Raw genomic sequence first — 72,089 nt, 5'->3', positions numbered from 1 at the left:
ATTACCTTCTTCCCATGTTTAGGCGTCGTCGAGGATTTCTTTCACTGAGGACGAGGCCTAGACACAGAGGGGGTACCCTAAAACAAACAAAATTAACATAAGAGATATTAGTAGATAATATTAAACATAATTTAACAAGTCTAAAATTAAATGACTTTCATATTCCATCAAAAGAATACATAAAATAAGGTGTACAAAATATGATACTGCATAGCTTTGTAGGCCAAAATCGATTGCTAAGAGCGTGACATCATCAATGTGGGACATTTGGTCCCCTGTCAACACTTGCAAAACAAAAAATTGTCAAGCATTAAAGAGAGTTAGTATATCTTATAATTTTTTTTTGAATTCAAAGTACTATTCTATTTTAACATGTTACAAAATTTATACACCAAGCGTCGAAGTTGCAGCTGCAATAACTGTGAGATGAATATCAGATGGTGTATTAGCACCCGCTGCTACATCCTGAAATGCATATTGTTTGTATCAATTTAAATCGATCTATAAATGAAAATTCATTTACAATTATAAATTTTAAGTGACTAATAAATAAAATGTTATGAATTCAAATTAACACCCCTGTGTCTGTGGCTGACTAACAAACAACATGTGCATCAATTCATCTGTCACTACCATATACTCAATTGTGCGGGTCTAACATCTGCTCCCACAAATTGTGCATAGATGGGACGTGGAACCATCTGCACTTGCCTCAACATCCATCCCTGTGCATATGCCTGAGCAAGTGGGACACGCATGCTCAAAGGGCTGACCAGCGCCAACTGCCTCATCTAATGGATGATCGTCTGGGCCAAGAGGGTGTGCTAATTGTCCCATGCTGGATGATCGCATCAGTCAATGTTGTGGCCTCTTGAAGAGTCTGTATCTCCATCAACTCTTTCAGGGCTACTGGGACCGTCACACGCACCTTGGGTTTGGGTGCTAGGGGGCGACGACTCTACGGGTCTAATATCCTACGGGCTTCAGGTCTATCTTGGGTAGAGCCGCCACCTCTACCATGGAACTCTCTCATATCAAAATAATTAGGCTACTCATTGAGAACAAACTTACAATATACTTTCCTCAAAAAATATAATGGAACCTCAAAATTATTACAAGGTGGTTCGTCAAAGACCATCCACCACCTATTCGAAAAAAGATTTTTCATCTGGACATTGGTACACAATTGTATTGGAAACCTCTTTGCATTAAGAGGTAAGGACTCACCAGTTCTAGGATCAACAAAAGGAGCACATATTTGTGCTTTACTTATGTTTTTATTTTTCACTGCATCATATGATAACCCATTAGCATAAAAAGTGCGACACCTATCCCTATAGTTTCCCCATTTCATAATCTGACTCAAAACTGTAGTGGAACCACTAGCCAATGTTTCTAGGCTAGTGGCAAGAGATAAATGATGCTCAAGTTCAAATGTTTTCAATCTATTAACCAGTCTAGTTATTTTAGCAGTGTTTTGCCCTAACTGACTAAGCAATTCCTCCTGTGTAGCTGCTCTACGGTCTAAAGGAGGAGCTGGAGATGTTTGCTATGGGTTTTGTTGTGGGTTTTGAGGTGCGTCTTGTTGTGGTTTTGGATTTTCAGAATCTGATATTGGTAACAAAAAAAAAAAACTAATCAAAATCAACAAATTTAAATTGAAAACGTAAATAAAATTTATCAAATGTGCAAGAAAAACAAAAAAATCATAACTAACCTCTTTCCATGGCGATTGGGTGTGAAGAAATTGAGCCCGTGCATGGTTTGGAGGGTAAAAACACATCTAAACTCCTTCTCGACCGCGGAGTAAAAAAATACAGTTGACAATTTTTAAAAACAATTTATTAGTAGGGACCGCGTACACGGTCCTTTAGGAACTAAGGCCGCGTATGGGGTCCTAGTTCCTAAAGGACTGTGTATGCGGTCTTATTTCTAAAAGGACCTCGTACGTGGTTTTGACCCTTTAGGCTTGGCCACAACGAACCTAACCGCGTACATGGTATTTTGAAATTTTAAAACCGCGAACACGTTTTCTATTTTTTCAAGTTTTTTTTGGTGTGTGTCCACTTTTTTGCACACCATCTTGGTGCACACACCCTTATAAAAATATAAATTTATTTAGAATGTTTTGAAATGGTAGGATAAAGTTGTTTCTAATTTTATAATATTTTAATATGAATTTTTAATACCTAATTTCTTACATAAATTTAGAAACTTAAACAATTTATTTATTTTAAATATTTTCTTATGAATTTAGAAACTTTTCATAATTGAAATGATATTTTAATATGAATTTTTAGAACTTACATAGTAAATTTAAATTTTTGCATATATTATTGATTTATTATTTTTTTTGTCAATACAAGTGGATTATTCCACTAAATGGTAGACAACCACAATTAAAAACTTTAAAATTACCATTAAGTTCTTTGTGAGAGAAAATGATATTTTTAATACTTTGTCTAAATTAAATATCTTTTTTAGAATTAATTTGTTTCTTAAAATGTCAAATGAAAGACAATGTAATGACAAACCCTTTATAAAATATTCATATGATAGGTAGGGGTGGCCATCAAATTCTAGGCCTGGTGTTGCCTAAGCTTGTTTTCTTGGTACCATTTCCCATTTTCTATCTTATGATTTGATATAACTTGAAATATGCTTACAACATAGGTGCGGAAAATAAGGGAACATGAACCCCACTTATTATTATTATTTTCAACCAAACAAATAATTCCATTAATAGACTTAACCTTAAGTGGCACAACTTTTCTTAGTTTTTGTACGGGATCATTGTACATGGAGTCCAAGCTCTCTGCAATGTGCTTATGATTTTATAGGAGTCTTTAATGACATAATTTTTGTTCAACACAAATTCCATTCATATTCTCTAAAAAATAGGGGAAGCGTACCAATAGTTGTTATAGCTAACTTCGTGCGCCCACAGATTCAAAATGACACATCAGATTTTGACGATTTTTTTAGTTGTCTCCACATGTGACTTAATTGCTTATAGCTATTGTTTTGGCTTTTGGGTAGTAATGATGCACATTGTGGGATCTATTATGTGTGCAAGGTTCAAGAATTACAATTTTCAAAGTGTTGCCTGATATTTGCTTAAAGATACCCCAATAACTGTGCACTTAAAATCATCAATACTTATGCACAAATGCCCTAGTAGTTGTGTGTTATGGGTACCACTAAAGGTGCACAAATGGGCCAATTTGGTCCAAAAAAGCTAAAAAATGATCGGCTATTAGTACATGTGAAATTTATTAATGAGCTTTTAGTTTTTTTTTAAAAGTTAGTAACTATTTCCCAGTAAAAACGCTAAAAAAATTGTAAATTTTTTTATTATGCCGAAGACATTTTCTATATGAAGTTAATTACCTATCTTTTGAATTTAATGGTTCAAAATTGAGGAGAAGGATACAAGACTATAGAATTAATGTTAGTCGTATGCTTAAATTTATATTAATTTAAATATATATATTTTATGATAAAAAAATATATTTTAATATTATTAATTAGAAAAAGAATGTGCATACAAGAAAAATCTATATATATATATATATATATATATATATTTGATCGGTAATAGGCCAAAGCCAATAAGATGTACATACCCTACCCCCTATGAGATTTGAACTTGTGACCTCTCTTTCAAGAGCACAAGTTCTCCACCACTAGGCCAACTCAGGCTGTACTAAAAAATCTATATTTTATTATTATCTTTTTTTGATAAAATATCTTTTAATATTTTTTTAAATTAAAATATTGTATCTTTTTATTTTAAAATTCTATTAAATTGTCCAAGGGGTTGAGCTTAGTTGGTTAAAGCATTGAGTTCTCAATGTGGAGACCTATGTTCAACTCCCATGAGGGACACCTTTGTGTAAAATTCTAAGTTGTGACTCTTGGTCTTCGATTGTTGTTTAAAGTGGATTTCTAAGTTGTGACCCTTGGTCTTCCAATTGTTGTTTCTAGTTTGGTGCTCGAAAGGAGCAAATTATAATGTAGCGATCTAATTGTCAACAACAGTTATAGCGTTTTTCACATATTTAAAAAATAAAAAATAAAAAATTCTATTAAAGAAAAAAGACTTACCTTTTGAAATCAATGATTCAATATAGAATTAATCTTGTATATTTAAATTTATATTAATTTTTTAAAAATAATCTTTTGTAATAAAAAATTTAAAAAAATATATTTTAGTATTATTAATAAAAAAGAAGTGTATAAAAGAAAATTCTATCTGTTATTATTATCTTATTTTGATAGAATATCTTTTAATATTATTTCTTTTATTAAGATATTCTATCTTTTTATTTTAAGTTTTGAAAAAAGAAAAAGAAAAAAATTATTAAAAAAAGAAAGAACAACTTTATTCTAATAATTATTTTTCATGAATTTTAAATTTCATTTTAATTATTTATGCTTTTTTTGAAATTACAAATAAAAATTAAAACCTATTAAAATTAATTCAATTTATAATTATTTGTCTTAATTACAATTTTCTACTATTTCTTTTATATCTATCTTCGTTTGATGAGGATATATTTTAATGTTAATCTTCTATTATTAGATATTCTACTTTGTTTTTGAATTTATTCCAATTCTTCTACTTCTTCTTTTAAGGATTATTTTTTATTAAGTTAAAATTTTATTTTAATAATTTACTTCTTTTTATGGAATTAGAAATAATAAATAAAAGATATTAGAATTAATTTAACTTATATTTGTTGTCTTGTTAAATTTTTGTTTATTGTAGAATAATTATATTTTAATTTTATTTTAATTTTTATTATAAAATAAATTTTAACTTAAAATTTAAATGAAATGTTGAGAGAGCAAGAGAGAGAAAGAGAGAGCAACTAACTTTTGATTACTCATTTCATGCCAATAATTGAAGGATAGCATGTGTCCTTGGGAAGTAATGATGAGGGTAGCATATCATTTGATTATTATCTCCATCTCTATATCTCTCCCCTATCTATATCTCTCCTTGTATATCTCTCTCTTTTCGTCCTCTCTCTCTCTCTCTCTCTCTCTCTCTCTCTCTCTCTCTCTCTCGTTCCCTCTTTTTTAGTATTTCTACTTCTATATCCCCCCCTCTCTTTCTTTCCCTCTCCCCCCTTCTATCTATTTATATGTCTTTCTGCCTCTTTATACCCATCTCCATATCTCTTTCACTCACACACATTCCATGTTTCTCCCTCCTTATCTCTATCTCTATATAACTCTCATTGCGAAGATTCTCTCTCTCTCTCTCTCTCTCTCTCTCTCTCTCTATATATATATATATATATATATATATATATATATCTGTCACGAACCGTATTTCTGATAATGTGTTATTATGAGATATAATGTAGGTTTTTATTTATGAATTGAAATTGAAACATATAGGAGCATTCATTTTGATGATAATGCAGTTGTATACAAATAATAGGAAATGATGTATGCATTTTACTCGTGCAATATTTAATTCGATATCTAGTATTATCTTAATTGGGGATCGTCAATGCTGATGAATTATTGAGTGCAAGTGATGCAGGGACAGGTGAACGAAGATGAAGGTGAGAACATGACTCGGGTAGAGTTGTTTTTAGCTTATGACTTCGGTAGACAAGGGGAATCTCACACACCACAATAGAATAATTGCTTGTGCAAATATGACTTTGTCAAGGCATCATTGTTTGAATTGTGACTTCGTCGATGCTTATTTTAAATTGAAATGATTGAGTAAAAATTAGTTGTTACGTTGATTGCATATTTGAAAATGTCCAATAGTTGAAAAATTAGGGGTTAATTAATTAGCGAGTTAACATTTTTTTATGCAAACTTTATTTCAACATGATTTCAATAGTATGAAGTTGATTATTGTTTTGTTCGTTGAAAAATGAGTATAATGATCTTGTCGATTAAGTAATTGTATGGAGTTCATATGCATAAAATTCGATGATTGTTTATAAGTGATGTTATATTTGAAAGTGATTAAATTAATCTTGTCAATTCGAAATGATAGGTTTATAATTATGCATGTATATATATTACCATGTTTATATTTTTACCTTTTTATAATGAAATCAAACGTTATATATATGTACACACACACACACACACACACACACACATTATTAATTTATTAAATATCTAAAAATATTTTAAATAGGTTTTTTATTTTTTATTTTTTATTTAACATTTAATAATAAATTGAATGCAATGAATATATTATTTAATATAATATTGTTTATTTAATTTAACATGTATATGCATTAAATAGAAAAAGGTTGTGGATTGGTTATCGATTGTTAGAAGTCGATAGTTGATTTGGAGTCAACTCCTCCAACACGGTGGCTCGCGACCTTTGGGGGGAGGAAGGCAACGCGGCACGTAGTGCCATGGCTAACTAAAACCGCATACTACTTCCTTATCAACACGGTGACAATAGTCGATTGCATGTTTCCATGGTGATAGCCGTGAAATAGCTCCATCTTTGGCTTGTAACCCGCGGGATGGAGGAGTTAACAGGCACGTAGTGTCCACGACATAACAAGTCTGCAGTTAACTTCCTCCATTCACGGTAGCCGAAGTCGACTTAACTCCCACAACCGTTGGTGGGTGATTTGGCACTTAACACAAATCCATGATGAATTAGCAGTGAAGTCTACGAATGACTAAAACTCCTCCACGATCCATGGTGAGAGGTAGTCGACTCATCTTTTCATGACTGCAAAAGATGTTACTTAGCTTCCACTTCTCCATAGACGTGTCGACAAGGTAGTTAGATCAGAGGTAGGTAGATTGGCGAGTTAAACTGAACTCTTGGAAATGAGAATAGTTAAGCTTTAGACCTGTTGATAATGCAAAAAAGACTTCAAATTGATAACAATAACCAAGCCTTAGATGTAGCAGATATCATAGGGGAAATATAGAATAAATACAGGTATAAGATCGATAGGTGGGGGAGAAGAAAAAGATAGAAAATAGCAGATGATCAGATAGAAATATATTAAGTTAGAATTATAGAGAGAGAGTGAGCTTTTTTAGAGCAGAAATAGAAGAAGAATAGAAGATCAGAGAAAGAACTTTTGAGCCATCAAGGAAGACATAGACCATTTAGAGGAGGCACGACAAAGTTCTTTCCAAACTAGTTTCAAGCGTAAAGAGGTCAGAATTTTATTTCATTTTGGTTATATTGCAATAAGGAAAGTTAGAGAATTAAAGCTTTGGTTGTAGCATATGATTTCTTTTATGATATTCCATATTTTATTTGTTTTATTGAATACGTTTTATTATTCCTTGAATAGATAAAGAAAGAAATCATTAGGTGGAATATATATATTCAAATAGTTAAGATAGTTAATTGTATTGTTTAAAAATAGTGAATATTGTAAAAGGGTTAGGATAGACTTTCAATTAAAGAATGTGTGGTCATATTTTACTCATTTATATGAAAGAAAATCATACTTGTGTTACACCTTCTTCTTACTTTGTATTTATTCGAATATTGTTGATGAAATTATATTTGCTTTTCAAATTACGAAAGATTGTATTCATTTATGAGAAAGTAAAGAAATAGTGTTTAATTTACGAAAGTGATAGGGAAGATGTTATATCAATTAGTCAAAAGATTGTATTCTTAAAATGTGTTCTTGTTTGTGGGAACCAAGCAATGGATAGGCTTGTGTATAGAAAGTTACCTTCCGGGACGGGTGCCGAATATGGAAACTTAGAGAGAATAGTTGCTTTTTCCAACTATTTATTTTTGCTATGCATGGCATTATACTCGACTGAGTAATGAATTGAATTATCCATAGAAATAGACGGAATTCCTTATTTTATGCTCTCTACCATATCCTTGCATGATAATGCTTGTTTCTTATAAGAATTAGGAAAATGAAAATGCTTGTATCATCTAGGCACGCACCATATTCCCTCTTGTCTTTTGAATTCTTTGGTTAAAACAATTTGTGCAGCGTCGGGTATTCTTGATTGACCAAGAATTCCGAGGAAGCGTAAGCTTCAAGGTTGGGCGGAAAAAGCGCCCGAATCTTGTTCTCGTAATCATTCGATGGACTGAAAGGAAGCGAATTAGAATGGAGATCGACAGATGTATCTCACCTTCTTTCTATTTGTATATTACTTAAGGCAATATGAAAGCCTAAGTAGGGTATAAGGATATGTAATGAGAAATTTGTACCTTTCATTTTACATGAAAATTGTATTTAACTTTTGATATCTATAATTGTTTTATCAACTTATTAAGCTTGCTTTATATTATGTATGAAATAGACTTCTTGATTGACCTATGAGTTTATTTATGAATAAAGAGTAGATTATGTCTTATAGATTAATTTGCGTCTTTACAATATCACTTCCTATATCTTTGTCTTTGTATCTCTCTATCTCCCCTCTCTCATTGTCACCCTCTATCTCTATTTTTCTCTCTCACTATTTTTCTCTCCTTCCATATCTTCCTCTCTCTCACCCTCCTGTATTTTACAAATATATACTCTCGAGCTCTCTCTCTCCTTTCTATCCCTATCTCTATATCTTTCTATCCCTATATATCCCTCTCTCTCTCTCTATCTTATTTGTCCCTCTCTCCCCATTACTCCTTTCTATCTTATTTGTCCCTCTCTCCCCATCACTCCCTCTTTTTATATCTCCTTACTTATGTTCTATGTAATGTGTATATACAAAATATTTGTTTCTCCCTTGCTACCTCTATCTCTATCTCTCTATCTTTCCCCCTCTATGTCTCTCTCCATCTCTCTAAATTCTAAGCCATTCTCTTTATTACTTGTCTTTGTCATCTTAATTCTCTCTATTGCCTCATCTCTCTCTCTCTCTCTCTCTCTCTCTCTCTCTCTCTCCATGTATATCTCTATGTTTCTCTCTTTCTCTTCCAATATAGGTCTATTTCTCTATCTCCCCCCCCCCTCTCTCTCTCTCTCTATATATATATATATATATATTTCTATCTCTAGTTCTCTCTATTTCTCTCCTTCTCCCCCTCTATATATCTCCTTATATCTCTATCTCTCTAACACTATCTCACCACACACAAACACACACACATCCCTCTTCCTTTATAGATCTTAAATTATTTCTCCCTCTCCATCCTCTATCTCTCTATTTTTATCTCTCCCTCTACCTCTCTCTATCTCTCTATCTATTTTTCGCTCTTCCTCTCTTTTATTGTCTTCATCTCTACCTCTATCTTCCTCTCTCCCTTTATATCTCTAGACGTGCCTCCATGTATCCATCCATCTTTCTCCCTCTCTCTCCTTATCCCTCTTTTTAGACCTCTGTATCTATATCTCTTTTCTTTTCTATATATATCACTTCCTATCACTTGTTTCATCTTCCCTCTATCTCTATCAAGTTATCTCTACCTCTCTCTACCACTATGTCTCTCCCTGTCTCTATATCACTTCCTATATCTATCTTTATCTTCCTATCTCTCCCTCTCTCGCCCACTATTTATTTTTTTCTTTCATCTCTACCTATTCCTCTACCCTCTCTTTCTTGATCTCTCCATATCTCTCTTGTTGTTTCCATCTTTGTATACTCATTCACTATCTCTATCTTCTTCTTCTCCATCTCTATCTCTTAACCCATACCGCTCCCACTCTTCCCCGTCTATATATCCCTCTTTATGTCCTTATCTCATGCCCCCCCCCTCCTCTCTCTCTATTGCAAACATAACATGAGAATGTTCTTAATGAAACTTGATTATCTTCTTGATTCAAAGGTTTAGCTTCAGTTATGATTTGATCCTTGTAAGTGGATGCATAGTTTATTTTAAGCTATCACTTCCATTGAGACCTCTATTGCATAACACCATCATGGAAGTTACCAATTGACCTCACGTGCTACACAAATTTATGCAAAAAATAGACCAATTTTTTCCTAATTGACCTTCTACACATCTTCGGCATACCCATTGCACACCAAGATGCAATTGCTAGTTTAAGTTAATTACGCAAGATGTTAAATTGAAAATGTTAGATTATATGAAAAAAACATTTCTTATAATTTTGTCTAAAAAAGCGTTTTATCATAAAATTTATGTATAAGAGTCAAATTACTTTGGCTAATTAAATAGTCATAAAATATTTTTATAATTTAAAATGTTTAAAAATATGTATATAGACTATACAAAATTTTAATTTTATAATAAAATATAAAGAGTATTAGATTGTAATTGGTTTAAATAATTTTTTTAATAATTAATTAAAAATGAAAAATACAAATTCATTGCAATAATACTATGCCTACAAGAAGTACTAATAACAATCAACATAAACATCTACTTATCTTATAAGAAATAATCTATTTGTATATGTTATTTATTTATAAAAATATATTAAATTAACTACAAATTATCTTATATTTAAATAAAAAATAATATTTAACCATTAAATTTTAAAAGGAGACATGGCTAATCTGTAATTTTCAACTTACCCTCATATTATGCGAAAATCATAATGTTTTTAAAACCAGATTAACTACGGCCATAACTTCCACCTAAATTCAATATTCAATATTTAACCAGTCCGACTACGCAATCATGCTAAAGATGCTTTCTTATCATGTTGTATTAAAATATATAGAGTCTCATGACAATGGTATTTTGTATTAATATGCATTCCATGACAAATTGAACAAGACAAGACAAGACAAGCATAATACAACTGTGAACAACCATTGTTTTGTTGTTAAAAGCGTGTGCTGCACATGAAAATTGGCATTAAATCTTTGAAACCAGTCTTTTCTGTCGGCTATTATTTAATAAGTCCAAAACAATATACACAGCCGCGTGGAATTCTTTAGTACTGATTTGTGATGGAAATACTTAAACTAGAAGGGATCTCCTCCAACGGTCAAATGTGAATACAAATTTTTTTTAATGTTGATTGATAGTACTTCATATTCATGTAGCTTTCTAAGCGTTAAACCAAAAAAAAAAAAGTATATTTCACAATTTTTGTATATTTATGTGTAATAGTTGGTAAATTATTTTGATTTTTTTAAAATTTTACGAGTTTAGGTTTAATTCATATTTAATTATTTTTTTATATTGAAAAAAGTAATATAAGAATATGAGCTATCGATTGATAGCTGAAAGAAAGAACCAAACATCCAAGAATAATTCGGGTATCAGGGCTGTAAGAGAGAAACAAGAAATGATCAAATTACATATTTGATCAATTTGTCTCATTTTGTCTCCTTTCAACTAGTTGTTGCCAATTGACACTTTAGGGTGTTGTGTAAAAGGACAAACCCTAATTTATTGTGATCTTCTAGGACATACACTCATAAAAAACTCTATTACACATTGCATCACCATAGAATATTTCTTGAACACTTAGCACCAAAATATATGTATTTAGTTCAACATAAGTATAATGCACATTTCCTTGCTACCTTCAATCATTATTTGCAAGACAATATATAATCTCATCCAAGAGCTTAATTGAAGAGAATATGGGCTTTGGTTACCAAGGTCACCAAATGTGTTTATCAACAATGTTAGTCACTTTTAAATTTTGATATATATGAGGACGAAAAAGATCAGTTTCATGGAAAAGGGCTATCTTATTGGATGCAAACCAATTTCGTGGCTCACTTTTGACCCAAAGAATTTCATGACACAAAATTAACCCAAATCTTCTAAAAATTGATTTCTCAATTTAGATGTTTTTAATAATAGATTTTAGGCTCTTGACATAGTGAAAAATCAACTTAAGGCATCTATCCTAGTCATATCCACATTAGAACTAGAGCTAAGTGTTATTTTTTTGCTTGCTTAAATTCTCATTTATCATATTGAAAGATTAAATTTGAGAAACCCTAGATTAAAAATATCTACTAAAAAATGAGATTGATAACCTACGTTCTTTCTTTCATTAAATTAGTCTTGTTTAATGCTAATCTAAAATATAGTTTGAAAATATAACAGTGATAAGAGAAACTAAATGCAATAAAGGATTAGATAGATGCATCCACATAAGTATGTATAGGTTGAATTTAACTAGATGAGCACATTCTAAGATATAAGAGGAAGAACTCTTGAAACATTGGATTCTATGATTTAGCTAGACACTAGTATCTAGGATGAAGCCCATGTACGTCACCCTAGTAGTTTGACATTGAACATTAGGTCAATCACATAATCTATCACTAATGTAGGTTCTACTTTAAATCTATGTTCCCTAACTCAAACCTTATTTTTGGATCATTTGCAAATATATTGGTCTCATGCTATAACTCTTCAAAGATGGATGGTATAAGCAAAAATGTTTGGCTATTTAATATTTTACCTCAATTAGTTCTTTGGATGACATATTCTAACTTCAATAGTAGCCAATGAAATATTTTTGTGTTTGTAACCCTAAGTGAGGAGATGGTAGTGTGTGAATAGATTTGATTCTAAGAAAATGAAACTCTAGAAAGCTTTTTTTAGGTTATGTGCAAGTGACAAAGGACAAGAGGTTGGTAGATGTCACTAGAAGGACTTACATTGGAAAATGTATGTCAATCTTGCATCCTCATGTTTCAATTTATTATATATATATATATATATATATATATAATTTTAGCTTCATATTGAGAAATAGGTCTACCACTTTTTGTTGGTATTATTTGTAATGCATCAAATACTTTGGGAAGTGTGTAAGAGGTTATAAGTGAAAGGAATTTGGATGCATGATAACAACTTCCTACACTAATCTATGAAGAGGAGGTATTGTAAAACTTTCTAAAACCCTTAAACAATTGAAAATTTAGATGCACATTCTGTTTACTTAGACAAAAATATGCAAAACATTGATAAATTGTAACATCCAAATTTACATAGGGAATTTTTTTTTGAGAGAAAAAGGCCCATCCAAAAGAACTATATTTTATAGTATTAATAATAAAATGTGGTTACAATACAATATTAACACAAAGACAAGAGTTTTCAATAATGACAAGATTTTTGGAGTGATTTCATAAGCATGACTACATGCCAGAATTTCTTCAACCTACAATACAATGCAAATGGCTAAGTGCCAAATAAATAGAACTCCAACAAAAGAAGATGGATTTCAAGAATACCACAGGGCACACATCCAATGTCTACATGCCAATCTTGAGTTCTTGATGACACAACCCTTGCATGATTGTAACAACCGTACACAAAGTGCACTATCATATGCATGACCCACTTAATTTTCCTATTCTAAATCCAATGCCAATCTTCTCATGCATAGGGGTCCTTGAACATGCAATGTGCATGTATGCATGCATATGCACCTACCTTGCATGGGTCCCACTAGTCATAATCTATTATTAAACACTCTTCCATCCATCATAACATGTCATAAGAAGTAGTCATAATCCATCATAGACTTAACACTTATTAGTTATGACAAATGCTACCAAATTAGCCACATTATAACATCTTGATGCAGGAGCATCCAAGGTGTAAGAGAAATATTTTATCACCCAAAAACAGTGTTTAATTTTAAAAAAGGACTTAAATAATAGTGTTGCTATTTTTAGTAAGTTTTCATTTGTACACGTATGAACCTAAAAAATTACATTGTGGAGCAGGACTAGAATATAAAGTGAATGGTGAAATAATCATCTCAATTTCCTCTAACATTTGAGAGATATTAAGCTTTTTATTCTAGGAAATATCTTCAACATGGCTTCAAATGCAATTTAGAGGGACTTAAAATCCCTAGATGAGCTCAAAAGTTGAACATATTTGCATTAGCACAACTTTGCAGTGTCGATCTCTTGATGAGCTTTCAAACGATATATGATGATTGAAGAACCAATAGCCAAATTTTAAATTATGGCTCCCATCATTTCTACTATAAAAAATCCAAATCTCCAATTTCCAATAAAATATCTTCTTGAGTAGGAAACTGGCCGATTTGAGTTCTAGCACCCAAATTAGGGGTTCTAGAACATTCTAAGGTAGCTATACATTCTAGATTAAGAAGATGAATGAAGGTTGCAAAGCACAAGTCTAGTAGTGCAAATTGTAGCCCTATCTTCTAGATTATTGTAATTTGAAAGCCCATGTGGCTATAGCATGTTATTTTGTGAATGTTGTAATTTCATTATATTGAGATAATATAAATCAGGTGTTTCTTTTTTGTATTTTCTATTCATTTCTCTATTGTTGTTGGGCTTTTGTGTTTATAAGGGAAGTACCCTTCATAAAGTGGTATTAGAGCAGAAGTTATTGAGTGTGTAAATAGATTGCTGAATGTCAGATAAATTGCACCAACACTATGGTTGTTGGTCTATGAGAAAAGTGAGGAAAATACCTCCATAAATGAATCATGGTGGAATAAATTCTATTATGATAAAAGAGGTTTTAAGAGCTCTACAACAACAATTTTAGGCATTGCAAGATGTGCTATGTAGAGGAGTTGATATTAGAGAAAGAAATGAAAGTGAGGATGAATCTAAAAAAGAAGGACAATTCGAATAAGAACAAGAAGTAGCAAGAGATCTTAATTCAACTACATTTTTTAGGGCCATTTCTAGGACTGCAAAAAGTCCAAAGATTGAAGTTTCCACATTTTTTGGAAATATTATTCCAAAAGAGTCGATTGATTTGATGAACGACATGGAAGAATATTTTGAGTATGAAGAAGTAGAAGATCCTAAGAGGGTCAAATTTTCAAAGACCAAGATGAAAGGTTATGCCAATATTTAGTGGAAAGAAGTTTATTTAGAAATTTTAATAGAAGAGGAAAAGAGAAAATAAAGAGATGTGATCAGATGGTGGAAAAATTGAAGAGATAATTCATTCTTTTCGACTCTGAGCTTGATTTTTTAAAGAAGATGAAAGGGTTGAAGAAAGCAAGAAAATTTGTTAAAGAGTATACATAAGAGTTCTATCGAATCCTGATCAGAATAGGTCATTCTAAGGCCAATAAGGAGAAAGTTGCCCATTACATAAATGGGTTGAAGTCGATTATTCAAGAGGAGTTGAGTTTGGTGAAAATGTCTACCATTGAAGATGTGTATCAATTTTTTTTAAGAGAGAAGAAAAGTTGAATAGAAGATTTGAGAGAAAAATGGAAGAGGTCATGTTGGGAAGACTAGTGAATATCCTTATGGAGGCCGAAATGAAGGCCAAAAAAAGAATGAAAATTCTAGTTGTAGTTAGAACCAGAAGGGAAATAACACCTACTAACTTCGTGATCAGAATAATGGAGATTAAAGAGGTAAGGAGATTTGGATGAGGATTAGGAAGAGGAGGTTTCTATGGAACTTGTTTATAGTGCAAAGAAGAAGGATGTAGAGCATATGGTTGTCCCCAACATCAAGGGAGGACAAATATAAGACCTACGGGTAACACACAAGTTGAACATGTAGACGAGGATGTTTAGTATTCACATTAAAATGATGCTGAAAGAGGAGAGGTACTTGTTACTAGAAGAGAATTGCTAAATGAAGAGAAAACCCCAACTTAGAGGAATAATTTTTTGCACAAGGTGTAAGCATGAAAATATAGTTTGCAATGTAATTATTGATGGAGGTAGTATTGATAGCCTTATTTTAGAATAAATGAATAGTTAGTTGTAGTTAGAGAGAAGGAGTTATCCAATTCCATGCATAATTGATTTGTTGCAAAAGGACCATAAACATTTGGTCAATGAACAATGTCTAGTAAAGTTCAAGATTGGAAATTATCATGATGAGGTATTGTGTGATATTATGACTATGGATGTTTGTCATGTGTTGTTAGGGAGACTATGGAAGTTTGATTGAGGTGTAACACATGATGGACATGGCAACACCTATTCCTTGACAAAGGATGGAGCTCATTATTAATTGAAGCTCCTATAAGAGGTGGAGAAAAAGGTATGCAATAATGCAAGAATCTATTTAGTTACTAAAATAATTTTTTTGGAAGGCATGAAAGACAAACATATGTGTTATGCTTTGATTCCTAGACTTGATAGAGAAGATGACAACGAGACACTTGTAGAGGTTTTAGATTTGTTGAATGAGTTTCAAGATATTGTGTCTGATAATGTGCTTGAGGGTTTTTCTCTAATGAGCTAGATTAGTCACCATATGGACCTTATTCCTGGAGCTAGTTTTCCAAATAAGGTAGCCCATAGGATGAGTCTAGTAGAGGATGAATAACTAAATAGGTAAGTCCAAAAGATGTTAAAGAATGGATTGATTCAAGAGAGTTTAAGTATACCTGTGGAACTTACAATACTATTATTAAAGAAGGATGGAGAATGGAGGATGTGTACAAACTATTGAGCCATCAACAAGATTACCACCAATTATAGATTTCCCTTACCAAGAATGGATAACATTATGGATTGTTTGAGTGGAGCTCAACACTTCAAAAAGATACATTTAAAGAGTGGTTGTCACTAGATCAATATTAGAGAAGGATATGAATGGAAGAAAAACTCCAAAACCAAGAAGGGCTTGTATGAGTCGTTATTTATACCTTTTGGGCTAATCAATGCACTAAGTACATTCATGCGACTCATGAACAAGGTATTAAAAGAGTTTTTGGAAAAAAAAAAATTGTCTACTTGCATGATATTTTGATTTTTAGTAAGATATTTGATGAGCATTTAATGCATATTCATAAAGTATTTGAGAAGTTAAGAGAAGTGAAGTTGTTGATCCACTGTTGATCGACTTGAAGAAGTGCATTTTTATGAAGGATTTAGTGTACCTGAGATTTGTTGTTTATGTATAAGGTATTAGAATGGACACAGATAAGGTGATGACTACAATTGAATGGCCTACCCCAAGGAGTGATACAAAGCTGATATCTTTCCATCATTAGGCTAGTTTTTATAGAACCTTTATCAAGAATTTCAGTAGGTATTTGTGCACCCCTAATTGAAATGAGAGGGGACATGAAGTAGTTTAAGTGGAGTATAGGAGCACCAAAGAGTTTTGATATGCTGAAGAATAAATTCATGAAGCAACCTATTTTGGCACTTCTAGACTTTAATAAGGTATTTTAGGTAGATTGTGATGCTAGTGCTAATGCCATAGGAGGAATATTGACTCAAGAAGGTAAACCCCTTGCTTATTTCAGTGAAAAGTTGAATGATGCCAACAAAAAATATTTTGTTTATGATTAAGAGTTTCATGTTAGACAATTTAGGCATTGAATAAATAGAGACACCATCTTTTGAAAAAAGAATTTATTTTGTTTACTAATCATAAAGCTTTACAGTACTTGAATAGTCAAGGAAAGATGAATCAAAGGAATTTACAACGGTTTGAGTTTTTGTAGAGTTATGCTTTTGTTTCAAAGCACAAGGGTGGAGATCTAATTTGTTGATAGAGATGTAGATTGAAGTTGTTGGGTTCAATGAACTCAAGGGTTTATATCATGGGGATCTTGAATTTGGAGAGGCTTGGAGCTTGCATGGAGCATATTACTTTAGATAGGACAAGGTGGTTGGATTCTATAATCCAAGATGGTATGTTATTTAGGGGAAACCACTTATGCATTCCACAGAGTTACATAATGGAGAAACTGATTAAGGAGAAGCATAGTGGAGGATTAGCTAGACACTTTGATGGGGATAAGAGAATTGATTTAGTTTCTAAGCGTTATTATTGGCCATAATTGTTGTAGGATATGAAGAAGTTTTTGAAGAGTTGTCAAGTATGTTAGATGGAAAAAGGAACAAGTCAGAATAGAGGGATATATCAACCACTACCTGTACCAAAGACGCCATGAGAAGATATTAATATAGTTTTTTTCTTAGTTTAGCAATGACACATAGAGGACATGATTCTATTTTTGTATTGTTGGATAGATTATTGAAGATGACACAATTTATTAGTTGTAAGAAGACCAATGATGTTGTTCATGTTGTAGAGTTATTTTAGAGGTGGTAAGACTAGATAGTCTACCAAACAACATAGTTTTAGACCGAGATACTAAGTTTGTTGGATATTTTTGGAAGACATTGTGAAATAAGTTAAAGACAAATTTGAAGTTCAATTTTGCCATCTATAGAATAGTGGGAAAACAAAAGTGGTGAATAGGGGTTTGGGTAGCCTACTAAGATGCTGGTAGGAAATAAACCCAAGGGATGGAATTTGATTTTATTATAGGAAGAATTTTTTACAACAATTTTGTCAATAAGAGCAGTAGTAAATCACCATTCTTGATTGTATATGGAAATAATCCCAGAAATGTTTAAGAGTTAAGGAAGATGGACAAAGGATAAAAGAGGAGTGTCATAGCTAAATAGTTTGCATAATACCTGAAGAATTTGCATAAAGAGGTGAGAAATAATATCAATAAGATGAATATTTAGTACAAGGATAAGGACAATCAAAAGACGAAATATAAGGAATTTCATATTGGAGATGAAGTTATGATTCACCTAAGAAAAGAAAGGTTTCTAATGGGAACACATAATAAGTTGAAGATGAAGAAATTTGGGCCATGTAGAATCTTGAAGAAGCATGATTTAAGATATGCTCATGAGGTAGAGTTGCCAAGAGAACTTAACATTTCACATGTGTTTAATATTTAAAATTTGATAGAGTTTCATGAAGGAGGCATTGAAGATGAATCAACATAAGCACAATGGTATATTCCATCACCTAATTAAAAAAAAAAGATGAGATAGAAGACATCTTGGGTAGCCATGTTTCTATAAGCACAAGGACACATGCAATATGAAGACTATATGGTTAGATAGAAAGGAAGAACTATTGAAGATTCATCATGGATCCATACTATCTAAGGTAGAGGTTAATCATGTTGGTTCTCCTTTGAACACCTAATATGTGACAAGGCCACTTCTCAAATTACCATGGTTGTCTAATGTAGGAGAATCTCAAGTGTAAGACCAATCTTCCACCATCCAAAGCTATTGTTTAATTTAAAATAAGGGCTAAAAATAACAAGGTTACTATTTTTACTAATTTTTCATTTGTACACGTATGAAATTGAAAACTTATATCATGGAATGAGACTGAAATATAAAGTGAAAGGTGAAAGAATCATCTCAATATCTTTAGGAATTTGAGAGATATTAGGGTTTTTATTTTGGGAAATTTCTCCAATACAGATTCAAATGCATTTTTGAGGGCCTTAGAAGCCTTGAATGGGCTCAAATGTTTAATGGATTTGCATTAGCACAATTATTTGTTGTAGGTATCTTCATGAGCTTTCCTAAGGTATATGATGATTGAAAATTCAATGATCGGATTTTAAGTCATGGCTCCTAGAAGTTCAACTATTGGAAATTTAAATTTCCAATTTCAAATTAATTATCTTCTTGAGCAGGAAATTGGTTAGTTTGTCTTCTAGACCCTAAATTAGGGGTTCTAGAATGTTTTAATGCAACTATATATTCCAGGTAAAGAAGGTAAGTGAAGGTTACATAACACAGTTCCAACAGTGTAAATTGTGGCTCTAGCTTTTAGATTATTGTAATGAGAAAGCCCATATGGCTATAGAATGTTATTTTTTTAATATTTAAATTTAATATCATTTAGATGATAGAAAGCATGTATTTATTTCTTGCATTTATGATTATTTCTCTATTGTTATTGGGTTTTTGGGTTTGTAAGGGGAGTATCCTTCAAGTTTACCAAGTGGGATTTCTACTTCCATAATTTTTTATTCCATGTCACACATCACCTACCATGTAAGATGCTACCTCATCAATATGTCCCACAAAGTGATATAAAATAGTAGAAAAATTAAAATTAAAACAAAAACATAATTAATCACATAATTTAATACTAAGAATTGAAAGGGTTGATACACCTTAATCCCAACATTCACTTGTTGAATACCTTTCAAAATTCAACTACAATCAAATTCTCAAGGCCATAAGGTCCATGTAATTGAAACACCATTTTAACTTCTCTATGCTCACTAGATTTTTCAATGCATACATAACCTTCACAAAAGTATCAACCTTCTCCAATTTCACCTTCTCATCTTACACCATATCATGAACAAAATGAAACAGAACATCAATGTGCTTTGTTCTTGTATGGAAATTAGGGTTCTAATAAAATGACACTTTGAATACCATAATAGATGGTAAACATCCTTGTATCAAAATCAACATTTGAACACAACCTTAAAAGACAAATGGCTTCCTTGCAAGAATGAGTAGTTTTCATGCAATCAACTTCTGTAGTGAAAAAAGTGACCATAGTCTACCACTTACTCATCAAACTAATAGGACCTCCAAACATCATGAATATATATCCACTGATGGATCTTTTTCTATCACACTCACAATTTACCTAATTCAAATCCACATATTCACAAATACAAACTAAATGTCAAGGTCTAGGAGGATAGCCATGGAATCATAGTGAATACTCAAAAGTAACTCACAAGTATTTGAACATTCTCTTCACTGCATCCCAATATACCTATCCAAGATTAACCATAAATCAAATTAGGACTTCCACTACTTTGATAATGTTTGGCCTCACATAGACCATGAAATACTTCAAATTGCTAACAAGACTTGCATACAATACTCTAGTCATGTCATCCATCTTAGTAGGAGATTTGAGACGATTATCTACAAATAATTTTATTCCTTGTAACATAGGAACTATCAAGGATTTGCAATTTGTCATGCTAAATCTCTCCAATATTGAGTTCAAGTACTTGTTTTGGCTTAACTAAATCTTCATGTTAGTTCTATCTCTTATGATCTACATTCCTAGAATGCTCCTAGCTACACCTAGATCTTTCATCTCAAAGTTTACTAACAACTAAAAATTTAAGTCAAAAATCAAAGATTTTCCATTCCCAAAGGACAACATATCATCATCATATAATGAATAATGAGAATGTGTCCATTATCGATTTTATAGTAAACACAATTATCAAGTTTAGACCTCTAAAATACCAAAATCGACACATAAGTATCAAAATTATGGTATTGTGTCTTAGGAGATTGTTTGAGACCATATAAATATTTCTTCAACTTACAATCTATATTTTTTTTATCTTTTACTATGAAATAATTTTGTTGTGACATCTAAATTTGTTCCTCCAAATCACCATGAAGGAATGTTGTCTTCACATCCATCTACTCAATTTCTATGTCATAAGCTATGGTAAATGATAAAGGAACTGAATGGATGTCTATTTTTGTACAGGAAAGAATATTTAACTATAATTAATTCCCTCCACCTAAGAATACCCCTTTTGCTACAAATTGTGCTTTATACTTTTCAATACTACTATTAGGACAATTTTTTTCATGAAAACCCATTTACAACCAAATGGTTTATGTCCTACAAGAAATGTATTTTTCTTTGAATTAGCTATATTTTACCCCATGAATTATATTCAAGCATATACATCACTCATACTCATCTCCTCTCTAATATTCTTAGGCTCATTAGTGTTATATATCAATCAAAGAAAAAATACAACTAGAATGCAATAATGAATAACTAAACCTTTCCAGTTGTTGTATATGAAAGGAAGCATCACCCAATATATTATTAAAAAATTAACAACATAATATAGTATACTTGTAGAGCAATCTTTTCACAAGAGTATCGCCATCAAATATCTAGAGGTAATTCAACAACTATTGTAGCGTCGTAAATTGTGTAATCCTTAATTCATCATACAATTCCACGCTTAGGTTAGCACCCACCTTAGTGTGTTGCATTTTGCATTTTCAAGATTCCTTTAGGAATTTAATTAAACCTAAAGCCCTCTCTTATCATTCCACACATTATAAAATTGGGCCCTTAACCCTAATTGGGCCCCTTTTTATTTTATCTTCTTTAATCAATTAATCATTAAGTCATGATAAAGTCCTATTTTGATTTTAAAGGCCCGATTTCGTATATCTAAACACCTTGGATTATCGCACCAAGTTAGGATTAACTTTGTAATCACAATACCTTGCATCCCTCAAAATTTGAAAAAAAGTCGGTCGGACCATGGTGATTCGCCATAGTCCTGAATTTTTCTCCCCAAATTTCAAGATCATGTTTTGGCAGTATTATAATGTTTAAATCTTGTTTTGTGCGAAATTATATCAAATATAGGTTAACTTATCATAAAAAATAAAGTTAGGGTTTCATATATATAACCTTTCCTTTCCTCATTTGAAGGATCCAACAACTCTAGCAACTAAAGGAGCTTTTAGTGAAGTGAATGTGCAGGTTTATGTGAAGTCTACAATCAACAAATAAAGCACTCATCAAGTCTTCATCAACCATTTTCATCATCAATTGAAGCTTTGGAGATATCAAAAAATAGTAAGGAGATCACCGACTGTTGATTGGCTTGAACCTCTCCCTTAGGGTTTGGTATGGTTTCACATTGTTAATTTCATATCTCCATGTGAGTTTCACATCACTTGTTTTCAAATTTACATTATTGCTTTAGATCCATATTGTATTTGTGATTGAAGCATCTACATTATGTTCATTTAGGGTTTATACTCAAATCATAAGGTGGAACTCTAATTTGCATTCTAGCTCATTTAGTATCTTACAAACACATGAGATTCTAGGGAACACACACATTCCAATATTACATCGGCTATTTGTGGAGGTGTAAATCACCAAAAAAAGGGGTTTGACTAAGGTAAAACCCTATATAGCCACCCAAACACTATTTTTCAAGTTGCAGGTGCATGCACAGAAATTCGACAAAGCTATGATCTTCCGGAAAACTAGATTTCACGGTCATAGGCCCAAATCTAGAAGAACCCTAGATCCCTAGGATAGGGGTGCCCAACACCCTGGTCCTTTATATTTCTCAACAGACTTTGGAAATTTAGATTTACAGGTCTTCGATCTACAGATTTCAGATTCCCAACTCAGTACAGTAATAGGGACCAGAGTGGCCAATGCCCTAGTTCGGCTCAACCAAGCTCAGTTTTGGTGATAGGTGCACATTTGAATTTCATTACTTGTTCTATAATCTACATCATAGTTTCAATTTTGTACCTCTTTTTTATTGCAGTTTATATAGTCATTTCCATTCATCTCCCTAGCTTAGTTCATTACTTGTTTACATTTGGCTCATTTTCCCTCACAACAACAAAGGAATAGAAACCCTAAAGATATTCCTTGACTCTCTTTTATAAGAGGAAGTCAAAGTGAATAATCTCCTTAGGCTCTTTTGTATTCCAATGTGTGAATGAGAGTGGGATTAGGTTTTAGTTTACTCGATTCCATTTTCACCTTACATAGCTATAAGACTCTTATACACAACCTCCATATCATTCACCTAATATATAGGAGATACAATACATGAAACTATTAAACAATATTATAAAACCATCCAAAAAAGTGAAGACCAACTTATCTTTGATACAAGATTCCTTATGATGTGTCAAAACATACAACAACACATGTAACTACATTTTACTACTCATTTATGTGTAACACATTTTTTTTGTTTCCCATTTTAGGAGATCCAATTTTCGGAGGCCATAACTTTTTATTCGGGTGTCTGATTGACGAACCATTTGAAGCACCAAAAATCTCATGAAGTGATCTATCAAGATATAACCCACTACAATGGTTACACAAACTTTTAGACCCATTTAGAGTCTCTAAGGCCTTCAAAATTAACTTTAGAAATTTCACTTAAAACTTTCAAAAATAGAATCTTTAATATCTTCACAAGTAGACATGATCCTGCAATAATAAAATAGTGGTATGCTTATTTAGCTAGTCTGTAGCTTTGGGGGAAATTTTGGATCAGTCCATGTTCAAATGTTAACTTACTATATAAATAGTAACTTTATGTAAATGCAAGGTTGAGACACCATTTCCCTAACATTCTCTCACTTGTTGAATACCTTGCAAGAGCAAAGGGAGTATCTACACCATAATTCAATTTCCAAGGCCATGCGGCCCATAGATTCAAACACCATATGAACTTCTCTATAATCACAACCTTAGTTAAGAAATCTGCAACATTCATCAATGTCTCTACCTTAATCAACTTCACCCTGCAATCCTTGACCGTATCTCTTACAAAATGATACTGAACATCAATGTGCTTGGTTCTAGCTTGAAATGTTGAATTCATAGCTAGACAAATCACACTCTTACTATTAAAATAGACTATCACTACACCTTGTTTTATCCTAATAAATGAGCATAGTCTATTAATCCAAACCGCTTCTTTAAAAGCATGAGTAGCTTTAATATACTCAACTTCAATAGTGGACAAATCAATCAAAATTTGTTGCTTACTCATCCAACTTATTGCATCACCAAATAAGTAAACACATAAGCACAAGGGGATCTTCTACTATCAATATCGCCTACCCAGTCTGAATCCACATAATCATGAATATTAAGGGAAATCTCATTTCCTACAAAATTAGGTCATGATAACACAAATAATACTTTGATGTACCTTACAAATGCGTGAAAATTCTTTTAATTGCATCCCAATGAATTCTACCAAGATTAGAAATATATCTAGAAATAACTCCAACTACTTGGGAAATGTCTATTCTAGTACAAAGAATAGCATACATCAAACTTCTAATTACACTCTGGTAAGGCACTCTACTCATATGTTCAATCTCTGATGGGGATGTAGGATAATCTAAAGCAGATAACTTCATTCAAACTGTAAAAGGAGCATAATGTTCTACAATTTTATATGTTAAACCTCTGTAAAATCAAATCCACGTACTTAATATGGCATATCCATAGCTTTCCATTCACTCTATCTATTCTATTTCCATCCCATCAATGTGTTTGGATGCACCAAGATCTTTCATTTCAAATTTAGTAGCAAGTTGAGACTTTAGTTTTGAAATCATGCTTCTCCTCATACTAATGAATTTCATATCATCAACATATACTGAAATGTATGGGAAATGATCACCATTAGAATTATAATAAACACAATGACAAATTTATAATGCTAAAAACTCAAACTCAACACATATGTATCAAATTTATGGTACCACATTCTAGGACTTTGTTTGAGGATACAAAGATTTCTTCAATTTACAAACCAAATTACTTTTACCTTTTACCTTGCAGTGCTTTGGTTGTGTCATATAAATATCCTCCTCCAAATCACCATGGAGGAAAGCAATTTTCACATCCATTTTCTCAACCTTTAAATCATAACTAGCAACAATGGAAAGCAAAAATCTAATGGATGGTATTTTTGAAAAAAGAGAAAATATGTGACCATAATCACCACCCTCAACTTGAGAGTAGCCTTTCACAACCAACCCTGCTTTATACTTCTCAATACCTCCATCTGAACCAATCCTGTTCTGAAACATCCATTTGCAACCAATAGGTTTTCATCCTTCAGACAATGGTACAAGATCCCACGTATCATTATTTTTCAAAGCTGTCATTTCTTTGTGTTTTATTCATCCATAGAAATTTTCAAGGATTCTATATCATTCATACCTAAATGCCTCTTTTACAAATCTAGGATCATCTATGTTAGTATTCAAAGAAAAATTACATCTCTTATAATTAGGTGAATACCTTTTAGGTGGTTGTCTATGTCTTGTAGACCTTCGAACAAGCTAAGTTGGAGGTTCTTCTTCCAATCTTGACAATTCAAAGCTAGATGAGTTGTCATCAACTTATTGTCTATCTAGGGGTCTTGATTCAACTTTCTTAGACATAGAAGGAATTTGAATCAAATCTTCCTTTGTAGTTCGTTATGGTTGCAATGTAACATAAGGAGGGTAAGTTTCTCTAAAATAACACTTATACTATGTATCACCTTTTGTGCAACAAGGTCCCAAAGCTTGTATCCTTTCACACCATAATTATATCCAATGAAGATACATTTCACTGCCTTGTTCTCCAACTTTGTTCGCTTCTCCTTTGACATATGTGCATGTGAATCATAGGCAAAAAATCTAAGATGTTTCAACTAAGGCTTATGAAGCGACCATGCCTCCATAGGCCTTTTATCAACAAGAGCTAATGTAGGAGACCTGTTAATTAGGTAGTAAGCAATGACAACAACTTCAAGCCAAATTTTTTGTTCTAGATAAGCACCACTCAACATACTCCTAACCTTCTCTACCAGTGTCCTAATCATTCTTTCTACAACTCCATTCTACTGTGGAGAATACAAAGTTGTATTCATTTTATGAATGCCACAATATTTACAAAATCTATAAAAATCATTAGAGAAAAATTCACCACCAATATTTGTCCTAAAAGAAAATATTTTCTTTCTAGTCAACAACTCAACCATTGCTTTAACTTCTTTAAATTGATTGAAAACTTCAGATTTACTCTTTAGAAAATACACCTATGTCCTACTATAATCTTCAATAAATGAAACATAATATGTGATTTTTGCAATGGAAGGAACATTTATAGGACCAAACACATTAGAATGAATAAGATCCAACACACCACATGATTTATGATAACTCGAGTAAACTTGAACATAATTTTGTTTTGCATAAATGCAATGCTCATAGAAATCAAAGTCAAGATTACAATCATTCAAACCTTCAACAATTTTTTTAATGGGAAGGTAGAGATTTGTCACTTGTTGATGTAATGATAGATACAAGCAAGGATGGTGTTTGTAATGAATCATTTATCAACTGTAAATTCGAACTATAGATCTTAACTAGCACAAAATTATTAGTGGTTGTTGCAGCTTCAACACTATATCACAAAAAGGCATTTAGAATTATACTAGCCAAATTGCAATGAATTAAAATAATACGTTGTAGTGAAATTTTTCCATCTATAAAGGTGATTACAAGTCATGGGGGCAACCTCACACATGTCACCAACCCTTTGGATGAGAATGCCAAGTTGTCCTATTGTTATACAGTAGATGATACATGTCAACAAGACACATGGGCACACCATTAATTGGCTCCAAATTTAAGAATCTATGACGTGAAGAAAATTTGAGATATGATGAAGGCATTACATGTGGCTCCTACACATCGATCAAAATGTTTGCCAAGAAGATGAAATATTTCAAGCCCATTCCATGTAATCACCATATGTCTTAATAGTGCACAAGCGCAAGTTCAACTTTTCATTATTTCAATAAATTTCAATGAATCGAAGTCATGTGATACAAATGAGAACTCGCCTATGACTAATGTGGCATATTATTGATAAACAAGCACAACAATCATGGGAGACACATATAAACTTAGTGTATGATCACGACATTGAAGGAATTGATTTTTTAACTCGCACTCTAAAGAGTTAATGTGATAAAAAAGATAATGCACCGTGTGGATGCCAACAAGGACAACGATAGGGCCACTCTATAGGTGTGTATAAAAGGTAACTTAAGAATTATTAAACACACATTTTTAATTGACTGAACTGATTACTAGGACAAAGGGTTGATTACCAAATGAATCCAAAGACATTTTAAAGATAAAGTAATTGACTATATTCCAAGGTTTAGGGTTTTAGCTTGAATGAATTATCCCTTCATGATATACACTAAAAACTTAAAAATATTGCTAGTACCAACATAATTGAACTATAGAGGTGTTGCAAGTCACTTGAATGTCAATGTAGGCACAATGGAACATATTCTATGTAGGAGAGTGGATATATAAGGACTCGTGGCTATGGATTGGATTGGATATGTAACGAGAATAATTTCTACCAATGTTGGAGTTAGTTGGATACGAGCAGTTAGTTGTGGTTGTTGTTGTAGCCATAGGAGTATGTGGTTCATATTCAATCCTATTTGGAGAATATTGGACTTCTAAGTTTGTGTTTACATAGTAGGTTAAGGCAAGATACAGTGGTGTGTATGTGTGACATTGTGATTATCATCTTGGCTTGAGTTTTTCATCTTTTATGCTTGGGTATGATGAAGGATGAGATAATTGTGGTTGAGATGATGGTCTCTTGGTGGATGTTGTAGTTGCTTCATTGAGCTTGTCATAGATGATGTGATTGGTGTAGCAAGCTTGTACCCTTGGTAGTTAGTTCGCAATTTTGTTGGTTTTTCTCTTTTGCTCTTGCAAGGTATATAAGTTGGAGTAAGTTGGGAATATACGTGTCATACACCTTGCAAGTATTAATATTCAAAATTATTTATTAAATATATTTTTAAATTTATTATTCCAGTGGTTTCATTTTCCATTAGAAATGGATCATCCCACTTATCACTTGGACATTATGCCATTTCTATTCTTTTGTACATGTGTCTAACATTAGTATGTTATGTAAGATGTGTAAAAACACACGTGAGATTATACATGTGTACACAATTTATGACAAGCATAAAAGCATGTAAGAGGTAGGTTAAATTGTACAAAATCTAGGACTGAATTGTAGTGAGTCTCCCTTCAAACGTAAGCAAGGGAATAATTAGAAATCTATTAATACATAATTTTTAGGCCGACTTCCAATGGTCATATGAAATTATCGAGATCACATATCAAATGACAGTAACCAACACTTTGACATGTTTGATTTTAGGGCCTTTTGGAGCCCCTATGGTGCTAGGCGCCCTAGTTCATCAGGACTATGGTGTTAGGCACCATAGTCCACCCAAAGAAGACCAAACTAAGGTTAGATGCAAAGTGCACAGGCCCAAGACATAGGATCTAGCCATGAAATAAGTATATGACAACAATTTGGTAGTGACAAGGCTTGAAAGAGGCTTGGAATGAGTTATGAGAGGGCACATTTAAATCAAGGGTCCAAAAAGAGTATGAAATTGTAAAGGGTTACAATTTATGACACTAGATGTTTATGACACTAGATGTTTGTGCCAAATTTGATTAGAATGTACTAAATATAATGGCTAGTCTACAAGTGACATATTCTTGTATCGATTTAACTCATGACATCTCAATTATCACTCATCCTTAGAGATCTTGATCTTGATCTCGATCTCTAAATCCCCCATTCACCACTTTAAATCAGATTTACAAATAGAATTAACCCAATTCATTTCTATATAATATCTCTTTAATCATTAAATACAAAATCTTCCCTACGAGTCAAGTTCATCATAATAATGCTAATCTTTCCCTTTAAAACAAATTGGTTCCAAAAAAAGCTCTCACATCACTTTCTTGTCATCTTTGTCCTGAATGCCAATAAAGTCTATGAAGATGCCAAAGATTGAGTGCAAAGATTGTGCCTCATCTCCCTCAAATCAGATTATAAGGTTTACGCACATGGGCAACCCCAAGATAAAAAAATAAAAATAGCCCACAATTAGTTTTCGTGGAAATATTAATATAATAGCCCATATGCGTTGGGAGATGATCATGATGACAATAAAGAATCCGAACAAATGTCATAAAGTTGTATGCCCAAACAATTGAACATAATAATTAGTTATAATTAAATATAATAGTTAATAATAATAATAACTAAAGTAGTGCCAAATGTTTTTATTTTGAAACGTTGGACAATGATATCTTGTCTTACGTCATCTATTGTGTATTTTAGCTGCAGACACTTTCTCAGATATCTGCTTCCTACGTGGCACATCGTTTCTTTAAAGTTTTATGCTTTAAAAATATCTGAGCACAACGAAACAAGTAACTACATAGACTATCTGTTTCCCATCTTAAATCTAATACTTATGCCAACCAACTTGGCTTGTTATTCCTTGGATTTTTTGATGGATGTATTCAATTTAGTTTGCAATTTTAATAAGTACGTAGACAGATTGGAAGAAACATAAATTTATGTTCTCACGTTGGTTATCCATTGCAATTTTCTACAGTTTTATCTAGGTAACTATAATTTCTATTTGCAACCCCTCTTTCCACTTTTTTTAATAATGGAAGCAAAACCAAGATATTTAAAAAAGAAAGGAATCTACTTTTAATTTTAAAGAAAATGTCATGATAATTAAACTTGGGGTAAATAAATGTCTTGTTTTTTTGTTTTTTTGTCGAAGAGTTATATTTTCAACTTTAATATATTTTGGAGATTGTAAGGCATAATTATAGCGTCCATTGTTTTTCTTTTTATTGGTGTTTGTCATTGTCATAGCAGAATATAAGACTTTTAGTCTCTACACTACACACAACTATCACATATGAAAAAAAGGATAATTGTCTCAATCTAAGGGTCTACATAAAATATTTAGGTGAAAATCCACTAGAATTTACTATGGAGTTTGAAAAAGTTGCGTACAAAAATAAATTGGATCAAATCATGGTTTTAAATAGATTGCAAAGTTCACAACACCAAAGTAATATTATGGGACAAGTTTAATAATTTGAAAGGAACCATTAATGAGTTTTATGTATTTGAATTATAAGTAGATTTAATTTCAATGTCTCTTAATAATCATCCCTTAATCGAGTACTTTTGTAATGAGTTCAAGTTGTTGTCATAGTTAAAGGGTTATGGAAAAAGATATAACAAATAAGGAATGCATCTTCTTGATTTTGTCTAAGTTTAAAGGCCCTTATCAAACGTTCTCTACTACCTTCTACTTTGCCATGGATACTCAAAGAATTGAATTTAAGATGCTCACCTTTGAACTTTTGTAAAAACAATTTACTAGGGAACATACCAAGGTAATGTATATGGATGCACTCACTAGTTCTAAAAGTCAAAAATTTGTCGCTCATTCATCCAAAGATAAAGTTAGAAATAGGTCAATACATAATCTTCTTTAGGTAACGAGTTTCCTTCCAAACCTAAGCAAGAGAACAATTAGAAATCTCCACCTAATTCTCATTCTTGTAAGTTTGATGACTCTTCCTCTAAGACAAAGAGGGTGTGTGACCCTTAGTGTTTTCATGAAAAAATTGGGTACAATGAATCTAAATGTTAACAAAGGTTAGAAGCATTGGAGGAAGTCAAGGAAAAACACAAGATTCCTATCTCTAAACCCTTATTCATGGGTAATGGCAAGCCCATTTTACACAATCTTTGCATGCTTCATAAACACATGGATGAATCCTTGATTTAGGCACTTATTAACATATAAAAAATCACATGATCTTCTTTCTTAACTTTTAAGATTGGTACTTCTTGGATTATAGTGATAGATTTGCTTCTCATGTTTTAAATTTATTCTAAACCCCTATGTATTTGGCAAATGGTTGCATTAGAGATGTTATCTTGGTTTCAAATATCTTTGCTAACCTTATTTTTATTTATTTATCAAAGTTTTTATTCTAGTAAGGGATCTATAATTTATTTTACTTCTCATGATGTATTCATTTGAGGGATACATGATCCTACAATAGTTGTTGGCTTAAGGAGTGTTGATCATGGTTCTTATTTGTATAGGTTTGATATTATCTATTTTTTTCATAATAACTTTTAATATTTATCATAAAAATTCCTTCGATAGCATTTAAAAAATACAATCATAATTTAAGTTATAATTGTTCAATTATCACTTCAACAACTAGTATTGATTAATTTATAGTGATTGTATACCTTTTATTTATTAACCTAGATTAAACCTAAAGAAAGGTTGGCCTATACTATGGTTCAATCACTGCCACCCATCCCATGCACAACTTATAAACTACGAAGATATCTTGAAAACTAATGATCTAAGCAATATATTTAAAGATGCAAAGTTGAAAAAAACAGCAAATTTGTTGATCAAGATCTATATGAGTGGAGAACGGATTTGGAAAGAAAGTTACAACTGCTTAAGAATACAGTACCCTATTATTAAAGAGTTTTTAAGTTGTTATTTGAATGCCGTAGACTACTTGAACCTCATAAACTTTATTAAAATCTTTCATTCATTCATTCAAACATGAAAACACATGATAGAATGAGGCTTCCACATAGATTAGATATCCTCATATTATATTAATCCTTATCAAAAACATTACTTTTGGAAATACAAATCCATGTTCTCTTGAAGATCGAGATGCTTTTCAGGTACCTAGCTACGTACTTAATGCATCAATACAAAGAGAACGAACACAAACACAATTCAAAAAGGTGTACAATCATTAACGTGAAGATCAAGTTGTCGTGATGTATCCTAGTCAGCATTGCAGAGGCGTGGGTCCATTTCACTGCTTATCTCCAGCCTGTATGCCATTTCGTATCTTAGTGCAATTTGTTTGAGATGGTGACGGATGAAGATTTTTCATAACATGGTTTACAAAAAATCTGCCTATTCCAGCTATAGTACGACAATGTTACCTATATGCCCGTAAGAACTATATAAACCTTTGCCTGCTTATGAGTTTGATCAGGTTGGTTCTTATGTTGGCTGCCTGCTCATATTGCTCTCTCTGCTTTTTGAGAGAGCTGTAATAAAATCTTAGGATTATATGTTCTTGAAGGTTTTATAGATAGAGAGGGAGAGATATTCTCCAAAATTTGAAGTTGTTTTTGCCCAATAGCATTTCTCACCTAGTAGCAAAGTTGCAGGTGTGATCACATATAATCATGACAATTAAAATAGATTTAGAGAATGGAGAAATTAGTGAGCAGCAAGAGGATATTATCCAGGCACTTCTTCCAGCTGAAGAGAAGTCTAAGAATTTCAATGAGAGTGACAGCACCAAAGCTGGTAATGATGGATCCATACAAACTGTGCTTCTCAGCACCTTTGTGGTGGTTTTAGGCTCTTTGGAGTTTGGATATTCTGTAAGTATTTTGGTTCCTCTCCAGTATCAAATAAGTAAATAAATGTTTTTTGAGAGATTGTTTTGGAATCAATTGTACTGTATACTTTTGTATCGATATTTCAAACCGCTCTCAGCGATCTGTTCAATGTTGGGATCACATAGTGATCCATCTATGTTTTTATCAATGTTTTGATTATATTTAGTGGTCTCTTCAAAATTAATTGTTAAATGTGATCCAAAATATTGATACAAAAATATATATAACTGATACTAGAAAAAATCTCTTCAGAATATTATATGAAAAACTCATGCAAAAAGTAGTTTCTTTGATTATGAGCGAAGAAGCTCGCTCCGAGCAATGGCATAAAAGTAATGATGCAGTGTTATCTGTGAAATTTACATCAAAATATATACATTTTCATTTGATGATGGATCGTGTCCTGTAATCCAAAGCATCAAATAGCATTATATTAAAAATTTGATCGCAGGTCTTTTTTCTGAAGCATTTTTCTGTAACTCATGGACTATTGAAGCTTTCAAACTCTTAGGATATATAGACTGCATATTTTTCAAGGGGTGTACCTTATGGTTACAATGGATCCAGGCAGCGAAAGGAGCAAGTGGAGCTTCAATTTAGTGTACACACAAATACTATGAGGAGAGAAAGATTAGAAGGGATCTAAATTGCAGATTAATGCAAGATAAAAATATAGACATTATGCTTATAATGCAAGATACTAGGCTTATACTGTATTCTCTCTTGGTGTATTTGATGCAGGTGGGGTTCTCTTCCCCCACTCAGTCTGCAATGATAGAGGACCTCGGCCTCACTCTGTCTCAGGTACTTTTCATCTACCCTCGAATGTCGTGTTTTTCCTCCTGTAATTTTACTAGTAAGTTGAATCCACTTTCTATTAAATGATTTTTGTACATAAGAATTAGCAAACTATATAAAGATTAGTGTTGGTTGAAAATTGAAATGCTTTCTTATATAGTATTTGAGGTTTTATCCTCTTTTACTGTGTCATCAAACAGAGATCTCATTATAGATTGAGATTCAGGAGACAAGGCCCCCAAAATTGGTCCACAATAATACATCAGCAATTTTTTTTCTCGGTTTACTCTTTTTAATGAAAGCATTTGCTCTCTTCAGCACCATTTCTGAATATTTCCTCACTTTGCCAGTCATGAACTTGATGTCTAACTTCGTTTTACAGCTAGGTCAGGCTTAAACTATATAAACTTAGTCTATACTAGCAGTTGTGGTCAATCCATGCAGATTTGTTGGGTTCTGAGGATACTCCAAAATTAATATATTTAGGTCTGAATTCATTTCCTTGATGTTCTTGTGCAGTATTCTACCTTTGGTTCCCTGCTGACCATAGGTGCCATGATTGGTGCAATAACAAGTGGCCGTGTTGCAGATTCCATGGGGAGAAAAGGGGTAAGTGCTTTGCTCTGAGACGAGTCCTCAGCACCAATATTATGTACTGAAAATCAAATATTAAGAGATGCATTGTAAGTTATTGATTGAAGTAAGGTCTATTCAGCAGTGAAAAAAGATTCACCGGTGTTCTATGGCCCGAGTCCCCCAAGCTAAAATACCCATCTTTACTTAATGCAGGCACTGAGAGTGGCTTCAGCCTCTTACATCATTGGATGGCTTATCATAGTCATCTCCAAGGTATAATACTATAAAGTATTCTTTATTTCCTTTTCTTGATTTTTCATGCTCTAAATCACATAGGGATCCTAATCAATGAAAGAAAATAGATCTTAAATTAGTTTATGGGTAGAATATGGAAGTCTTGAAAGAGTAGATCATAGGATATATTTGGGCTGTCTTTGATACTCTTAAATAGTTTGTGAAAACAATACTTTAATAGTTTTATCTTGTGCAGGTTGCATTACCACTGGATATTGGAAGATTGTTTGTGGGATATGGGGTTGGCCTCACTTCCTATACAGTATGTCTCCTTTATCCTCTGAAAATAGGGGTGAATCAACATCATTACTTATACAGCATAGCTAACTATGACTCATTTTTATGAAAAATATAGCATTTTGAGGTTTGATTATGTTTGTTTTGGTAATTGCTTTTAATTCCTTTTATTTTTAATACCTGGATAGGTTCCTGTCTACATAGCTGAAATAACTCCCAAGAACTTGAGAGGAGCACTCACAAATACAAATCAGGTCAGAGTCTTTAATCCGCCTTATCCTTTTGTCAGTAGATGGGTACGAAGATGATTAAAATAGATAGAATTATACTAGTTAAAAGTTAGAAGCAGGCTAGCATCACTAGTGCTCTTCATTATGCTCAAAAGAATGTGCTACTATCTGCAAATCTGAGTTTCATTGTTACTTGACTCCTCTTAACAGTTGTCGGTAACTGCGGGGATACTAATAGTATATCTTCTTGGAATGTTTGTGACATGGCATGACCTTGCTATTATAGGTAATAAATCCATTAAAATACCACTTGACATGTTTTCATCAAATAAAACATCAGCAGAAACAGGAAATGGTTTCCATCCAGGTTGAATCTAGTAAAAATCACAAAACATATAGGTTTAGTATCATAAATACATTGACATTGTTATTTTTCATTTGAGGAAACTCGCCATTGGTCCGCTTGTAATTGGCACGAATGGTCTTTGCAGGACTTATCCCCTGTTCTATTTTGGTCTTGGGTCTCTTCTTCATTCCAGAGTCTCCCAGGTGGTTGGTGAGTAGCTTTTTCTTAGTAATTTCATAATGTTCTGTGGGTCTCTTATCAACGGATTTAGTTTAGAGCATTTTTCTTGGTAATTTCATCATGTTCTGTGCGTCTGTTATCAATGGGTTTAGTTTAGAATATCCATTTTACATTCCAATTGATTACGCAATTCACTTGCAGGCAAAGGTAGGACGGGAGAAAGAGTTTAAAGCTGCATTGCAAGCCCTTCGAGGAAAAGGTTGTGATGTTTCTGCTGAGGCAGCTGAAATCAAGGTCTTTTATTTTTACCTTAGATCACACATATACGATTTCTATTTATCTATTAGGCTATTAGCAGAGGAAATCATGAAAACAAAAATACTAAATCTTGAGCTGAACCAACTGTTCATGGAGGGAGCTTACATATTGATTGATTTTATATAAGTTAGTGATCGAGGAAGAACGTTATAATCTAATTTTGTTGATTTTGATTCGGAATCTTACTAAAGTATATATCTATCTTGTTCAGGAATACGTGGATGAGTTAGAAATGCTTCCAAAGGGCAGAGTATTGGATTTATTTCAACGCAAATATGCTCATCATGTGATAGTGAGTAAATTCTTTAAAAACAATTTGGTTTGATGAATTTTTGAGTCGTGACAAAACATTCATTCATCCGTATTATTGTCAATAAATGTATAGGTTGGAGTCGGCTTGATGGTGTTCCAACAGTTATGTGGAATCAATGCTCTCATGTTTTATGCCAGTAAAATTTTCGAAGCTGCTGGTAAGAGATTACAATGAAGTCATCATTTTGATTCTATGTAGTCTGTTTTGGATGTCTGAATTGTTTGGATTGTCATGTAGGCTTCCATTCAGATCATGCAGCATCTGTCAGTGTTGCTGCCCTTCAGGTGACAATCTTTTCTCCATTGATCTTATTTTTTCTCCAATAGGATCTCTTTGAAAATTTCTGTCATAAAGGTGATAATTGATTTGAGCTAAACCTAACAGCTTCACATGGAGAATTGTATATCCACTTTGTTACAAACAGATGCTTCACTTTCATCTATCAAATATTCTACAGGAAGTTAGAACAATTTTTTACTTTAAAGATATTCATATTTAGCATTCTGATAAATCCACGCCATTTTGGTTTCCTAGGTGCCAATGACAGTAGTAGGTGTTCTACTGATGGACAGAGCAGGAAGGCGGCCACTTTTGATGGTATATAATGAGAATTTTAGTAACATCAACATATTGCAACCTTAAATTGCAAGAAGATTGGTTATTAGAATCAAGTGATTCAAACCTATATTTTCAGGTCTCTGCTGGAGGGATAAGCTTAGGTTGTTTCATGGTCGGAGTTTCATTTTACATACAGGTCAGTCTCATAGCCGTTTCAAGCACATGCTGAAATTATTCCTATTTTATCTGTATGATCCATGTCAGTTGAAATCCTTGACCAATGCTGTGCTTCTTGAGGTGTCAAAGTTAGGTCACATAATTTTCTCAATTGACATTTTGAGCTATCTATGACAGGGGCATGAATCGTATGCTCATCTTGGAGCACTAGTAAGCATCTTGGCTCTAGGGGGTCTCTTGGTGAGTGATATACATCTAAAGAGTGACGGACTTCCCATTCTTCTCACTTTACCTTCTTGTCTAACATATAATTTTTTTCCTCCTGGTCAGACTTATATTGCAGCATTCTCCTTGGGCATGGGTGGAGTTCCATGGATTATAATGTCTGAGGTAAATTATATATGAAAGCATTTAGAATTTATCTCTGCAGGATCTTGATCATTTACTCATAATCTACATTTTGGATTGGTTTAGATATTTCCAATAAATATGAAAGGGGTTGCTGGAAGCTTGGTGACACTTGTTTCTTGGTTTGGCTCTTGGGTTATAACCTTAACCTTCAATTTTCTTCTAACATGGAGTGCAGCAGGTAATCCACTTGCTTCAATGAGATCAGTTTGAAACTTGGCATATATCAATAGCAGAGAGTCCCTCTTAATATGTGTCTTTAGGATAAAGTATCATCAACAATTGTATAAAATTTCATACCACAACTGATTATTTTATGCATTTGACTAGATGTTCTAAAGTGATTTTGTAAATTGACTTATGAAGTATTTGGAATGCTAATTTCTGCTGTAAACTTGTAGGTTCATTCTTTATCTTTGGGGGCGCTGGTGCAGGTGCAGTGTTGTTTGTTGCAAAACTATTGCCAGAAACCAAGGGGCAAACTCTAGAAGAAATACAAACATCATTCCTGACATTTTTCTCGAAAAGAACTCCCAAATCTTATAATGGGCTTCAATAAAAAAATGATTTATTTCAGTGGAAAGCTATGGATTCATTGTTACCCAATTATTTTATTGCTAGGCATCATTCATTACAAGTTGTTAGATCTCACCTCTCATATGACATACCGATTGAAATGTGTTCATATGGTGAAGGTGTGTTAGATTCAATTACATCCAGGAAAATTAAAATTGATATTGGAGGAGCCGTTTTTGGATCAGATTTTGTGGTAATTTTTTTATCAACATTTTGGATCACACTCCGTGATTTATCATCAGAACGATTGAGTGCAAGAGCACAATGGTGAGATGAGATTTTCAGACTATAATATCTCATTGAGAGTGATTCAAAAGTTCTATAAACAGAACTGAATGTATTTAAGGAGAAATTATCTTTTCTTTGTTGTTGTAATTCTAATTTGAATGTCCATAATTTAATCTATAATCCAATCCTATTTGAAAATATATTGTTCCCTGCTCATTGAGCAATTGAATAAATTTTTACTCCTTTTAAGTGTAAAATATATACGTGGCATGATATCGTGTTCAATGAGCAAGACTTGTCAAGCTTAAGGCTCAAGTTAAAGTTTGGTTGGCACGGTTCAAAATAAGTATCACCAATAAGCCAATTATGATTTTTGTTTTTCAATATTTTGTAAGCTCTTCCTGAAGACAAGGAAAATGAATTGAAAAAAACAAATAACTAAGGAAATGCAGTGCAACATAATTTTTTTACCTCAATGCATCTCCATCTTCCTAGATTGAGCTAAATAGAATGCATCCCAATTCTATTGATATGCTCTTAGATTATTTGGAATGTGGATTGTTCTAAAATATTTCAGCATAATTTCCTTGCAATGGAAGCTTGGAAGCAAGCTAGCAGCATGAACTCCATAATAATTTACTTGATGGATGATGGAGGAGAAGGGTTCTTATTGATAGAAGTTTTATTGGTAAAATCAAGAGCTAGCACGAAGAGGTCAAATGGATGGCTAAGATTAAATGAGGATTAGGTCTTGGATCAAAGTTGAATGCATGTGACAAGTGCCTTATGAGGGATAAGAATTATCTCAAGCAAGATGAAAATAACAAGCGGCTAGAAAAGGATTTGTTGGGATTGAAGACTTAATGATGAGGATAGGTTTAGAATAAAGGTGGTATATGGTAGTCTTTCTAAAAGAGGCAAGGTTTATCTTTTTGCCAATCATGTGAGGTAGAATTTTTTTTTTGACGAATAAGTGTGTATGATTCTATTAATTATAAAATATAAACATATTCACCAAAAAAAAGGTAGAGGACATGATGTCACTCCCTAGAGTCACATGGGCAGTGCCCGGAAAGAAAATAACCAACAATAACAATAACAACTACTAAGTTGTGAGAGAAACACCAATGGGAGGTAGAAGGAGAACCCAATCATCCACTTTAGCCCATACATCAACAGGGTTTGGGGTTATGTTAGGAACAAACCGCCCCTCTTCTGTCATATCTTCTCCCTCTTCTCTATCTCTATCTTCATTCTGCATCAGAAAAATAGCCAAGGGCAACTAATGGAACCACTTGGAAGAGTCTAGCCAACCACCACCACCACTAGACGAAGGCCAACCATTGCCACTAATTGTTGCCACCACCAGCCACTGACCTTGTCCCACCCAAGGACCACCCAAAGGCAACACCTCTAGGCGGAGGCGAGTCAAAGTGATGCTAAGGCAAGCCACTCTTGTCACCAAAGTGACAACGAGGCACTTGAGATCTAGGAGACCATGAATGATGAGTTGAGAAGGTTCGACCATGCTATTAGTCGTGGGGTGGAGAACGACTGTGGGAAGAAAAATGGCCGAGGGGACCCTGACCACAATGCACAAAGGGTTATCATAGTGGTCTAACATCTCTTGAAAGTAGGCAACCTGCAAAGCCACCTTGTTTTCTTGAACTTGAATATGAAGTATTGCATTAGAGAAAATAGTAGCTTTAGTAAAAAAGGGAAACAAAAGTATCAATAGAGCTATGAGAAAAATAACAACATTTTTGTCTTCTATAAAGGAAATTAAAATCTCCACCATGAAAGCATGCCAAACTTGGGTATACTTGGAAGGGATGAGAGGCCAATCCACTAGAAGAGCCATATGCCAAGAAAAGGGTTCTAGATGAAAGGGGCAAAAAAAATCATGAACCCAACTCGAAAGTTGTGGAGGATGGTGACAAAACCAAAAGAGATGCTTGAAGGACTTGGGTTATTCATAAAACGGGCAACAAAGGTCTGGAACACCCATATGATGAAGGCGAGAACCCACAGGCAAGCCTTGGAAAAGAATACACTAGGCAAAGTAAATAACAATCGACCAAATGTTATGAAATCAACATTGCCAAATTGATAGAGGTGAAGTTGCAAATGCCACCAAAGATTTTGAGTAGACACCATATGAAGGTGTGGAGAAAGCCAATGATATCCCAAACACAACTTGTAATTACAAAAAGTAGTGTTGGGAGACCAACATCAGTCTTTCCACCAATGTTTGATACTATAAATACCACTCTTGTGAAGCATGTTTAGTAGAAAAGATGACAAGATAATGTCAAAGGTCTCTCAATCTAGCCAAGGAAGGTAAAACTAAATTTTTGTATCTCCCAAGAGTGAAGACTCATTGTAACTTTGGAAAATAAATCACAAGGAGTACAGTTGCCCTTTTTATGAAATGTTAGGGCATGGACCCAAGGTAAATGAGCTAGAGGGAGCCCTTGAATTTGAATAAGCAGATACCATTAAAGGTTGTGTTGATTAAAAGACATCCCATCTCTAAAGCCAGAACTAGCCCACCAAAGCTAGGGCTTGAAAACTTCCTAGGCACACCAAATACTTTTGGCAACAAAAGTGTCTTTGATATGAACAATGTCTTTCAGTATAGAAGGGTTTGAAAGCCAATCCCCTTTCAAGAAAGCCTATTGGCTAGAAAACTTGATGAAATGCAATGCTTGAGGAGGATTTTCCAAGCTTCATTTCTGGAAATTGCATGCACAATCCAATTGGAAAAAAGAGCCAACCCTTGTTTTTAGTGAAAAAAAGCCCAAGACCGTTAGAGTCTTGTGGGAAACAAGAAAACTCCTAGGAAACGTGGTGAAAACTCTTGTGGTCTTCTTAGGAGGCCCAAAAAAAATCATGAAGAACCTTTTGAAGCTTCAAATAAGAAGTTTAGGATGGGGCTAGACAAGAAGAATAATTCACATGAATGGATGCAAGAATTTTTGAGAAAATCTAAAATTTACTAGCCAAAGAAAGCGGCTTGGTGATTCAATAAGATAGCTTCCTCTCAATCATTGTGAGGACTGCATTCCAATGGTCAAATGGGGAAGCCTAAAAGGAAAAGGGAATGCTCAAAAATTGAAAAAAATTTCTCCACGACCAATCCACTTCTAACCATAATTGAGAATCCAATGAGGCATAAGAAGAAAGGATTGCCAACAATGTTGAGTTTTATATGCTATTGAATGACAAAACTAGAATCTAGACATAAAGTATCAAGGCATTGAAGGGCCTCTCTAACATTTTTCCCCTTTTCAATGAGAGTGAGAAAAGACTCATAAAAATATGACTAGTAGCCAACTAGGTGAACACTAGTGTTGAGTGCTATACAAAGGGCTAGGCACTAAGGGTTGAGACCAATGTTGCAGATCTATCCCCACAATAGGCACAACCACAGAGATAGGTGCTAAACCTAGCTTGAAATTGTAAGTGGTATACAATTTACGATGCTACATGAGAAAATGCAATACAACATAAAATATTTACCTCAATGCATCTGCATCTTCCTACATTGAACTATATAGAATTTACACTAATTCTATTGATATTCTCTACACTATTTGAAAAGAGTAATGTTTTTATTTTTTTAGCATAATCTACTTGCAATGAAAGATTTGAAAGAAAACTAGCAGTATGAACTCAATAGGAATTTACTTGATGCATGATGAGGTGGGGATTAAGGTGTCTCAACCTTTGCAAATCCTAACATTGGTTAATGCATTTATTTATCAATTTATTATTTTATTTATTGCTTACAAATGTCTAGTCATTTAGTGGGAGCCATAAGCTTGGCGGTGTCCTACTTGGCGATGATTGTATGACACATATGTTGCACATGTGGAGGGAGGCATCCCACGTGAGGATCTTGACAAGTGTTGGCCTATGATAGATTCTATGACATAATGGACAAGTGGCAGGAGATACCTTTTGCATGGAGAGGGTTATGACGAATTGTAAGAGAATAAGCTAAAATTAGTCATTTATGACATATTCTCTTACAACTGTATGTGTTGTAAGTTATGACAACTGTAAGATGCGTACGAGCCTATGTCATACCTCAAAATAGTAAATTTTGAGTGCCCAACTTAGGAGGTTTGAATGGGGAGTCATTTGGAGACATACATGTGTCATTTGCATGTTTTCGATGGCCAAAAAATAGGGCCAAATATTGTGCATGACCTCATCTTGATGCTTCATCCAAAAGTTTCCTCTTGAGTTGTATTTCTCTATAAAAGGTAGTCTTGAGGAGTGTTAGAAATGTAATGTTTGTAGGTGAAGTGTTATGCTACCACAATTAATTTAGGTTGTGGCTTGCAGTTGTAGACTCCTGTTGAAGAAGCTAAGTGTTGGCATTGTATTGTAATAATTTGATTACTGGAATACAAAGTACTGTGCTTTTGGAGTGTGGGGTTTTTTACTCGAAAGGGTTTTCCCCACAATATATCATGTGTTCATTGTGTTTATCTTTATGCATGTTTATTTGATACCTATGAATGTGTTTTTGTTTCTGTAATAGAAAATTTGTAAGGAAAATTTGTCTAATCTCCCCCACTAGATTAGTGTTAGGAAGCGTTTTTTGCACCTTAGCTTCCTTTCATGATGGAAAAAAAAAATTCTATAAATAGAACTTTTAAGTGGCAAAATCAATGGTTGGCAGAAGAGGTTACATGGATTGCTAAGATCAAATGAGGATTAGGGAAAGTTGTAGTCATGTGACAAGTGTCCTATGAGGGAGAAGGATTATCTCAAGCAAGAGGAAAAAGACAAGTGACTAAAAAGGCGCTGTTGGGATTGGAGGCTTAATGATATGAGAATAGGCTTAGAATAAAGGTGGCTTATGGTGAAATTTTCAAAAGAGGCAAGGTTTGATGTTTTGTCAATTATGTGAGAGGTAAACATTTTAATATTGATTTTATTGAGAAGAGAGAGGCAACCCATATAAAGTCAACCAGACAATGAAATTTATATCTAGTGAAGAACAATTAGAAAATGTGCAAGGTTGCACATGTGAAGGAGAGTGACACATGATAAGTAATGGAAATTTTAGATATTTGTCTTAGAAGGGGGATTAAAGGGAATTTAATTAATTAATTTAAAACTAATTAATTAAATAGATTTTAGAAAAAATTAGGAATGAGGGCTAAGGTTAAAATAATAAATTGCTTAACTTGAGAAGAAAATAAGGCATATAATTAATTATGAAAGAAAGAGGAATTGATTAATTAAATATAAAATTTAATTAATTACAGGAGGTAGAAGAAAATAATTAATTAGATATTTGATTTAATTAATTATGATCAATTTTGGATGTTTACACCTCCATTCTCTAATATGGTATTAGAGAAAAGGTTGAGGAAATTTTTATGTATTAGACTAATTAGAATATACCTAATTAATTATATAATTAGGTCCTTATTACTTTATTCACTTTATTAGAAATTAGGCTAATGATAACTTATGTTGTCTCAGTCATTTTGATGTGGACACTTGGCACTAGCTAATTTAGTCTTCTTCTATTGTTTGCACCTAGAGTTTCTTTATTGTTTCTATAAAGATTCATTCATTCATTTGCAACATCATCTTTTGTGCATCAATACAATTCTTAGGTTTTTGAACAAATCTATCTTGCTTGATCTCCATTTGTGATAGGTGTTGTGCTTGCAGGTGATTCATGGGCTTGTGGGGTTGAACAAATAACTCCAACATGGTATTAAAGCTCCAGATCTGCTAAATTCTTGTCCAAATTTTGAGAGATCCAACCTTGAGTAATTTTCAAATGCACTTTGAACTTAATTGGACATTGCCATCATGTTCATAGTGTCCCAAAATTCAAAATATGAGCAATTGGCTTTTTGGGCAATTTTTTTTGAGGGCACAAGAATTGAGGCAAGATCTGGGGGTCAACAAAAAATTTGGGCACTTTGGAGCAAAATAGAATTCACCATCATGCTTGCAGTGGCTAAAAACCCTAAGATTGATTGTCGTTTTGTGAAAACTTGAGAAGTTAATTTTTGGGCAATTTTTTTGGGGCACAGTTGTAGAAGAAAAATATGTACAATTGCATGTACCATATAGTTGTATAGGTTTTTGATGTAGGTTGCGCAAAATAGTCATAATTTTTTTTGGCAATGACAAAAAAATTGTAGTGGCTGATAAAAATTTCAATGATGTTTTTTAAGGGCTCTAACGTAGTGCACACACCAAAATTGCACCAAAGAATATTCTCTAAAATATTCCCCTTTTCCTTGCACCCAATTGTGGTCAACCCAGTGCTCCTCACCACCAACCATGCACCTAGCTGCCACTGTGTCCATGTAGCCATCTATCACCTTTGCTCTGCTAATTTGACCAAACATTGCTCCACCACCACTAGGCCCCTCCAACCCGCTTTATATGACTAGGGGCTTATTTGTTTTAGCTCCTAGGTTCCCTTATAATGCAAATTAGGTATTTTTGGTAAATAAGGTATAACTCAAACATATGGTGTCATTTTTTTCAAAAAAAAAAAAGGTTAAAAATTTGGTTCTCAATGCAATCTAGTGGAGGAGCCTCTAAAGTTATATCTAGCTATATGTGCTTGGAGGACCATAACTTTCACATGTAGACTCCATTTTTTATGATTCTTGCAACATTAAAAGTTTAGTCCAATCCTCTAAACATATCTTATGCCTATTTTTCTTTAATATTTACTAGTTATATATTATTTTTGTTAGATCTTGGATCTTTTTTTGGGTTCATTTATTAGAAAACATGCAAATTAGGTAATTCTTTTGAGATCGATTTTTTTAAGAGGGTCTATAGTATTGTACTAGACCATTTCTATAATTTTTCCATTTATTTATCATTGATCCACATCATGTTACTTCTATCACTCCATTCTACTATTATAGTTGGAAACATCAAATGGAGATTAGTTTGAAGAAATAGGGGTTATACAAACTAACCATGGGTACAAAACTTGAGCCTATAGGTGCTACCGAGAAGAGCCAGTGGTTTAACATGTGTGATGAGGCTTTTGGTACATTATGCATTTATATATCTCTAGATCTTCTTTTTCATGTTGACTCTTGCACCATTCCAAATTGAATTTGGACTCAATTAGATTCCTTATTTGAGAAGCAAGATGAATTGAGGGGATTTCAGTTAGAGAATGAGCTTATTGACTTGAATCATGTAGATTTTGATAGTGTCCAAGAATTATTCACCAAACTCATGTCTCTTAAATTGTAATTGCAATAGTGTGGTATTCAGAATGAGGACTCTATTCTCTCCACCCTTGCTAAAATTGGTCTTGATTATTCAAAAAAATTATAGCTTTTATGCTACTAGAGATGCACTAGGTACTAGGTTCACCATGCCTTCCCTTGATGATTTTATTGCATCCCTCACTTGAGAACAAGAAAAGTTAGTTTAGATGGGTAGAATTGCAGTCTACCAAATCATAGACTCTTCTTGCATCCTAGGGCACTAGAGATTAGAAGGCTTCACATGACAAAGACAAGAAACAACAACACAAGGATTCCAAGTCATATGAGTAGCCCAAGGAATCACAATCACATGATTTTTTGGATTCTTCTTCCTCTGTTAAGAGGTATTTATCTAAGAAGGATGAACAAAGTGTGCATATTGCACTAAGACAATACATGATAAGCTTAAATGTTATGCAAAGAAGATTGTTGACTTGTAACAACTTCTCTAAAAGAATAATATTAATCCACCTTCATCTAGCTCATCGTCTTTTGCCATTTCACAACCTACACATTCTTAGTCAACTTCTATGTCATGTGGCAAAGATAATATGAAGGGCCACACTCTTTTTGCATCCAAATATTTTCAGTCCAAATATTGGCTTCTTGATTCAGGAGCCTCTCATAATATGGCTTCATCTATGGGTACATGTTCTCTTCATTTGAGCCTTGCACTTGATTGCACGTTTTGATGGGTAACAACACTTATATGTGTGTTACTTGGAGGGGTTCTATAGAGTTTGATGATAACACATTTCATGATGCAATTTGTGTCCCTTCATTATCATCCAATCTACTTTCCATCTATCAGATTAATCCTAGTTGGCAGAGTAAGACAATGGAGTTCGCACTTGATTTAGTGCTTATTAGAATCCTGCACAATAGAGAGATTATTGTAGTTGGGAATGTTGATTATGCCTCTCAATTGTATGAGTTCTCATTTTGCTCTTGATGAACTTACAATTCCATTGAATGGTCTCCACTATCATGCATTTGGAGTGGATTAGATATCTATGGAGAGGTATGGTCACTTGAACCTATGTGTGATTCCATCATCCATCATGGTTCCTAAGAATTTTTTTGTGCCTCCTCTTAGACACCTCTTACTCTTTCAAAGATCAGTTCAGTTCAACAAGATTATTGTTCCCTTTTGGTTTGAAGATTGCGAGATGAGTACTTGCCAACTATTGCAGGGTTATTTGTTACATCACACACTTTAGATATTGGGACATGTTTGAGGATATTATATTCCTCTTTGATGACAACTTCAACATTCTTGACATCTCATCTTAATCAATTCCTTCTAATTATGTTTATCAATTATCTTCCCAGTTGTTTGGATTTGCTTTATTGATGGTGTGGGAGCACCTAAGGGTTGAAATGCCCTTAACCAGTTTTGGCTTGTGAGACCTTCCAGTGGTCATGTAAATACATAAGGACTGGCTCTAGTCCATTTGTTTGGTTGTTTAGTTGCAGTTTCTTGAAATTTTTCTTATCAGCAAGACCTACCCCGATCGACAAGTCTTACCCATATGAGTTCGCCAGAGTATGGATTAGTTGTATCAGGTATCGACGGGAGTGGTTCACACTTACTTCGATGACCCGATAAGTCGTTGGTGTTTGGAGAAGTTGTTATCGGGTATTGGGACGAACCGTTTCAAGTTACCTCGACGTCCCGATGAGAAAGCATAGGTGTGGAGTGGAGTCATCGAGTATCAAACGAAGTAGTTTCAAGTTGCCCCGATGACCCGATGAGAAAGCATAGGCATGGAGTGGAGCCATTTGGTATTGGGAGGAACCGTTTCAAGTTACCCCAACGTCCCGATGAGAAAGCATTGTCTTGGAGCGCATTCGTTGGATGGAGTATCGGAGATCAGCGAGAGTAGTTTCACGCTACACCGATGACCCAATGAGACCGCCTCGCTTGCCAAGTCGTCATCGGCCATCAGAAGTCAGGTTTTGGAGTCTTCCCGATGACTCGATGGAAGTGCGAAGCGTGGAAAGTTGTCATCGGCCATCGAAAGACAAGTTTTGAAGTCTCCCTGATGACCTGATGGAAAGTGAAAAGTGGTGTGTGTAGTCATTGGTCATTAGTAGCCCTGTTTTGATGTTACACAGAAGACCTGATAGGAAGTGCAAAGAGTTGGAGGTTGTCATCGGACATCGGTAACCTTGTTTGGATGTTACCCCGATGTTCCGATGGAACCTGTGAAGCAGTTACAAATGGGAAACCATTGGTAACGAGATTTATCTCATCCAATAGGAGGAGTTCCCAACAAAGGATGGAATGTGTAAAAAAACCCAACGGGCATTTGTAAGAGGTTGATTGCCTCAAAGAACAAATCTGTTTTTCTAAATAGCAAAATAGAAGTCTATTTTTTGGTTTCCAAATCAGAGTCGAATTTATGTTCGTGAATTGCAAATAATGTTTTAGAATCTTTAAGTTCACAAATGTTGTTAATGTAATTGTTTCTTTTCATTGTTTTGTGAGTTTCTGGTTTGAACCCGTGAATAAATTCAGGATCTATAAATAAAGCTTTTCCTTTCAGTTTTGTTCACTGTTTTCAATAATCATATGGCTTTGACTTGAAAATCCACAAGATCATTGGAGATTGTCAAGCAGAGCCAGATATGTACAATAGGTTTTCATTTGAAAGAGACCAAGAAATGGAAATCACCATTTCTGCATACTGAGCCTAGGCGAGCTTGGTGATAGTCCAACTAGGTTTCAGTAATTTGAAGGAGATAACTTGCAGGGGAAGGAAACTACTGAGAACTGGAAGAAGATCCAGAAGGCTACAAGCCTGAAATCGAGACATTGTGTAACCAAAGGGGGAAAGTTTGCTAAACCAAACAAGATGGGTGGTTTTGCAAAGAGAGAAAGAATGTGTGTGTCCTTCACCCCTACAAGGATTTAGTGAACAAGCTTACTTTGTGAGCTTGAGGAAGGTGAGTTTAGCAAACAAATGGTAGGGAAGCCCTTAGAAGTCTAGAGGGGTAGATGTGGAACCCGAAAAAAGATAGAAGCAAACCATCAAAGAAACCATATTGATGGTAAACTAGGTAGCCTCCCTATCATATTGGTATCAGAGCAAGTTTAGACTTGGGAAGAAAGTAGTTGATGTCAGATACTGAATCAGTAGGGGAAAATACTCCTAGAATGGTGACTAATGCAGAGTTAGCCAAGAAGGTAGAAGATCAGGAGGAAGAGAATAGACTCCTGAAAGAAAGATTGCTACAATTGGAGAGCAAACTAGACGTAGTTGAAGACAAAACTGAGAAAGTGACAATCAAGGTCAATGAGGGGAAAGGCAAAGAAGTTGTAGAAGAGGATAGGACTCCTAAACCAAACCCTATTCTACTAGAAGAACCTTTCCTTAAAGCAATTAAAACCTTAGGAGGAAAATCCCTAGAAGGAGTGCCACTTTTTTATGGAAAAATGGAGCCAGAGGTAGTCCTGGAATGGATAGAGGGATTAGAGAATCACTTTGAGTGTGATGGAATTAGTGAGGCACAAAAGGTGAAGGTGGCCAAATCTAGATTGAGAGGGGAAACATTGACTTGGTGGAAGCTTATCCAAGAAGAGAGGCAAAAAGAGGGCAAGAATCCCATAGCCTTTTGGAAGGGCATGTTAGCCAAGGTGAAAGAGGCATACATCCCTGAAGATTATGAAATCCGGTTGCACAAGAGGAGACAAAATTTGAGGCAAAGAGACTTGGATGTAAGCAACTATACTGAGGAATTTTAGAAGTTGTGTCTAAGATCTAAGGTGGTAGAGGATGAGAGCATCAAGGTAGTCAGAGACTTGAATGGCTTGAGATGGAATATTCAAGAGGAGTTGAGTTTGTTATGTCCTAACACTATGCATAAGTGCTATCAATTGGCACTGAAGGTGGAGGAAAAGAACAAAAAGAAGCAAGAACAAAGCAACAGAGGAAGAGGCAAAGCAAAAGATGGTAGAGGCCAAAGAGGCAGTTTTGGTGGAAGAGGAGCAGATCAAAGGTCTCAAGGAGAGTCCAAACTTATAGAGAAAAGTGAAGATTCACATAGCAAGAGCGACTATAGAGGAAGGGGATCATCTAGCAACCCAGGAAGTGGTAGATCTAGTGGACCGGGAAGAGGGTTCTACTTCTCCACCATGAAGTGCTACAATTGCCAAAAGTTGGGTCACCCTGCCTATAGATGTCTAGAGAAATCCTCTTCATCTCAAGGAAGTGAAAGAAGAGTAACATATGTGCATGAAGATGCATAAAGCAACAAGACACAAGATGTGAGCTTACCTCTTGAAGATGGAGAAAATTTAATGATGAGAAGAGCCTTGATTAAGGAGACAACCAAAGAAGAACCAAATCAAAGAAGAGCTTTGTTTAGAATCAAATGCAAGGTCCTTGGTAAGGTTTGTAGAGTGTTGATAGACTCAGGTTCTACTGACAACATTGTGTCAGAGGAAGCAGTACATAAACTGAAATTGAAAAGAATTCCACATATTAATCCATATAGGGTCACTTGGCTCAACAAGGAGCAGCATGTGGTAGTGAATGAACAAACATGGGTTGAGTTCAACATAGGTAGTTATAAGGATAAAGTCTTGTGTGACATCCTACCTATGGATGCTTGCCATCTACTTCTTGGTAGACCATGGTAGTTTGACATAAAGACCATTCACAATGGAGAGAAGAACTCTTATTCTTTTCAAAAGGATGGAGTTACATACCATATTCAGTCCCTAAGTGATGAAGGAGAGGGCAGCATAACTAAAGGCCCAAATGTGTTACTGGTAGGTGAAAAAGAGTTCATTAACACTCTCAAGGAAGGAGAAGGAGTGGGGTTTGCTCTTATAGTGAAACCAAAGGACGCAAAGCAAGAAAAGAAGGTTCAAATACCTCATGAAGTGCAACAGATACTAGACAACTTCAAAGCAATCATAAGTGATGGAGCACCAACAACCCTACCTCCTATTAGAGCCATAAGCCATCAGATTGATTTTATTCCAGGAGCATCATTACCCAACAAAACAACCTATAAGATGACTCCCGAATAGAACAAGGAAGTGGCTACACAGGTCTAAGAATTGCTGGACCAAGGGTTGATAAAGAAGAGCATAAGTCCTTGTGCCGTACCTACAGTGTTAGCACCCAAGAAAGGAGGAACATGGAGGCTATGCACAGATTCAAAAGCCATAAATAGAATCACTATTAGGTACATATTTCCTATCCCAAGAATTGAAGACTTGATGGATTGCTTGGGAAGTACAAAGTACTTCACTAAGATTGATCTCAAGAGTGGATACCATCAGATCAGGATAAAAGAAGGCGATGAATGGAAAACAACCTTCAAAACCAATGAAGGACTTTATGAGTGACTTGTTATGCCATTCGGTCTTAGTAATTCTCCCAGTACATTCATGAGGTTCATGAATGAAGTGCTGAAAGATTTTATTTGTAAATTTCTTGTTGTATACCTAGATGATATCTTGATTTTCAGTAGAATTAAAGAGGAACATCTAGAGCATCTTAGTATTGTATTGCAAAAATTGTAAGATGAGCAACTAACTATAAACTTGGAGAAGTGTGAGTTTATGAAGCAGGAACTTGTCTATCTTGGATTTGTAGTTTCAAGAGGAGATTTGAAGATGGACACATCAAAGGTGGAAGCCATCACAAATTGGCCAACACCAAAGACAACAAGTGAAGTAAGAAGTTTTCATGGTTTGACATAGTTCTACAGGAAGTTTATCAGAGGGTTTAGTGAAATTTGTGCACCCATGCTGGATACCATCAAAGGAGGAGTTAAGACTAAGTTTCAGTGGACCAATGCAACTAACAAAGGGTTTAAACTTTTGAAACAAAAGGTAGCTACACAACCAGTACTCATTCTTCCTAGTTTTGACAAGTTGTTCACAATTGAATGTGATGCAAGTAATATAGCAGTTGGTGCTGTTTTGAGTCAACAGAATAGACCTGTAGCTTTCTTTAGTGAGAAGCTCAATGATGCCAAGAAGAAGTATTCATCCTATGATCTCGAGTTGTATGCTCTTGTCCAAGCTCTTAGGAAGTGGAGGCACTACTTGTTACCTAAGGAGTTTGTTGTTTACACAGATAATCAAGCTTTAAGTTTTCTAAATTCACAAGATAAGTTGAGTCATAGGCATGCTAAATGGGTGGAGTATTTGCAGTCATATACTTTTTCTATTAAGCATAAGAAAGGACAATGTAATAAAGTAGCAGATGCTTTGAGTAGAAGGCTACTAACAGTGCAAGAAGTGTAGATTCGGAGTATTGGAGTTGATTACTTCAAAGATTTGTAGCCCAATGATGAAGATTTTGCAGCCATTTACAAGGTGTGTCAAGAATTCCAGAATCACTTTCACATTGAATATGCTGATTTTACTTTGCAGAATGGTTTGTTGTTTAAAGGTGGACAATTGTGTGTTCCCAAAGGATCGATGAGGGAAAATATGATCCAAGAAAAGAACAATGGATGTTTGAGTGGTCATTTAGGCCTTAATAAGACATTGGAACTTGTTCAAAGGTTCTACTATTGGCCCAGAATGCAGAGGGATATCAGAAGGTATGTTGAGCAGTGTATGGTTTGTCAAAAAGCTAAAGGTACAACTACTAATGCTGGTCTTTATCAGCCATTACCTATTCCTACAAGGCCATGGGAATGTGTAAGTATGGATTTTGTGGTTGGATTACCCAAAACTAAGCTTGGTTGTGATAACATTTTTGTTGTTGTTGACAAATTCAGTAAAATGACACATTTTGTTCCTTGTAAAACTACTCATGATGCTAGTCACATTGCACACTTGTTTTTCAAAGAGGTTATACGAATCCATGGTTGGCCGGTTAGTATTGTTTCAGATAGAGATGTCAAATTCCTTGGACATTTTTGGCAAACTCTTTGGAAAAGACTGGGAACTAACTTGTCTTTTGGTTCAGCCTATCATCCCTAAACGAATGGTTAAACAAAGGTGGTCAATAGGACACTTGGAAACCTTTTAAGGTGTTTGACAAAAGAATATGGACAGAGTTGGGATCAGGTTCTTCACCAGGCAAAGTTTGTGTACAACGACAGTGTCAATAGGTCTAGTGGGAAGAGTCATTTTGAGATAGTGTATGGTATGCACCCATGAGGTGTTATGGAATTATGAGATCTTGTTAATCTATCGCATAGAAGTGGTCAAGCTGATGATATTGCTCAATCTATGAAGGAGGCTCATGAACAAGTCAGGTGGGCTCTCCAAGATTCTTCACAAAAAGTTAAAGCCAGAGTTGATGCCACAGAGAGAGATGTGCAATTTTCAGTTGGAGATTTGGTGATGGTACATTTGAACAAGGCTCGACTTCAGAAAGGGGTTCCCAGCAAGCTACAAATGAGGAGAATAGGCCCATGTAAAGTTTTAGCCAAGTATGGCTCTAATGCCTATAAGATTGATCCGCCATCTGATATTACTTTGTCTCCCATTTTCAATGTCGCAGATTTGGTTGTCTACAAGGGACAACTTCCCAAGGAGGATGCGCGAGTTTCTGATGTCCAATAGTCACTTGCCAACCTCCCCTTACTTTCTTCTTCCATGCCTCAGGCTGAGAAAGTGTTGGATTCCCACATTCTCAAGAAGACTAGACAATAGGTCTACATGGAACATCTGGTCAAGTGGATGCATAAACCTGATTCTGAAGTGACCTGGGTCCCTGAATCAAACTTTGTTAAGTTAGGAATTGATCTTTCCTTGTTGTTGAGCGCAGTCACTTGACTTATTTGTTTTGGGGGGAGTATGGTGCAGGAGCACCTAAGGGTTGAAATGCCCTTAACCAGTTTTGGCTTGTGAGACCTTCCAGTGGTCATGTAAATACATAAGGACTGGCTCTAGTACATTTGTTTGGTCGTTTAGTTGTCGTTTCTTGAAATTTTTCTTATCGACAAGACCTACCCCGATTGAAAAGTCTTACCCTGATGAGTTCGCCAGAGTATGGAGTAGTTGTATTGGGTATCGACAGGAGTGGTTCCAACTTACTCCGATGACCCGATAAGTCGTTGGTGTTCGGAGAAGTTGTTATCGAGTATCAGGAGGAACAGTTTCAAGTTACCCCGACATCCTGATGAGAAAGCATATGTGTGGAGTGGAGTCATTGGGTATCAGATGGAGTAGTTTCAAGTTACCCCGACGACCCGATGAGAAAGCATAGGCGTGGAGTGGAGCCATCAGGTATCGAGAGGAACCGTTTCAAGTTACCCCAACATCCTGATGAGAAAGCATTGGCTTGAAGCGTGTTCGTTGGATGGAGTATCGAAGATCGGCGAGAGTATTTTCACGCTACACCGATGACCCGATGAGACCACCTCGCTTGCCAAGTCGTCATTTGCCATCAGAAGTCAGGTTTTGGAGTCTTCCCGATGACCCGATAGGAAGTGCAGAGCATGGAAAGTTGTCATCGGCCATCAAAAGACAGGTTTTGAAGTCTCCCCGATGACCCGATGGAAAGTGCAAAGCGGTGTTTGTAGTCATCGGTCATTGGTAGCCCCGTTTTGATGTTACACCGAAGACCCGATAGGAAGTGCAAAGAGTTGGAGGTTGTCATTGGACATCGGTAACCTTGTTTGGATGTTACCCCGATGTTTCGATGGAACCTGTGAAGCAGTTACAAATGGAAAACTGTTGGTAATGAGATTTATCTCGTCCAATAGGAGGAGTTCCCAACAGAGGATGGAATGTATAAAAAGACCCAACGGGCATCTGTAAGAGGTTGACTGCCTCGGAGAACAAATCTGTTTTTTTGAATAGAAAAAGAGAAGTCTATATTTTGGTTTCCAAATTAGAGTCGAATTTCTATTCGTGAATTGAAAATAATGTTTTAGAATCTTTAAGTTCACGAATGCTATTAATGTAATTGTTTCTTTTCTCTGTTTTGTGAGTTTCTGGTTTGAACCCGTGAATAATTTTGGGATCTGTAAATAAAGCTTTCCCTTTTAGTTTTGTTCCTTGTTTTCAATAATCATATGGCTCTGACTTGAAACTCCACAAGATCATTGGAGATTGTCAAGTAGAGTCAAATATGTACAGTAGGTTTTCATTTGAAAGAGACCAGGAAATGGCAATCGCCATTTTTGCATACTGAGCCTAGGCGATCTTGGTGATAATCCAACTAGGTTTCAATAATTTGAAGGAGATAACTTGTAGGGGAAGGAAACTTCTGAGAACTGGAAGAAGATCTAGAAGGCTACAAGCTTGAAATCGAGACATTGTGTAACCAAAGGGGGAAAGTTTGCTAAACCAAACAAGATGGGTGGTTTTGCAAAGAGAGAAAGAATGTGTGTGTCCTTCACCCCTTTAGTGAACAAGCTTACTTTGTGAGCTTGAGGAATGTGAGTTAAGCAAACAAATGGTAGGGAAGCCCTTAGAAGTCTAGAGGGGTAGACATGGAACCCAGAAAGGGATAGAAGCAAACCATTAAAGAAACCTAATTGATGGTAAACTAGGTAGCCTCCCTATCAATTGATTTGACATCTTTTGATTCAGATATGTCGATAGTTAAGCATTCTTCCATGACACACATCGTGAGACTATTCCTTCCATCTCCTTTCATGAAATTGCTTCTACCTTGGTCATTGGATTTTTTTCTTCCTAAGGGAAGGAAGATTGTTTTCTATTCTTGGACCATCATCATCATTCATCTTGAGGCATTTAATACTGTCACTTGAGTTCTCTCTTATGGGAGAGATACATTGTCTCTTTTGTTCTCTACTATGGGGGGATATTGATTGTACTTCTGTGACCAATTCAATACTTGAGGGGTATATTGAGTCCTTCATTCTTAGTCACATGTACTCTTTTCTATTTCCCTTTCTCTCTTTTGAAGAGGAGTTTTTTCCCATATTCTTCTCTCCTTTTCTTCGGTTGTGAGCGATTGCATCAGTTTGTACATGGGTACCTATCATTCTTGCATTCCTACATTCATCATTAATGTTTTAGCCTCTCCCTAAGTTAATTGTAAGAGGGACATTGGAGTAGTTAGGTTATAACCTAATTAATCATGTATAATTAGGCCCTTATTACTTTATTGAACACTTAATGAATTCTCGGTTCTTTGCTAGACATTTATTACACCTATTATTCTCCATACATCCAAACATCCTTTCCTTCCTTAGATATTTCTATTTCCATGCCTAGGGTCAATCCCATGCATAATTTATTACTATGTGTACTTTTATTTAAGGGTATTCAATTATAATGAAGGGATCAATCATTCATTGCTAAAATCCATTGCATATCATTCTAAAGATACTTCAATTCAAGCACTAAAAGAGAATCTAAGCTTGCATCATCCTTTTGGAGCACTTACATATTTGAATATTCTTGCCCTCGATCATTTTCATGCTCATAAAATTGGTCTCATCAAAGGGGCCAACCTAGGAGAACACAACCCTTGTGATTTGGGAATTTCCCTTAGTTGTTGCACCGCTAGTCCTTGACAATTAGAGAAGAGTGTATTAAAATATACAACTAACAATATTAGATATGTGGGCCATAAAACATATCTACACCCATTGAAGTGATCTATAATCATAAACTTGGCATAAAAAAGAAGAAAAAATGAAATAGAAAGCATATTAAAATGATGTATTTTTTATATTAAAATAAGAAATAAAAAAAATTATATTAAAAATTTCTTCAGCATCATTTAAAAAAAAGTACCATCATAATTTAACTTGTAACTATTCAACTATCACTTCAACAACTAGTATTGATAGAGATTAAGGTCTTCCTTGCATAATTGATGGCTACCTCGATCCTCTTTGCTTTGGTTGGTTCTTGCTTACTCTTGTCGTTTTTCAGCTGTTCCAAATTTCTCTAAGTCTTTTCTATTGTCAGTCTTATATTTGCCTCCATGAAGATATTGTTGTTGGTTGTCTTTTTTGTAGTTGATATCTTGTAAATTTTCATTTGTTATATTTGAACAAACTACTCTTTATTGATTTGTTATATATTGATAATATATCTTTTACAACTGTTAGATGCAATCTCTATTCGTAGTTAAAATTTATTCAATATAAAAAAAAAATTAATATTGATTAATTTATAGTGATGATATACCTCTTATTAATTAACCTGGATTAAACTTAAAGAAAGGTTGGTACCCTATGAAAATCAACAAATAGTTATGAGACCACAATGCACATGGTCATAATGTATTTTATTAATTTACTTTATATAAATGCGTTATAATAGGATGCATTGTGGTGGTCCATAGACACTGCTATGAAGTCATTGCCACTGACAATGGCTATTCTCCATACAAAATGGCACTTGATTAAAAACAAAAAATTGTATAACACAATTTTTTTTCAGCAGATTTTTTACATTTTTACAGCATTGAGAAGGTAGATTAAGAAGATCGAACCGATAGAAATTACGTAAAAATCTATTGTGATTTGCAGATTTCATGTTTTTGATAAGTATTGTTTTGTATGAATTCTCAAACATGAAATACACTTAATAGAATGACACTTTCACATAGATTGAATATCCTCATATTATATTAATCCCTATAAACAATTTTATCTTGGATCGAGATGCTTTTAAAGGGCATGTCCTTTTAAAGTAGGAGCTTTTTTAATGCATCAATGCAAAGAGAACAAACACAATTATGCTCTTAAAGTACGTGCGTATTTAATGCATTAATGCACAGAGACCAAACACAATTCCTTAAATATTCAATCATTAACTTGAAAAACAAGTTGTCCTGACAGATCCTAGTGAACATTGCAGAGCCATGGGGACCATTTCACTGCCTGTATGACATTTCGTATCTTAGTGCAACTTGTTTGAGATTGAGATGGATTAGGATTTTTAATCAACCTGGTTTACCAAAAAAAAGTTGTGATTCCACGTATAGTATGACAATGTTATATGTCTGTAAGAATTATTGCAACAGGTTAGTCAATCGCAGCTGTTTATTGCAAATCGACGGTGTAAAACGCGCGACTAACACGCGTGTTAGTCAATCCGTACTGCCGTTTTGGAGCCAGAATAGACGCGTCCTATAAATTGTTGCCTGTTCATGAGTTTGATCAGGTAGGTTCTAATGATGGCTGCCTCCTCATACTGCTCGCTCTGTTTTATGAGAGAGCTGTATTAAAATCTTAGGATTATATGTTCTTGGAGATTATATATAGAGAGAGGGGGAGAGAGATTCTCTGAGATTTGCATTCATATTACTAATGTTTAAGAGTGATTAGGTAGTTTTGTATTGGTAATTAGGATTGATATTTTTGCAGATTTTGAGATTAGATTATGTGATAATTTTTGAATCAACATTTCGTATCATACTTGTTTGAATGATTGATAGTAAAAAATGTGTCCATAATTGTTTATGGTAACAACATTTAATCATAAACGCTTTTGTCTTGTAAGCAGCATTTTAAGCAATAGTTAGAATGTGTCCATAGTTGTTTGTGGTAGTAGCATTTAGCATAGTCACTTGGTCTGTTAACTGACCTCCCTTTTTGAAAAAAAGTCACTTTTGTCTTGGAAGTATCCTGGATTTGCTACAAGTTAAGTTGTCTTTGTCACATACAAGTAAGGTTTTGCCCAATAGTATTTCTCAGTATCTCACCCAGGTAGTGCACAAGTGGAACACGAATGGACAAAGGCACGTCAGGTTGAAACATAGGCAGGCGGCAGCAGGTTGAACGTAGACACAACATGTCAATACACAAGTGCCAAAAGATGGAACACAAGTGCAGCTAGAGACTAAGGTACAACATGTATTGAAAATTTAAACACAAGCGTTGTAGAATGCAACATGGGCACATACAGATGTGACTAAGGTGCTTAACGACGGTATGAATACAATGGTGGATCTTTTGGCAAGAGATTTAACAAACATGAAAACACATTGGCTAGCCAAACTTTGAAGGGTAATAAGGTTGTTTGGCTTTTGTTTGTTTCTCACATGAGAACAAACAAAGCACATTAGTACAGGTGGGTGTTTTACTTCTTGTGGTTTCATAATGGATATTTGTTCTATTAGTTTTATTCACCACATGAAATGGATAGCTAGAGAATATAAAGTCATTACCACCTTACACCTCTTTACCTTGGAGGACTAGCTTTGTTCAAAGTAAACTCTATCTCATCACATAGAAACATAATGTTAGCACTTTCCCTCTTCAACATTGTTGCAACACTTGAAATAACAACTGATGCTCTTAAAGACTTCTAACACAAGGTTCTTAGAGGTATTATAAGCAAATGTGTATGAAAGATACCTTGTCCCTCAAGCCATTTGATGCAACTCATAGTTAGATGTAATGGTGAGCTTTTTCATCTCTAATATCCACTCCTTCATGTGTACATCTCTTATGCTTCTCAATATTGCAAGCATTCCCTACACTCTCCATACACCATTGTGACAATCTACGTATCCACCCTATGAATTCATTTTTAGAGAGCATTTTAAATTCTAATTACAAGACCGAAAAAGGGACATTTGATAAACCACATAATAGTATTAGTACTCACTAAGATCTTTGATCTTTTGGTGCTCATCTTCCCTTTCCACCCTATGATTAGATGTGAGGGTTTCAACACGACCACCTCTTCTTAACACTGTGTGACAATCTCCTACGTTGGCGACCACCATGAGATCTCTTGTGAAGAGGGTTGTTACCAAACACACAATTCAAGAAATCCAAGTACATGTTAATTTTTTCTAAAAAAGTATTGTTTACATGTGCTGCCATTATGTATACCTCTCTGTATAATCATAAATTTTACATAGAAAATAAGAAAAATTGAAATAAATGATATATCAAAATTATCTAATTTAATCAATTTTAAAATTTACATCAAAAATTTCTTCAGCATTACTTTTTATAAAATTTACCATCATCATTTAACTTGTAACTTTCAATTATCGCTTCAACAGCCAGTATCCATAGGAGTTAAGGTCTTCCTTGCAAAATTGATGGCTTCCCTTGGTCCTCTTTGGTTTGTTGGTTCCCACCTGCTTTCCTTGTTTTTCAATTGTTTCAAAGCTCTCTAGTCATTGCTATTGCTGCTCTTGTATTCACCTCTATGAAGACATTGTTGTTGGTTGTTCTTTTCTTTGTGATTGTTATCTTGTAAATTTTTGTATGTTATGTTTGAACAAATTATTCTTTGTTGATATGTTATATAATGACAATGTATCATTTATAGCTGTAGATGCAGTCTCTATTTGTATTCAACATTTATTCAATACCAAATAAAAAACAACTAATATTACTTAATTTATAATGATGACCTTTAATTTATTAACCTAGATTAAACTTAAAGAAAGGTTAGCCTACTATGGAAATCAATAAATAGTTATGGGACCACAATGCACCATAATGTATTTTATTATGGTGGGGTGGATTGTGGTGACCCCATAGACACTGCCATGAAATCAATGCCACCCATCTCAAGCATGAAATACACATGATAGAATGTGGCTTTCACAAAGATTGAATATACTCATATAGATTGAATATCCTCATATTATATTAATCCCTATCAATAATTTTATCTAAATTGAGATGCTTTAAAAGTAAGTGCGTATTTAATACATTAATGCATAGAGAACAAACACAATTGCTTAAATATTCAAATAGGTATGCAATCATTAACGTGAAAAACAAGTTGTCCTGACAGATCCTAGTCAACATTGTAGAGCCATGGGGACCATTCAACAGCCTGTATGACATTTCGGATCTTAGTGCAAGTTGTTTGAGATTGAGATTTTTTATCAACATGGTTTAGGAAATTTTTTTGGTTCCACGTATAGTACGACAATGTTATATGCCTGTAAGAACAATATAAATCGTTGCTTGCTCATGAGTTTGATGAGGTAGGTTCTAATGATGGCTGCTGTTATATGCCTGTAAGAACAATATAAATCGTTGCTTGCTCATGAGTTTGATGAGGTAGGTTCTAATGATGGCTGCCTCCTCATACTGCTCTCCCTGCTTTATGAGAGAGCTGTAATAAAATCTTAGGATTACATATTCTTGAAGATTATATATATAGAGAGAGGGGAAGATATCCTCTAAGATCTGTAGTAGTAGTACTAATGTTTAATCAAGATCTGTAGTAGTAGTACTAATGTTTAGGAGTGATTAAGTAGTTTTGTATTTGTAACTAGGACTGGCACACAGCATTGTACTGTACCTGTACTTGAAGTTGATAGTATTTGACCTGATAAAAGGTGGTGATTGATACTCAAAAGTGTGTCCATAGTTTTTTATGGTAGCGGCATTTAGCATAGTCACTTGGTCTCTTAACTGACCTCCTTTTGTGAGAAAAAGTCACTTTTGTCTTGGAATTTATCCTTCTTGATCATAGAAACAAACTGGATTTGCTGCAGTTAAGTTGTCTTTGTCACACCCAAGTAAGGTTTTGCCCAATAGTATTTCAGTGTCTCACCCAGGTAGCAAAGTTACAGGTGTGATCACACATAATCATGACAATTAAAATAGATTTAGAGAATGGAGAAATTAGTGAGCAGCAGGAAGATATCAACCAGGCACTTCTTCCAGCTGAAGAGAAGTCTAAAAATTTCAATGAGGGTGACAGCTCCATAGGTGGCAATGATGGATCCATACAAATCGTGCTTCTCAGCACCTTTGTGGTGGTCTTGGGCTCTTTGGAGTTTGGATATTCTGTAAGTAATTTCGTTCTTCTTCAGTTTCAAATAAATAAATAAGTAATTTCTAAAAGATTGTTTCAAAATCAATTGTATGTGTTTTTTAATGATGTTTCCAACCACATCCAGTGATCTATCATAAGGATCTTTTTTAATTGATGTTTGAGATCAATGCAACGATCCATCATGTTTTTTTAGTAATGTTTTGGATCACATTCAGTGGTCATTCTCATTTTTCTTAAAAGAGATTGTTAAGTGTGATCTGAAATATCAATACAAAAACATATACAGTTGATACCAGAAATAATCTTTTAAGAATACTACATCAACTGTTGAAAACTCATGTCAACTAAATAAATAATATTCGATATGTTTTCTTCTGGATTAGATCATGTAGAATTTTTGTTGCCAAAAACTCTACATGGTCTAATCCAGAAGAAAGCATATCAAATTCATTATGAATTATGGAAATTTCATAAATTAGATAAATAATACTGTAAAATTTTGATAAAATGTTGAGAAATTCAATGCCATAAGCAAAAAGTAATTTCCTTGATTATGAGTGAGGTAGCTGATTCCAAACAATGGGATACAAATAATAACGCAGTGTCATCTGAGAAATATTACATCAAATATATGTACATTTTCATTCGACGATGGATCATGTCCTGTAATCCAAGCATCAAATAACATTATTTCAGAAATTTGATCACAGATGTTTTTCAGAAGCATTTTTATAGTACTCATGGATTATTGAAGCCTTAAAACTCTTAGCATATAATATATATACACTTCGTATTTTTCAAAAGGAATACCTTATGGTTATAATGGCTCCACTCAGCGAAAGGAGCAAGTGGAGCTTCAATTTAGTGTACTCACAAATACTATGAGGAGACAAAGATTAGAAGTTGCAGATTGATTAATATAGATGGTATCCACATTGAATAAGAGATAAATATTTAGACATTATGCTTATATTCAAGATAATAGGCTCATACTGTATTCTTTCTTGGTGTATTTGATGCAGGTGGGGTTCTCTTCCCCCACTCAGTCTGCAATGATAGAGGACCTTGGCCTCACTCTGTCTCAGGTGCTTTTGATCTACTCTTGAATGCCCTGTTTTTCCTTCTTTTGTAATTTTACTAGTAAGTTGAATCCACTTTCTATTAAATGATTTTTTGTACATAAGAACTAGTCTATCCTAGCACTTGTGTCCAACCCGTGCAGATTAGTTGGGTTCTGAAGATATTCCAAAATTAATATATTCATGTCAAAATTCATTTCCTTAATGTTCTTGTGCAGTATTCTACCTTTGGTTCCCTGCTAACCATAGGTGCCATGATTGGTGCAATAACAAGTGGCCGTGTTGCAGATTCCATGGGGAGAAGAGGGGTAAGTGTTTTACTTTCTGATGAGTCCTCGGAATCTTAGAAGTACTGTAAGTATAACACAGTATATTGATTGAAATGAGGTCTACTCAGCTGTGAAAAAGGGTTCACCGGTGACTGAGTCTCCCAATCTAAAGTACCTATCTTTACTTAATGCAGGCGCTGAGAGTGGCTTCAGCCTCTTATATCATTGGATGGCTTATCATAATAATCTCAAAGGTATAGGGTATTCTTTATTTCGCCTTCTTGATTTTAATGCTCTAAATTAGATGGGGATCCTAATCATGAAAAGCAGATAGATCTTAAATTACTTTATAGGTAGAATATGGAAGTCCTGAAAAAGTAGATCATATGATAATTTTGGGCTGTCTCTGATACTCATAAATAGTTTATAAAAACAATATTTTTAATATTTTTATCTTGTGCAGGTTGTATTACCACTGGATATTGGAAGATTGTTTGTGGGATATGGAGTTGGCCTTACTTCATATACAGTATGTATCCTTGTCTTAGTGCTTATGTTTATCCTCTGAAAGTATGCGTGAATCATCATCTTTATTTGTATACTATAGCTAACCTTGACTCAATTTTTATGACCTATATTACATTTTGAGCTTCGATTATGTTTGTTTTGGTAATTGGTTTGAATTCCTGTTATTTTTAATACCTGGATAGGTTCCTGTCTACATAGCTGAAATAAGTCCCAAGAACTTGAGAGGAGCACTCACAAATACAAATCAGGTCAGAGTCTCACAAATACAAATTCTTTTGTCAGTTAAATGCTAGAAGCAGCATCATTGCACTTCATTATGCCCAAAAGAAAGTGCTACTATCTGCAAATCTGAGTCTCATTGTTACTTGATTCTTAATAGTTGTCGGTAACGGCTGGGATACTAATTGTATATCTTCTTGGAATGTTGGTGACATGGCGCAAACTTGCTATTATAGGTAATATAAAGTTAAACCATTACAATGCCATTTGACATGTTTTCATCAAATGAAACATCACAAGTAACAGTAAATGGTCTCCATCCAGTTTGAAGTCTAGTAAAAATCACAATATATGTAGGCTCCTGGCTCAGTATCATAAATACATTGAAATTTTATTTTTGAATTTGAGGAAACTCAACATTGGTCCGCTTATATCTGGGGTGAATGGTCTTTGCAGGACTTATCCCCTGTTCTATTTTGGTCTTGGGTCTCTTTTTTATTCCAGAGTCCCCCAGGTGGTTGGTGAGTAGTTTTTTCTTGTTAATTTCATCATGTTCAGTGGTTAATGTGAGTTGGCAATACTATTAGAATAAAAAAATAAAATTATATAGCTTAAATCTCGTGCAAGAAATTAGATTTTAGATATGTTACATGCTTATTAGCTTGCAACACTATACCTGGTGTATGTAGGTAATTAACAGCGTAAGTGAACTTATGGGAACCTAATCCAAAGCTCAATTCGACTTAATGGGTTTACATTCCCAATTGATTATGTAATTCACTTGCAGGCAAAGGTTGGACGGGAAAAAGAGTTTAAAGTAGCATTGCAAACCCTTCGAGGAAAAGATTGTGATATTTCTGCTGAGGCAGCTGAAATCAAGGTCTTTATTTCTACCTTGGATCATACATATATGAGTTCTATTTATCTATTAGCAGAGAAAATCACGAAAACAAAAATTCTAAATCTTGAGTTCAACTAACTGTTCATAGAGAAAGCTTACATATTGATTGATTTTATCAAACTTAGTGATCTAGAAAAAACGCTATAATCTAATTTTGTTGAATTTGATTTGGAATGTTACTAAAGTATGGATCTATCTTATTCAGGAATACGTGGATGAGCTAGAAATCCTTCCAAAGGGCAGAGTATTGGACTTATTTCAACGCAAATATGCACATCACATGATAGTGAGTAGATTCTTAATTAACAATGTGGTTTCCTGAATTTACGAGTCCTGACAAACCGGTCATTAATCCGTATTATTGTCAATACATGTTTAGGTTGGAGTTGGCTTGATGGTTTTCCAACAGTTATCTGGAATCAATGCTCTCATGTTTTATGCCAGTAGAATTTTCAAAGCTGCTGGTAAGAAATTACAATGAATATGAAAGTCATAATTTTGATTCTATGTAGTCTGTTTTGGATGCCTGAATTGTTTGGATTGTTATGTAGGCTTCAATTCAGATCATGCAGCATCTGTCAGTGTTGCTGCCCTTCAGGTGACAATCTTTTCTCCATTGATCTTAATTCTTCTCCAACGAGATCTCTTTGAAAATTTCTCTCATAAAAGTGATAGTTAATTTGAGCCAAATCTACCAGCTTCACATTGAGAATTATATATCCACTTTGTTGCAAACATATGCTTCACTTTCATCTATCTATGTTGAATCAGTAGACAAGATAGTTGATTCTATCATATTTTGTACTGTGATAAATCCACGCCCTTTTGGTTTTCTAGGTGCCAATGACAGTAGTAGGTGTTCTACTGATGGACAGATCAGGAAGGCGGCCACTTTTGATGGTATGTAATGAGAATTTGAGTAACATCAACACTTTGCAACCTAAAATTGCAAGAAGATTGGTTATTACAATCAAGTGATTCAAACATATATTTTCAGGTCTCTGCTGGAGGGATAAGCTTAGGTTGTTTCATGGTTGGAGCTTCATTTTATATACAGGTCACTGTCATATCCCTTTCAAGCCCATGTGCTAATTACTACTGAACATCTATAAGAGGACTAATATTAACCTCAGAGATTAGGAGCCATTTCAGTTAAAATCTTTATATGATTACTGTTCTGCTTCTTGTCCCTAAGCGAGGTGTCAAAGTAAATGAAAATCTAGATCATATGTAAGTATTAATTCATGTGACTTAATTTCTATCTATGACAGGGGCATGGATCTTATGCTAATCTTGGGGCACTAGCAAGCATCTTGGCTCTGGGGGGTCTCTTGGTGAGTAATATAAATCTAAAAGAGTGACAGACTTCCCGTTCCTCTCACTTTACCTTCTTATCTTACATGTAATCTTTTTTTCCTGATCAGACTTATATTGCAACTTTCTCCTTGGGCCTGGGTGGAATTCCATGGATTATAATGTCTGAGGTAAATTATATATGAAAGCATTTAGAGAATTCATTTCAGAGTATTTGTAAGAAAATCATTCTCTGCAGAATCTTAAGTTATGTCATCTACTCATAGCGTGCATTTTAATTTTTGGATTGGTTTAGATATTTCCAATAAATATGAAAGGAGTTGCTGGAAGCTTGGTGACCCTTGTTGCTTGGTTTGGCTCTTGGGTTATAACCTTAACCTTCAATTTTCTTCTATCATGGAGTGCAGCAGGTAATCACTTTCTTCAATGTGATCAGTTTGAAACTTAGCATATATGATTAGTAGAGTCCTCCTTGATACGCACCTTCAGGACAAAGTATCATCAACAATTGTATAAGATTTCATACCACAACTGTTATGATGCTTTAGAATGACTTTATTTTATGCATTGGACCTGATGTTCTAAATTAGACATTCCATGCAAGTGATTGCGTAAATTGACTCATGAAGTATTTGGAATGCTGTTATCTTGTAGGTTCATTCTTTATCTTTGGGGGCGCTGGTGCAGTTGCAGTGTTGTTTGTTGCAAAATTATTGCCAGAAACGAATGGGCAAACTCTAGAAGAAATACAAACATCGTTTCTGACATTCTTCTCGGAAAAAAATCCCAAATCTCATAACGTGCTTCAATAAATCATTATATTTCAGCGGAAAGCTATGGATTCATTGTTACCTAATTATGTTAGTGCTAGGCATCATTCTTTACAAGCTCTTAGATCTCATCTCCCATTTGAAATATCTATTGAAATGTGTTAGTATGTTGAAGGCGTGTGTTAGATTCAGCCACGTCTAAGAAAATTTTAAAAGTGATCTTATTATTTTTAAGCAAGAGCACAATGGAGAGATGATGAGTTTTCCAAACCATCATATCTCATTGAGAGTGATACAAAAGTTCTGTAAGTAGAACTGAATGTATTCTAAGGAGAAATTTATTTATTTATTTTCGTTGTAGATCTTATGACTGTTCATCAGTACAAAGTTAGAATATTGTAAATGCAGGAGAAAAAGATTTTATAATTCAGAATCCAATTTTATTTGAAAACATAGTGGTGACACAATATCTTGTTGGTTAAGCAAGACTAGTCAAGTTCAAAGCTCAAATTAAAGCTTGAATGTGCATCACTACAAAAGTTAGAATTGTAAAATTAGGAGAAAATATTCTATAGTTCAGAAATACAATCTAATTTATAATCTAATTTCATTTTTAAATTTTTTTTATAAATAGGTGTCGACATTCCATTAATTAGGAAATAAAAGTACACATTAAAAAAAAGATGGGTGGATACAAGATTGCACCTTGAGATTCACATAGAGCTAAGACCAGGACAAAAAACTACATCATAATTATAGCCACTAAGCAGAAGTAGCGCGAGGTGGCGACTCCTGGTCACATGGCTTGCCCTATATATCGACGAGGTTCATCGTGATGTCAGGGACATCCAACCCCTCATTAGTTTCTTTATTTTTCTCTTTGTTTTTAGTGCAAGTTGGGGAGATTGTCAAACCCATATGAGGTTACCATTAGGAAGAATCAACAATCGAGCACCTAAGAGCACTAGCTAAAAAACCAACACCCTTAGGGGAAGGCGAAGCAAAACGCCACTAGACAAGCCATGACACACTTCTATCGTCATCATCATAGCAAGGAGAAGACTATGATTGAGGAGTCATATGGGTGTTGTGAGCTGAAAGAATTCTACCTTTCTTTCAATTATGAGCAGGAGAGTGGTTGTGGGAGGAGGATAGAGACTTGGGAAATTCTGGAAACTATGCAAGGGGCATTTCCCCAGTATCAAGGTGTTCGTTAAAGTTAGCCACTTCCAAGGCAACCTTACCGGCATGCAATTGGACATGTAATAATATATTATGATAAATGGTAGCTTTTAGAATAAAGTGAAACATTTTGATCAATAGTGAACAATGGGTAAAAATAGTAGAATTTCTATCCTTTCCAATGCTAAAGAGAATCTCCACCTTGAAAGCATACCAAATTTGGGTATACTTGTGGGAAATGTGAGGTCAATCCCCCAAAAGAACTGTGTGCCACGGAAAAGGCTTTGACCTTAAGGGCCAAAAGAAGTCATGAAATTAATTCTTGAGTTGTTGAGCTTGAGGAAAAAACCTCTAGTGTTGTAAATTATTGGTCGTAACAATTTTACACTAGGTTTAGAACCCATTTTGGCATGTGTGCCCAATTAATGCGTGAATGTGCTTGATTTTGGGACTGTTTTGGCAAGCTTGCTTTATTAACCTATTCTCGACCTTCTTACTAGTGCATTTTGCTAGGACTAGGGTGTTGATTGACTTTGTACCATCAATTCGGGCTCAATCTTTGAAGGATGAAATTCAACCTTTTAATTTGTGTTAATCAACCTTGCTTTGTTAGCCTATCCTAAAAATTTATTTCAAAAAGGTGTAAGTTGCATATAAATACAACTCCCTTTCTCATTTCAAATTCTATCATATTCAAATGAGAAATCCAAATTCTTAAGTGAGCAATTAAAATCATTCAAGCACATATTTGTATTCAAGCAGCAAAGCATTCAAACAGTCAAGCCTACTACAACAATCATGATCAAGTATATTGTATCATTTCACATTGTAAGCATGGACTAACATGTTGCAGGACTTCATGAGCATCACATCAAGCCTTGCATGAGATTCCATGAGAGGGTTTCATACTTGAGATAATATCTTGTCATTTCAACATTTTATCATTTGTTTAGCCTTTGTCCTTGTGAGGGGAGACACTCCTATCACATCTTTAGTCATTGTGAAAGTGGGAACACTAATACGAGGTTTGAGTTTGGAAAAATCCTATATGAAACTCTCATTTTCCCATTTTTTTGTGTGTGCAGGTGCAAATCCAACAACGAAAAAAGTTATAGATTAGTAGAGTAGATAGAGACATACAATGTCAAATTTCAAATGGATGAAAACCTTCAAACTAGGATGCTCCACACCCTTGTCCTACTACTTTGACTAGATTTCCAGGGAACAGATGTGTAGAGTTGCTTGATTCTAATTTCCTTCATCTTTCAAAGCCTCCATCACCTCTAGAATAGGGTGCCTAGCACTTCTATCCAATGCAGTCAGCTCCAAATTTATGTGTGAGGTTCTACTCTATGTTTTCATCTCCAATCTCCTTTGTTGTCTTGTGTTTTCATTTTGTATCTACTGCATGTTGTTCAATTTAGTGATTTTACCATTATTAGTCTAGTTCACTTACACTTTACTATCTCAATATTTCACACAAAAGGAATAGGAATCCTAAGTGCCTAGCTATTCCTTGGGGGCAATAGCTAGGCCTATTCTTGTTCCCAATATTACGCAAATAATTGATATCTTTAGAATTACACTAATTAGCCTAGAGATCCACTTCCCCATCATTTCATTTTTGTGAACTTGACGTGTATTATGCTTTCATATATTTTTTATTTAGATGCAATCATTTATAAATTTTATTTCTTTTGTACTTGCACTTAATTAGATGGCCAATTAATTACATAATTGCTATTACATATTACATTTGCAAGAAATTTTTATGTGATAAAACAAAAAACAAAATCCAAAAATCTTTCTCTCCTCTTCTAGCTTTCTTCTTTCCATTACTTTCTAGGAGCACATGCATGTTTTTGGAGCTTGTGCTTGTTTATGAGTTTCATAACCCATTGTTGCAAATTTTAGATCCCTATAAGAAGAAGTTACTAACTTATGGATTCTTGTGCTTTGACTAGTTCTAGTGTTGATCTTGAGTTGCATGTTGAATTATTCCCGTCAAGAAACTTAGAAGACAAATCATCTCCTAATTCAACCCCCACCTTGCCACCTACAATACTTGAAAACGAATCCCCTCATGATTCTCATGATGTAGATAACCCTTCAATTCAAAATTGTCTAGTGAACAATTAAAGAGGGTAGACAAGGAATTGGAAGGCTTCCAACAATTTTTAAGTACTAACACTTAGCTAGAGAGGTTATCCCTCTTATTGAGAGTCTAATACATGGTGAATCACATGGTGTGTATATTCTACACAATATAGCTCACGTAGTGGATGAAAACTCTATGATGATAACTAATTGTGAAAAAGTGCTTGGGTATACATCTTCTCAAAACCAAATGGGGACACAAGCATCGATACCCATGATGATACCTTCTATTCCTACATTCACTTCTTCTATCATGTCTATTACTGCACAAAAAGGTAATGCCACTCACATTATTTTTGAGATTACATGCGAGAATCCTATTAATCAATAAACTTATGTCCTACCCTCCTTTACTCTCCCTTTTGTTTCTCAAAATGCTCACCCTCCAGTATCACCCTTCACACACACACACACACACATACATATATGTATATATACAATATATACATATATATACATGTATATATATACATATACATACATATACATACATACATACATACATACATACATATATATATATATGTTTGTATATATATACATATATACATATACATATACATACATACATACATACATACATATACATATACATACATAAATATACATACATACATACATACATGCATGCATGCATACATACATACATATGTATGTGTATGTGTATCTACACACACACACATACACATATTGCAACCAAAGACTAAAAGATGTCTCAATAAGGTATTATTTCTCTGCCACATCTCTAAAGGTGTCTTGTCAGCAAGAGTTGTTGTAGGAGATCTATTAACAAAGTAATAAATTGCATAAAATATTTTTACTAAAATTTTTGTTCTAGTTTGGCTCCACCAAGCATACTTGCAACCTCTTCATCAATGTCTTGTTTATTTTATTTGCAACTCCATTCCATTAATAGATGCACAATGTTTTCTTATGTCTTTTTATCCCATGCTCCTTATAAAATCTATAATTTTAAGATGTAATAATGGATGGGATGAAGAATTAAGAGATGCAAAAAGAATATTTACATCCATAAAATTAGGGTACTTAGCCTTAGAATGACCTAACATTTGTACATCAAAGATCTATAATATCTAGAGTTATATGGATTAGGAATTACAATGATCTTGATACCTTGCTCCTTTTGGCTATGTAATCATTGCCTTTATACCTAATTTTAAGAAAGATGTAGAAATCATGACCATAAGAGGATTGCAACTTTACAAAAGGTGGAGGATCATCATTAGTGGCATAGTTAATATGGGATTCTTATTCACAAGAATTATTACAAGAAGTGATAGAACTATTAACAATTATTAATGAATAAGTTATTAAATGATTCAAAATGTCAAAGTGAGATGAGTTCACTTTTGTAGAGGGTGAAAAATTAGGGTTTCCACCATTAGATGTATGAAATGCTACTAATTTTACCATTACATTCAAAAGAGGGGTGAATCCAATAGATTTAGTCACAAACCAGTAATGATAAGGACTTAAATACTAATTGGATTCAAGGGATGAATGTTGATTTGCCCTCTTTTGTGAGTTGAAATGCTGAAATTAGGTGAAAGTGCTGAAAATGAAGGTAAAAATGTGGAAATAGTGAGCTGCAATTTTCAATTTGAGGCACGCACTTGGATTTGAGTAGTATGTGCAGATTTGGACCAGATCCTCAAAAAAGCTCCAAAAATGTCAGGATTGGAGTGCCTGTCGCTCTGGTCCTCCTAAATTTTCACACATCAAAGAGGGTTGATTCATCCCTGCAAATAATGCCTATTATAAAGATCACAGCTCCGTACCCGTAACCTGCACATAGAAGGAAAGGGAAATATGTTGGCACGGTTTTGGAATTAACAATAAAATAGAGATAAAAGATAATTGAATTACTGTAAATGAAGATTCTATTTTTGAGGGAGATATTGAATGATGACTGAAAATTAAATGATATAACTCTATGAGAAGGATTACGGTTTCATGAAGTCTTTGACAAAATAGGATGTAAATCTCCACTTCAATGCTTGAATCTTGACTTTACTACTGCTCCAAGGCTTGAAGGAAGACTGATTACTTGCTCAATTGCTTGAATGCTTGATCTCATGTGTACATATAATGATTGCCAGATTGATGTGATGTTCAAATGAGAGGAGAAAAACCTCCTTTTATACTTTCCCATCATAAAACTTGCTAATTTCCCAACATTAGTCGACACAGAGCTAGGAATCTCACTCAAATTTGAAATAGGGCAAAGGGTTTTGTTTATGGTGAAAATGGATAACAATAATAACAATATTGCAAGGCTAAATGAATTCAACCACCAAACCCTAGCCTAACAATGAACAAAGATCCACCATAACATATGAAGATAACCTAAGACAATGCAAAATAACTCAAAATCACAAAGATTATACCATCACATGTCCAATAGGGTTTTGATCTCCATTCTTCCTATCTCCATTGATCTTGCTTGATATATTTGCTCTCAAATTTTTATATGCACAAGAGCTCAACAAAGAACGGAATGTGGTTGCAAGTAGGATCGTAATGTAGCCAAGTTGCATGAAAGATCATTAGCATGTGTCATTAGGGTTTGACAATGAAGAAAGCATCTCTTTAAATAGAAGACACAATATGAAATGGAGGGTTAAGATTGAGAGGTGTAAAAAGGAGGTCGGCTAGGATTAGAGGGTAGGTAAAAGAAATACCAAAATAATGAAAGGGGTAGGTAGTGTATGAATTAAGAGATGAATGACATGTGTCATGTGTAGAAAAAGATAATGAATTAATTAAATAAATAAAGATTTATTTAATTAATAGAAGAAGTAGGATAATTAAAAAAATAAGATATTTATTTAATTTAGG

General features: G+C 34.2%; 2 protein-coding genes across 2 annotated transcripts; both read left to right on the top strand.

Annotated features, from left to right (window-relative positions):
- The first annotated feature begins 32,180 nt into the window (after positions 1-32,180).
- LOC131066257 (sugar transporter ERD6-like 16) lies at positions 32,181-38,055 on the top strand. Its single transcript, XM_058000983.2, has 18 exons — positions 32,181-32,598; positions 33,358-33,420; positions 33,934-34,023; positions 34,204-34,263; positions 34,481-34,546; positions 34,710-34,775; positions 34,962-35,037; positions 35,243-35,307; positions 35,479-35,571; positions 35,807-35,887; positions 35,981-36,065; positions 36,146-36,192; positions 36,443-36,505; positions 36,603-36,662; positions 36,821-36,883; positions 36,974-37,033; positions 37,118-37,232; positions 37,453-38,055. The coding sequence occupies exons 1-18, from the start codon at positions 32,398-32,400 to the stop codon at positions 37,608-37,610; spliced, it is 1,512 nt and encodes a 503-aa protein (XP_057856966.1). The 5' UTR covers positions 32,181-32,397; the 3' UTR covers positions 37,611-38,055.
- Positions 38,056-60,003: 21,948 nt separating this feature from the next.
- On the top strand, positions 60,004-66,258 carry LOC131066256 (sugar transporter ERD6-like 16). The gene is made up of 18 exons (XM_058000982.2): positions 60,004-60,824; positions 61,834-61,896; positions 62,109-62,198; positions 62,354-62,413; positions 62,623-62,688; positions 62,870-62,935; positions 63,067-63,142; positions 63,363-63,427; positions 63,694-63,786; positions 64,013-64,093; positions 64,187-64,271; positions 64,359-64,405; positions 64,645-64,707; positions 64,805-64,864; positions 65,079-65,141; positions 65,232-65,291; positions 65,417-65,531; positions 65,776-66,258. Exons 1-18 carry the CDS (start codon positions 60,624-60,626, stop codon positions 65,931-65,933), a joined length of 1,512 nt encoding a protein of 503 aa, XP_057856965.2. The 5' UTR covers positions 60,004-60,623; the 3' UTR covers positions 65,934-66,258.
- Positions 66,259-72,089: the final 5,831 nt, after the last annotated feature.

This window comes from Cryptomeria japonica, chromosome 5 (genome assembly GCF_030272615.1).
Source record: "Cryptomeria japonica chromosome 5, Sugi_1.0, whole genome shotgun sequence".
In the NCBI taxonomy this organism is placed as follows: Eukaryota; Viridiplantae; Streptophyta; class Pinopsida; order Cupressales; family Cupressaceae; genus Cryptomeria; species Cryptomeria japonica.
Note: the sequence above shows the minus strand (reverse complement) of the source record. Positions and strands in the feature narration are given on the sequence as shown.

Bases quoted from the DNA above. Each gene is read 5' to 3' on its own strand.
- LOC131066257 (XM_058000983.2), top strand. From the start codon at position 32,398: ATGACAATTAAAATAGATTTAGAGAATGGAGAAATTAGTGAGCAGCAA. The intron at 35,572-35,806 runs GTCTTTTATTTT...TATCTTGTTCAG, and splicing joins CTGAGGCAGCTGAAATCAAG to GAATACGTGGATGAGTTAGA. The intron at 36,506-36,602 runs GTATATAATGAG...CTATATTTTCAG, and splicing joins GAAGGCGGCCACTTTTGATG to GTCTCTGCTGGAGGGATAAG.
- LOC131066256 (XM_058000982.2), top strand. From the start codon at position 60,624: ATGACAATTAAAATAGATTTAGAGAATGGAGAAATTAGTGAGCAGCAG. The intron at 62,199-62,353 runs GTAAGTGTTTTA...TACTTAATGCAG, and splicing joins ATTCCATGGGGAGAAGAGGG to GCGCTGAGAGTGGCTTCAGC. The intron at 62,414-62,622 runs GTATAGGGTATT...TATCTTGTGCAG, and splicing joins TTATCATAATAATCTCAAAG to GTTGTATTACCACTGGATAT.